Source organism: Lotus japonicus, chromosome 5, assembly GCF_012489685.1.
Source record: "Lotus japonicus ecotype B-129 chromosome 5, LjGifu_v1.2".
NCBI classification, from domain to species: Eukaryota; Viridiplantae; Streptophyta; class Magnoliopsida; order Fabales; family Fabaceae; genus Lotus; species Lotus japonicus.
In genome coordinates, this window is record NC_080045.1 from 19,355,398 (window position 1) to 19,416,480 (window position 61,083).

General features: G+C 37.8%; 10 protein-coding genes across 12 annotated transcripts; 4 read left to right on the forward strand and 6 right to left on the reverse strand.

Annotated features, from left to right (window-relative positions):
* Positions 1 to 2,832: 2,832 nt before the first annotated feature.
* Positions 2,833 to 3,921, reverse strand: LOC130719245 (uncharacterized). The gene is made up of 2 exons (XM_057569878.1): positions 3,778 to 3,921; positions 2,833 to 3,237 (listed from the first exon to the last, which is right to left on the reverse strand). The coding sequence occupies exons 1-2, from the start codon at positions 3,919 to 3,921 to the stop codon at positions 2,833 to 2,835; spliced, it is 549 nt and encodes a 182-aa protein (XP_057425861.1).
* Positions 3,922 to 5,760: 1,839 nt separating this feature from the next.
* On the forward strand, positions 5,761 to 7,348 carry LOC130719246 (polyubiquitin 11-like). The gene is made up of 3 exons (XM_057569879.1): positions 5,761 to 5,938; positions 6,991 to 7,140; positions 7,305 to 7,348. Exons 1-3 carry the CDS (start codon positions 5,761 to 5,763, stop codon positions 7,346 to 7,348), a joined length of 372 nt encoding a protein of 123 aa, XP_057425862.1.
* A 4,549-nt stretch (positions 7,349 to 11,897) lies between these two features.
* LOC130719247 (NDR1/HIN1-like protein 10) lies at positions 11,898 to 12,620 on the reverse strand. The gene has a single exon (XM_057569880.1). The coding sequence runs from the start codon at positions 12,618 to 12,620 to the stop codon at positions 11,898 to 11,900; it is 723 nt and encodes a 240-aa protein (XP_057425863.1).
* A 2,142-nt stretch (positions 12,621 to 14,762) lies between these two features.
* LOC130721496 (uncharacterized) lies at positions 14,763 to 17,260 on the forward strand. Of its 2 annotated transcripts, none has more exons than XM_057572297.1 (2): positions 14,763 to 15,005; positions 16,423 to 17,260. In XM_057572297.1, exon 2 carries the CDS (start codon positions 16,618 to 16,620, stop codon positions 17,119 to 17,121), a length of 504 nt encoding a protein of 167 aa, XP_057428280.1. In that variant the 5' UTR covers positions 14,763 to 15,005; positions 16,423 to 16,617; the 3' UTR covers positions 17,122 to 17,260. The 2 variants fall into 2 exon arrangements, with proteins under 2 accessions (XP_057428280.1, XP_057428279.1); XM_057572296.1 differs by having other exon boundaries at positions 14,763 to 14,931.
* Positions 17,261 to 17,888: 628 nt separating this feature from the next.
* LOC130721100 (E3 ubiquitin-protein ligase MBR1-like) lies at positions 17,889 to 19,862 on the reverse strand. The gene is made up of 5 exons (XM_057571834.1): positions 19,725 to 19,862; positions 18,907 to 19,049; positions 18,541 to 18,806; positions 18,307 to 18,450; positions 17,889 to 18,164 (listed from the first exon to the last, which is right to left on the reverse strand). The coding sequence occupies exons 2-5, from the start codon at positions 19,040 to 19,042 to the stop codon at positions 18,030 to 18,032; spliced, it is 681 nt and encodes a 226-aa protein (XP_057427817.1). The 5' UTR covers positions 19,043 to 19,049; positions 19,725 to 19,862; the 3' UTR covers positions 17,889 to 18,029.
* A 641-nt stretch (positions 19,863 to 20,503) lies between these two features.
* On the forward strand, positions 20,504 to 21,946 carry LOC130721355 (F-box/kelch-repeat protein At3g23880-like). Of its 2 annotated transcripts, none has more exons than XM_057572138.1 (2): positions 20,504 to 21,189; positions 21,296 to 21,946. In XM_057572138.1, the coding sequence occupies exons 1-2, from the start codon at positions 20,566 to 20,568 to the stop codon at positions 21,338 to 21,340; spliced, it is 669 nt and encodes a 222-aa protein (XP_057428121.1). In that variant the 5' UTR covers positions 20,504 to 20,565; the 3' UTR covers positions 21,341 to 21,946. The 2 variants fall into 2 exon arrangements, with proteins under 2 accessions (XP_057428121.1, XP_057428122.1); XM_057572139.1 differs by having other exon boundaries at positions 21,412 to 21,946.
* Positions 21,947 to 36,291: 14,345 nt separating this feature from the next.
* LOC130719248 (uncharacterized) lies at positions 36,292 to 37,901 on the reverse strand. The gene is made up of 3 exons (XM_057569881.1): positions 37,319 to 37,901; positions 37,008 to 37,206; positions 36,292 to 36,913 (listed from the first exon to the last, which is right to left on the reverse strand). Exons 1-3 carry the CDS (start codon positions 37,899 to 37,901, stop codon positions 36,292 to 36,294), a joined length of 1,404 nt encoding a protein of 467 aa, XP_057425864.1.
* A 1,364-nt stretch (positions 37,902 to 39,265) lies between these two features.
* Positions 39,266 to 40,417, forward strand: LOC130719250 (F-box/kelch-repeat protein At3g23880-like). Its single transcript, XM_057569882.1, has one exon. It carries the CDS (start codon positions 39,266 to 39,268, stop codon positions 40,415 to 40,417), a length of 1,152 nt encoding a protein of 383 aa, XP_057425865.1.
* Positions 40,418 to 43,336: 2,919 nt separating this feature from the next.
* On the reverse strand, positions 43,337 to 44,257 carry LOC130720366 (NDR1/HIN1-like protein 10). Its single transcript, XM_057570996.1, has one exon. The coding sequence runs from the start codon at positions 44,162 to 44,164 to the stop codon at positions 43,454 to 43,456; it is 711 nt and encodes a 236-aa protein (XP_057426979.1). The 5' UTR covers positions 44,165 to 44,257; the 3' UTR covers positions 43,337 to 43,453.
* Positions 44,258 to 48,157: 3,900 nt separating this feature from the next.
* Positions 48,158 to 51,335, reverse strand: LOC130719251 (RNA polymerase II transcriptional coactivator KELP-like; the record flags this gene model as incomplete). The annotated part of the gene is made up of 8 exons (XM_057569883.1): positions 48,158 to 48,486; positions 49,237 to 49,305; positions 49,431 to 49,553; positions 49,791 to 50,000; positions 50,092 to 50,155; positions 50,434 to 50,516; positions 50,893 to 50,998; positions 51,099 to 51,335. Coding segments are annotated over 5 exons (528 nt in total), but the record flags the coding sequence as incomplete, so codon positions are not given.
* Between the last annotated feature and the right edge of the window lie 9,748 nt (positions 51,336 to 61,083).

Consider the following 61,083-nt stretch of genomic DNA (forward strand, 5'->3'; position numbering starts at 1 on the left):
ATCGCCAAATCAAATGTGTTCGCCTTGGGATTTGCTCGAACTTCCCTCCGATCTCCGCGTGCTGCCATGAGCGCTGAACAAATCCTCGCCTCCATTCTCATCTTCGTCCTCTTCTTTCGACCTCGACCTTACATCCGGAAGATTCACGGCTTGAATCATCAAGGCCAAACGTTGTATCAGTGCTGTGGCGTTGGTGATCCGAAACCGAATCTGGATGCGACTCTATAAGCTTGACGAGGATTGTGCAGTCTTCCTCTCTCTGATACCACAAGCTTTTATCTTTACTTCCGACGTCGTTTTCTCTATCCATTTCCCTTTTCTCAATCTGATCCTTCTCTCGAGAGCGTCATTTGCTTCTTTTCCTTCGCATCGTCACCGATCTACTCTTCATCACCGGTTCTTTACTGTTCCCGATCCGAAACTTCTCCTTATGTCGCTGTTTTTCTCCTTCACATCGCCACTGACAGCAATCAATCTGCCGCACCGATCTGCCTGTGACGCAGCGATAATCAACAGATCCATCAACAGATCAACGGATCTTCTCCTGCTTCTTGCCCCCATTTCTTTTCTCCTTTTCCTGTAGCTTGATCCATTCACGTGCTTCCTCTCCTCAACAAGAACATCATGGATTCTCTATGGAAGTGGGAATCAAAAGTTTATCGATCCCCACAGACGACGCCAAATGTTCTTGAATCGAACATTAAAGGGAAGGGTAATCCCTAGAGTGTAGAGAGAATAATTGAATTTCATATGAGTATATCGATCAAATGAGCAAAATTCCTCTACAAATCATAACTGTTACCTATTTATAGTGTAACTCCCCCTAATGAGCCGGTTGGGCCTCGCTGGCCGAAGCCCAAACCATAGCTAGGTACCCGCCACCCGGCGGGCAACCCTCTAGGCGTAGCCCTTGTAGGGGCTCGCCCAGTCCAATATGCACATGATTATTTTTCTATGTTTCAATTGTTTTTTTTAGCTGATTGATTGAATTTCTAATCAATTACTATCCATCTCTCATGAGTTTGAGCATGGAAATGGAAATCAATTTTTATTTTAAGAGTTCTAAACTATTTAATTGGAAAGTGTCTGTATCTTTTATTCTGATTATTCTAATAGGTATTGTTCAAAAAAAAATTATACTAATAGGTGGTCACGTGGTGTCATACTTGCCATGAGAATCCTTGAGGACAATGGATATTATAATTATAAAAGACAAATTCGTGTAAGCTTTACAATCAGAAGTATCTCTTTGGACTGCCACCTAATTATTAAACAAGGGAAATCTGTAAAAGCAGTCTTGTCCTTGGTATCGCTGCTGGTCGCACAACTTGACGTCATTTTGGCCAGGTTCAACAGAACCGGGAAAAACCGGGCCACCCGCGATTTTGACCGGTTTGGCCGGTTCAATTTCGGTTTCCTCTTTAGCCGGTTCTTACAGTGTTCCAGACCAGTGCTGTGTCCGTTTCCCGGTTGAACCAATCAAACCGACCGGTCCGGTTTTCAGAACATTGGTTGCCCTATAAAGGCTACTAAAAGTGAGTGAGGACTCTATCTTGAGTGAAATAGTGCTTGCTCAGGTTCCCTACCGGACAAAGAATGAGAGTGGGAAGAATGTACCACAGAGATAGTATCTTCATTTTTTGTATGAAAGTTCAAAATAAATATAGTGTGTTAGATTGCTTTTACCATTCCAATCTAGATGTGGGAATGTGTGGCAAAGGTTAAAAGTCTCCCTATTAGAACTTCATTTATTAAGGTTTATCCTCCTATATTTTCAGTCGATTCAAGTCTTTCCTTTATCAATTTTTTGTCTAGCCTTAGTTAGTAGTCATGGATTCAAATTCTTCAATAGCGAACTCTGAGAAATTTTTAGGTGTCTCAGGAACCTGCATTTAGGAACAGAGTCCCTTCCTTGAATAATTAATTTATTTGGGAAACGTTACGTTGGTTTCTCAATCGACCTAAACGGCTACCTGGTCCCCAAAAACTATTTGTAAACCAACACATATTTAATTCTAAATCGGGATTGATTTTTTTGTTCACAAGCCAAAGATGTATTCACTAGAAGCATAAGGAGTGTTTCAACTCAAATACATGATTGTGATATGTTAGGTTAGAAGTGTTTTACTTTTACAATTATCAATTAATTCAGTTATTGATTTTTGGTTCGATTACTTGCAATTTAAATCTCTTTGAATCAGTCAGCAAAACATTGAATCAGAGTGATATTGAATTACCTTCACAAAATATCTCAATATGGGTACAGTAACCTAGTCAGCAAAACACCTAACAAAACTCACCCATATAGCAAAAACCTCAAAAACCGCACATGCACGAGAGTGTGCTAAACAACCCCTTTTTGAATTAGAGTGACATTGAATTACCTTTACAAATTAATTATCTACACATATATTTTTTTCTATATATCCCTATTGTCGGCACTTATGAGATAATCCTCTCTAGATTGTTTTTATTCTTGATTTATTTAATCATTAATACTTAAAAACTTTCAATAAATAAACATTAAGTAAATTGGAAGGAAAATTTTTTTGGTACTCATTTAAAATAAAGGATAAAGGAGTATCTGACCCATTGAAAAAAATTTAAATGGAGATATTTCATACATATTTTTTTGATTTGCTATTATTTTATTGGCCTAAATATTGTCGGGCTCCCTAAGATTATAAGATGAATCAAATTAGGTCCTTGAAAAAAAAATTCTTTGGAATGTCATCCCCGTAGATTTTTTTTAATCAAATTGGATCCAAAGTGTGTTTTACCATGATATGACACAAAATTTACATAGTCAGCATTGCCACGTGGATTTTTTTCCTACTCAGATAACATTTCCTCTGTTTTGCTTTCCAATTGCACCTCATTTTTCTCTTGTTCTTCATCTTCCTCCATTTCTTCAATCCGCTGGTCTTTTTCACCTTCTTCTTCCTCTTGCTCTTCTTCACTATCCTCCTCTTTCTCTTTGTCTTTCTTAAGTGGTGACTCCCATAAGCCAGATTTGCACCTCATCAACAAAAGAGCGTTCTTTGGTGGTATGCAAATGCTAACTCTTCCTTTCTCTTCTTCCTCTCCTCCAAACTCCTCATATTTCTTCCCATCTTCCACTTGATCAATATCAATGTCTTCAAAAACATGTCTCCTCTGACTCCGGCTCTGGCTTCTCTCAGATTTCTCTCTTCCATCTTCTTCTTCATCCTCCTCTGCCTCTTTAGGCTCCTCTTCCTGCAAAGCCACTAGGCATCTCGCAATGTAGCACTGCAATACCCTTCCCTGCCATATCCACCACCAGATCCTCCTCTTGCACCTACTCCGCCTTCTACCCCTCTTACAACCACACCCTGTTCCGCTTATTTTTCTCTCTCACCGAAAGCATAAGGAGACCTTCAAGGGAAGAAGCAGCCGAACTTCTTCAAAGCTACACAAATCGTCAAGGGAAGATAAACTATCTCTGATTCCTGTGATTCAAACACTCATGTTTCAATCTCTAGCTATGATTCTGAAACCCAAAGCTCTAGCTGCTATTCTGTCTAGTGAGATTTGGGTTGTTCGAATAGTGGTGGAACACTAAGCATGGTCGCCGCAGCTCCGCCCTCCGGCGAGGACTAAAACCAAAACGCATGAAATCGCAGAACACAGACCACTGGGCCGAGGCTCCTGCTACATATATTATGCACTGTATATTATATATAGTCGTTTTATAAGCACATATTTTGTAAACCATGCATTAGACAAGATTTTTCTAAAATTTTGGAGGAGCCATACCAATAAGTTCCGCCCCTGATTCGAACCACCAACTTGAAACCCCAGCTTTGCCACTTCTCTGAAACTCGCTTCTCCTCTCCTCTCCAATCCCGCCCTAATCTTCTTCCCTTTCTTCTTAGTCTTCACCTCACTTGCCCAATGCATGTTGTTGGAACATGTTGCCAAGCATTTTGTCAAAACAACCGATTGTCGAAGCAGATGTCGTGGCATCTGTCCTCGTGAAGCTAGGGCATCAGTCCTCAGCTTGTGTTTCTGTTGTGGGCCCTCTGAAGATTTACTGAAGATATGTTTTTGAGTTACTTGAGGAGCAAGTAGCTATTCCAGAAGGGTTTTAATTGTTGGGTTGTTATTTGTTGAAACAATCTTTGTTAAAAGATTGGTTTCTATCTTTACTTGTGCAATAAGAAACCAAATCTATCAAGATTGCGTTTTGAATTGCTGTTACTGCAATCTGTTTCTTCAGCCCGTGCCAACCCTAAAGCCCATGCAACCGCTGCTGAAGTCTATAAAAAAAGGATGAAGACCTAAAACATGAAGACGACCGAAGCTAATTGAGAGAGATCAAGTGTTTTAGGATTTGTGTTTGTGCTTTGTCCATTGTTAGTTGTGAATCTGTCTTTGCTCACTGATTCTATAAAGCAAAGAGAGGTTCTGTGTTGTTTGATTGCGTTCAAACTTTGATTGTTCATTGTGTTCACCAATCACTGTGGCAGTGATTGAGAGAAAGTGAGAAGGGCTCTCATACTTAGGTTGAGATTCTAAGTAGAAATACACTGGGTAGATTAGGAAGTGAACTATGAACTGAGTTGTTCATGAGTGTCTGTAATTCCTGAGTCTTGAGATAGTGGATTTCCTTTCTTTGGGTGCAAACCCTCCAGACGTAGGTGAAAGTTTTTCACTGAACTGGGTTAACAATTACTGTGTGTTATTGTTTCTGTTGTTAAGTTTTGTTTTACTGTTAAGCGGTTGTCGAACCTCTTGTCCCAGCATCGTGCAGGACAATCGCATCAGAGGGAACCTGAATTACACATGTCCCTTTGGGAGAAGAAGGTTCAAGATTCTCAAACCCGCACCCTCTTCTCTTGCCTCCCCAGGTTGGGAACATCGGAGAAGCTTGACCAACTTTCATGCTGGCATTTCTCTTGTGCATCCTGCTCAAGGAAGCTCAACTCACTTCTTCCTTCTCCTCTCCCTTGCCGTTCGCGATTTCTTCTTCTTTGTATTTCCCTTTCCTATGAATTTATGGTTCAAGCATGTTTGGATCCAATTTTCTTTCTCATTTAATCTGATATGACATTCAAAAATAACACTAATGAAATACTATCTGAGTTGGGAAAAAAACGAAATACACGTGAAAATGTTGATTGTGTAAAATTCGTGTCACATCATGGTAAAACACACTTTGAGTCCAACTTGAGTAATTATTTTTATAGAGATGACATTTCAAAGAAAGATTTTCAGGGATCCAATTTGATTCCTCTTACAATCTCAGGGACACCAACCATATTTAAAACCTTACACGAAAAGTGAAAATTGACCACTTGGAGTTTGGCTCACATGCGATTTGGTCCCCGATACATAACTATATGGGCTTAATTGCACATTTGGTCCCCAACTTTTCCCTTCCTGTGAAAATCGTCCCCCAACTATGAAATTAGAAAAAATTGTCCTGAAAGTTTACACCCCACCGTTGTCTTCCGGCGAAAATCGTCCCCCAAAAGGACGGTTTTTGCTAATTTCGTAGTTGGGGGGACGATTTTCACTGGAAGGGCAAAGTTGGGGGACCAAATGTGCAATTAAGCCGAACTATATGTATTTTATTCCTGAAACCTTAATGTGTAAGATAATCTTTTTATTAATATTCCTATTAATTTTATAATTATTACTTAAACTAAATTGCTACTCGTTAACAACAAAGACCATTTTCAAGCGATCCTGTTAACCCATTCATATCATTTCAATTAGTAAAAAAAAAAAATTGGCATGGTGATATTTGTGCAGACCTTGACAGGGAAGACTATTGCCTTGGAGGTGGACAGATCTGAAACAATTGATGATGTGAAGGAAAAGATCCAGTACAATAAAGGCATTCCCCCACACCAGATGCGACTCATTTTTGGTGGGAAGCAATTGGAGGACTATCGTACTTTGGCAGATTACGGTATTCAGAACATGTTTACCCTGTACCTTGTCCTCTCCTTTCGCGGCGGCAGCTTCTGAAACTATTCCGAATGTGTAATTTTTCCATTTTCATACTTTATAATAGATGTTTAAATGAGCTCTCAGTGTTTTGTTGTGTGTGATATGTTCCCTACTATGGAAGACCTTGACTTTTGATCTTCCTTCCCTGCAGGGAATGGACAGGACGGGGGGCGCAGGCCCTGGACAATCCCCGTGCGGCCTCATTAGAGGGGGAACCTTCCTTAAGAGAGCTATATCACCATAGGGACGAGCTCCATGAGGGCAATGTAGTTGTATGTAAACCAAGAGCAATAGCATGATGAACCAAGAAGTCGTCGGGTCCTCTTGCTAAGAATAGAGAATTACTATTCTCATTAATAGCGTTTAACCAACCAGGCAACCATATGCTTCGCCCCGCATTGAACGCCGGACTATTCGTCAAAGACTCGGTGAGGCTTGTTCCCCCTTCTTCTTTACCTCAGCGAGTCAATATGTATTCGAGAAATTCATCCGCAAGAAAAGGGAAGCACCCCTATTTCTGCTCTTATACATGCTGCCACCATGGTAGCAGCAGGAATTTTCGTTGTAGCTCGACTTCTTCCCTTTTTCATAGCCTCGCGCGCTTAGCGCACCAGACCTTCCACTCGTTACCAAGGATACCTTCGAACTATGAAATTAGCAAAAATTGTCCTGAAAGTTTACACCCCACCGTTGTCTTCCTGCGAAAATCGTCCCCCAAAAGGACGGTTTTTGCTAATTTCGTAGTTGGGGGGACGATTTTCACTGGAAGGGCAAAGTTGGGGACCAAATGTGCAATTAAGACGAACTATATGTATTTTATTCCTGAAACCTTAATGTGTAAGATAATCTTTTTATTAATATTCCTATTAATTTTATAATTATTATTTAAACTAAATTACTACTCGTTAACAACAAAGACCATTTTCAAGCGATCCTGTTAACCCATTCATATCATTTCAATTAGTAAAAAAAAAAGAATTGGCATGGTGATATTTGTGCAGACCTTGACAGGGAAGACTATTGCCTTGGAGGTGGACAGATCTGAAACAATTGATGATGTGAAGGAAAAGATCCAGTACAATGAGGGCATTCCCCCACACCAGATGCGACTCATTTTTGGTGGGAAGCAATTGGAGGACTATCGTACTTTGGCAGATTACGGTATTCAGAACATGTTTACCCTGTACCTTGTCCTCTCCTTTCGCGGCGGCAGCATCTGAAACTATTCCGAATGTGTAATTTTTCCATTTTCATACTTTATAATAGATGTTTAAACGAGCTTTCAGTATTTTTGTTTCACCTCATGTTTTACTGTCTCTGAATAGTGGTTGTTTGGCATGTTCAAAATTTCATGTATGTGGATCTGTGAGTCTTCTTTCAATAGATCATGAATAGACAATTTGGTTAATAGACTTAATTCTATGGATGGTGATTTTATGACATGCGGTGATTTTGGTATGCCCTTGTAATCAAGTTTAATTCAACTTGTCTATGAGAGACAACACAGTTGATAGATAGATTTTATCCTTTAGTATTTAGTTCACGGTTGGATTCTTGGGCGGTATATATGAAGAAAGATTTGTTGGGAGATTAGTGTGATCTCAAAGGTTTTAGGGGTTTAGTTTCATGACTGCTGACAATGGGTACCTTGGGAAATGAAAAAGTTACACCCCTCCTCTCCCTCTAAAATTGTCAGAATAACACACAGCTTTATTTTCCTAAAATCCACTCTTGGCCCACTTAGTCTACCAACTTAAATCCCATATTGAAAGGGATAAAACTTAGGTTCAGTCCTTTATATCCAAGCTATTCAATTCTCATATCGAATTTTGACACCTCACTATTTATTTCCATCTTATCCCACCACTGACAAATTTTACTCTCTCTTATGAACCCTTTATTCTGCCATCAACCGATTAGGTGACAAAAAGATTTTCTGCATATTTGTCCAATGGCCCTGTCTACAACCTTCAGATGGTGTTAGGAGGCAGGGCCGGCCCAAGGGTCAAGCGACTCAAGCAAGGGCTTTAGGCCTCAAAAAAATTTTTTTTTTTTCAAAGTAAAAAAGGCCTCATATCTTTACAAATAAGGCCTCAAATAAAAAAAAATACTATTACTCACCATTACCTGCCACTTTATTAGTTGTTTCTTCCCTAATTTTTCTCAAAAAATCTTAATTGACTATTACTAGAAATTAGCAATCTTCATTGACAATTAATTAATGTTACCTATTCTTTTTCCTCACCTTTTATTCTCTGACCTTCCCTTTCCTCTCAATTAAATCCTAATAACGTTTCTACTCTCCCTGCCACTCTCTCAGTCTCTCCAAGCCTCAAAGGGAAAAAAATAGAGTCTTTAATTTGTCTCTCAAACTCTCATATCCTTTATAAAAGAATCATCCTCCATAATTTATTTTTTCTTTGATTAGCCATTGAGAAGAACTAGAGAAGATCAATAGGGAGACAAAACTCCTTTTATTGTAAGTAGTTACGCTCTAGCCTCTTTGTTGTGATGGTTTCATGGTTATGTTGAGTTTTGATACAATAAAAATTTCTTTTTTCTACAATATAAAAGGACCGTAAAGTACTAACTAATTGGAATTGGATGCAATACAAATTGATTATGATAATTTAATAAATGATTTTGCATCTCAAAAAGTTCGAAAAATAAAATTTAAATTAAAAAATTAATAAAGAAATTTTTTCAGACAAAAATGCATCACTTAGGCCTCACTTTAAAGTTCACTTTAGGCCTCACTTACCGTTGGGTCGGCCCTGTTAGGAGGTAACAACACTGGAAGCCATGTGTGCCTAGTTGAAGCTTTATGCATCTCTAAATTCTCCACCTTTGTAGTGTTGGAAAATTTATATTTGTTTTCATTTAAAATTCAGATTTTTAAGTTTGTGATATTTTCTTTTAATAGCTATTTATTTTTCAGATATGGTTAATTTCAAAATCTCTATCCTACTTTTATGGAAGCATCAGATTAGTGGAATGATTTGTTCCTTATTTCATATTAATTAACATTGTAGGTATTTATTCTAGATACAGTTTTATTTTATTGCTGTTACAACAAATATTTTTACCACTGCATGTTCTTTTATTTGCTTCTTGCTTCACATTGCCTATTCTCTAGTTGCACGTTCAGCAACACGTTTTGGCCCAAAACCTTTACAAAAGGGAGACTTGAATAGTTTTTTTACAGACATAGAATATGCTTCTCTTCTTCTAATTTCCCTCAGTCTTTATTCAAAGAGTATTTGCTGCACATGACTGGTCCAGGGGTTGAAGTATCTTGGGAGAAGAGCGCATCAAAGTGCAATTCAATCACTGCAATGTGCGTTTTCTTTCTAAGGATAACGTCAATTGTATGCTTCAACCCATACTTTTCTAAACTCATTCTCTGGTTATTTTAATCATAAACTTGTACCGATTGTTATTGCATTGTTTGCTTGTTGCCTTGACTGCTTTTTTCTCCATGTATTAAATTTTCCTTTTATCTTCTTAGAGAGAAAAATTGTGTTATGTTTTGTTCAAAATGTGTGCTATGGAAATGCATAAGGCTATGTCCAATAAGCCTGAAAAATCTCGTGTGAAAGTTTCTAATGTTGCCAACAACAAATGAAATTTGGCTTCCGAATAGAGTTTGTTCTCAATGATTTCTAGCTCTAAAACTGAAAAGCAAACAACTTCATCCTCTAAAGATGTTGTTGAAATTGATTGCACTAAAACCCTAGTTAGTACTAAAGATGATGCAACAGATAAAGATATCTTATGTCATGGTCATATTTTGAGTGCTCTGTCAAATAAAGTTTATAAATTACTTTGTCATACTAATACTGCTATTGAGTCATGGGAAGCTCTTGAAAAGAAGTACGATTCTTTTGAGAATGGGTTAAGTCGTTATTCTTGTGAAAAAATGATTGAATTTCAAATGGTTGATAAGAAGTCTATGTCAGGTCAAACCCATGAGTTTGAAAATATCGTTTATGACACAAAATTGAAAGGAATTGTTTTGTCTGACGTTATGTTTGTGACGTTCATGATTTCAAAATTGCCTCCTTCTTGGTCTGATCTTGCTAGAAGTTTGAAACATAAACCATAAGGTTTTACTTTGGATGATTTGCTTATTTGTTTGCGCATAAAAGACAACATCGTCTTTCTCAAAAGAATTTGCAAGCATCTAATTTTCAAGCTAATGTTCATTTGGTTTAAGGTTATATTAAATCTTTCTCAAAGTCTTTTAATATGCATGGGCCACACAAAATAAGTCTTTTAAAAAGCCATCATTTTCTAAAATAAGATCAATTCTCCTAATAACAACCATAGGAGTATGGCTAAATTTCAAGGAAATGATACTTTTTGCTTTGTATGTAGGTGAGCAAATCATGTTGCTAAGAACTGTTTTCTATGTCATCGTCAACCAATGTTTACCCATAAGCTTGAAGCCAATGTTGTTACTATGGGTGCTACCTCTGATTCCCTATCTAATAGGTACCATGTCACTAACCCAGAGTTAAACTCTATTTTGGCTTAATAGCACTTTTGGTCACTGACTTATCACAATTTGGTAGTTCTGATCGCTCATGAAATTTATTAGCGTACAACGTCCCTCACATTTATTAACTATTGTAGTTTTGGTTTTCCGTCAACTTCCATCCAATTTTTTACGGTTTTTAATTAAAATATCAATTAAAAAAACTAGAAACCATGAAATTGTTAATTAAAAAACATAAAATTGTACTTCAAACCTTATTCAGTTATTTGTGGTATGAGTTGGAGGACATATGAGTTGGATATGGAAAGGTTTAGAGATCGATTCCTGAGAAGTACAATTTATCTTTACGATGTAAAAAATGTTAAATATTTATTTAGAGGAGGACTCAATTTACTCGAGGAGTAAGTTTAAAAAGTTACTCCAAATCTTAACCATTGATTTTATCTTAAAATAACGGCTCATATTAATATTTTATAAACCTCCCATGTGATTCCTCTCCTCATCTCCTCTCTCCAATTTCCTTGTTCTTCTTCTCCCCTACTCAGTATTTTTTAGATCTAATTCAAGTCTGCAACCATTTCCAATTGCTAAGCATTAGCGTAACCATTCCAATTGTTGCTAATTTCTATTCCAATGTGAATATTTCCAATCTTAACGTGATTCCATTAGCGTAAGCATATTCCAATTTATATGTAACAAGTTAAATCCCCAATTTAATTCATGATTAACGGCAACCCACACGGGGAGATGAGTCTCGTGAGAGGTTCCAGAAATGAAATCAGAGCCATTATTTTAAAATAAAATCAATGACAAAGATTTAGAGTAACTTTTGGGACTTACTCCCGGAGTGAAGGGAGTCCTCCTCATTTATTTATGAAAAATTTGCAAAATAAATAATAAATAAAAACGTAACATATAATTTAACCGAAAATATCAAAAATTTAATTACAAAAAATAGTAATTACATTTAACAGAAATGTAGCAAACTGAATACTATATATACATCGGTAACTTAAAAAAAACAACTCATTTTCACAACTATAAATTATTACAAAATAATTATTCAAATGCATAAACAAAATTCATAAAAAAATTGAATAAAACAAAGGCAGATTCAATGGAAATTAGTCAAATTACAAAAAGAATGAAAGGAACAAGAAAGCGGCGTGTACCTATCTGCCCACTACTGTGTACTCATCTTTTCCCCAATGAATGAAATGCGCGTAGTCAATGGCGTAGTGGACCAACCCCTCCCCCCTAAGTTTTAGAAATGGTTAACCATCAACACCACTTATTTACCGACTTTCACATTTCCAATATTCCACATTTACAATCGCGGAACACAAATCATACATTCTCCAATTGTAAACAATGGAGCTGTGAGAGTCGGTAAATGGTAGTGTAATAGTTTCACCATCTCTCAGAAATCAACATCGCACTTGGTGGGATGAAAAGCATCTGCAACGACCGCAACCGTTTTCCCATCACCATTAGAGCTCGGAGGAACCTTGAGCTTACATTTGACTCTGGCACTAGGACCCTCAAACTGGAAATCTCCCAACCTGAACCGAATATCGATGTTGATCTTGGTATCAATAACAAAAGCTCCATCTTTTTTCTCTTTCTCGAACTGATCAGAGATGTAATCTTGATGATCCACCGCCACCACTTGCTGCCCGGAGAAAGCAGCGCTCATGGGAACTGTGCTCTTCGTGGCTTGAAGATAAGACGCGCGCCACGGCATGGTGACGTCCGTCGTGGCGAACGTCACATCCTTGTAGAGCGCGTGAGCCACCACGACGTCGAAGTATATCTTGAGCTTCTTGTTCGGGTTGCGGACGGTGTAGTTGACGACGAGGTTGTGGCGGAGCGTGGCGGTGGTGGAGTTGTAGTTGAACTCGGTGAGCTTGGCTTGGGAGGCGTGGAAGGTGTAGGAACGGGGTTGGATGAGGATCCATACCACGAGGATTATGAGGCAGGCTAAGAGGAGGATGGTGGCGAGGAGGATCCAGAAGGTGCGGAAGAGGCAGTAGCAGCATGTTCTGCCTTTGTGGTGGCGGGGTTGTGGTTGCTCCGCCGGGGGAGGGATGTTTATTGCGGCGGCGGGGTTCAGTTGTGGCGGTGGTGGCTCCTTGTCAGTCATGTTAGTTGATGGGAGGAATTGTGATTGAATTACAAGATTGAAGTGTGAGTTGTTTTTGCTATGTGAAGAAGAGATAAGGTTATGGGGTTTTAAACAGTCAAGAGTCAAAAACAAAAGATGAGTGGCAGCTGGCTCCTATTGAGCAATCCCAAGTGTCATTCTCTCAATTTGTCATTGGTCATCAAAGAAACTCTCCCCCAACTCAAGTTTATGAAGGAACCATCTTAGCAATTTCATATTTTTAAGAGACTATTTCATGGTCAACTGAAAAAAAAGTGATTGTTGAATGTTATAGGATGATATTTCTAGGAATAAAGGAATTCTATTTGGATAAATTGAAAAACATGATTGATTACTTAGATGGGTGTGGATCATTGTAATTAAAGTGGTTGTTTCAACCCTTAAGGTTGAGAGTTTGACTCGTAAGAGTTGTATTTTTAAAAAGATTTTTGACATTTATTATAACTTAATTGAACAAGATTGCTTCAATAGAAGACATTTGTGGTTAAAAAACACGATTAATCTGTATTTATTACTAGGCATATTCACGTATTGAATTGAACTGGTTTTGAAGGAAAAACTCATTCGATCAAATCCTATTAGTTTTGTTATTTTATATATCATATGATAAAATGAATTTTCCTATTAATTTAAATTGATTCGATTCGATCCAATCCGATCTATAACAATTAGGATTGAATTTCACTTTTGGATTTTAATTTAACTTTTTTTCATTTGAGGTTGTAAAGTCATGATTCTTTAGTTAAGCCACTTTAATTTTTTTTTTGGAAAACACCCATAAATTGAAAATAATATAATGAGATTTCAACCTTTAGCATCAACTTTGAGATTGTGAATAAACATTGGTGCCCACTAGGGTGGACACTTATAAAAATGGTCCATGGTGGACCAATGCCTAAGAACTGTTGGATATAGGAATCTAAGAATATTCTTAAAATAAGTGGTTAGGATTGAGTTAATGTTAAAAGGGTAAAAGTGTCATATCCCCTCCATCTCCCTACTGAATTTTTCTCAAACTTTCCTCTATCTGAAACTCACTCTAGCCGGCCACCGACTCCTTCGCCATAATCCGCCACCACTACCGTTTGTCATTGCGGTTGTCTCTCCTCTCTTCTCATTGAGACAACGCTACCATCGTCCCCTTTCTGGTGTTCTCTTCGAGCGATAGCCAACTGTCCACCACCACAGTCTCTATCCTCTTCGATCCATCATCTCCTTCGGTTCTCTGCAGTCAATGGTTCCTCTTTTAACGTCACCTTGCCGTCAGAGGTCCCTCTTTTATCATGAGCCTCAGCTCTCTTCGATCCACCGCAAGCACTTCTTTATGCTGAGATTTGTGTTTATCGACTAGATCTGTGTTCACAATGAAATTGCCTGAAAATTTGGGTAGTTCCTTTGTTGATTTATTATGTTTCAATCTCTTCCTCTCTGTATTTCATGTTTTTCTTTCAATATGGGTTTAGATCTCAGTTGTATTATCAAAGAATGATATGTCTGGGTGCAGAGGAAGGAGGGTTCAGGTGTGCTAGTTCGATTTGGGGTTTTGGATTCAGAGCTTGATTTGTGATCTAGGGTCTGGTATGTCGTCGATGCTCAGGCGGGGAGAGTGACGATTCGGGAAGGAAGATTCAGACAGAGAGAGAGGTGAAGGGGTCGATGTGGATGTCTTTGGTGGCGACGCTGTCGGTGAAGGAAAGATTGGCGGCGGCGACGGCATCTGTCGTTCTCTCTCTCTTCCCCTATTTCTTCTTCATGGGAACCTGTTTGGCCAGGATCCGTTTCTTAATTTTTTTTTCTCTTAACCCAGTACGTGTTTGTTTCTTTTTATTAAAAAGGGTCATATTTCTTTAATTAAAAAATAGGGTAATCAAATAAAAAAGGGTCCTATTTCAAAGATGGAGAAATTATAAGTGATTTTGCTGCAACATTTTCGGTTCAGATCAAGAAAAAAACATCAATGAAATTTGGGAGCAGGTAGGATGGGAGATGATAAGGGAGAAGAAGAAAGAGGGAAAAAGTCTAAAATACCCATTGATTCACCGGTGGACCAAAATAATAGTTGCCCACCCTAGTGGGCACCATGTACATTAATTCTAATTCTAATAAGAAACTATGAGATTCAACTACAAAGCAAATAATACAAATTAAGAAAGCACACAAAAATCTTGGCAAACGAAGAAAGAACACCGAGGAAAAATAAGTCAATTTGCGATCACGGAACGCAGCTGCTTCTACATCTGAAGCCACATGACTCATAATGCATGACTGCATAAGCTTTAACGTGCACGAGGTGCTTCTTCCTGCATTCATTCTCTGTTCCGTAACAAAGTTGCTTTACTGTTCCAGTTTTCTGCACAAAATTGGGTCTGTCATTTGTATTCATGCTTTATGATGATCATTGTGTTGAGGTTTGAGTGGTTTAACTTTGATTGAAGTTATTTTTACTAATTCATAATTGTGAAGCTACTTTATCCCTTTCCCTGAATGGAAAATGTTTCTACACAAACTGTTTGTGAAATTCTCTCCACTCTTTGCACACAAACTGTTTGAGAAAATGTTTGTCATGAATGATACCCCAGTTTTCTTCATATTTCCTTACTGAATTTTTCTCTTCCTTCTTTGCATTAGTTTTTAAGTTGCTGTTATACTTCTTTGTTTTGTTAGGTGAAGATAGTATTAAGTATTAACCTTCATGAATAAGCATTTTGGTTTTAGTTTATAGAAATTGGCAGTAGGAATAGGATCAGCAAAATAGAAGTTGACTTTAACCATAAACTAAACCATTATTATAAAAAACTTATTAAAGATCTCATTTGTTATCTAATTGCAAGAAATTAAATGTTACAAGACAGATATCACTACTAGAGGAGTTTGGACCCAAAAGAAGGATGGATCATGAGAACTTTTAGCATAATATTCATCTCAATGGGTTTGATAGTTTCTTGGACTCTTCCATAAAAGAGATTTATAGCATCTAGCAGCCCTTTTTAGCATACGTGTATAAAAATATGATCAAAAGTGGATTACATAGCCTGCTATTTGTTTGGTCCCTACAAAACCTGTGATATTTCTCTTCTCTAACATTAAACTTGGCTAAAGCTTTCTAGATTATTTTCTTCGCCAAACTATCCAAGATCTATCTATCTCAAAATTTCTAGGGAAACAGTTATTTCTAGCATCAAGGTTCTAGCTTTTGGTATTGTATGTTCAGGTTCAGGAAAGTCAAACTAGCTCATTTGTATAAGAAGTGTGAAAAGGGCTTATGTTCTCATTCCCCATGGATACACAACGACTAGAGAAAAAAAATGAGAGTATTGGAGGCATGTTCCTTAAAGATAAACAAGATCTGAAGTCCATTGTACACATTAAAAGCACTCTCCATTAATTCTTTTTAGGAATTATCCATTAGAAATTAGGCCTTTTCGTTTATGATATTTCAATACCATTGAATTCATTGGTTGCAAATATGCATGCTACTCAGTTTTTTTGGCTTGTTAAAAGGACTAGGGTGCTGTATTTGGCTAGGCATGAAATTTGGATTTGAAGTTTCTGTTACTAATGCATGTAAAGTGTTTCAGTCATATATTAGTAGCACTCTTATTAGCTTATACGTTGTCAATCTTCCTTTTAAAAACTAATATCCTGCTCATCTTATTTCCAATCACTTTTACCAATTTTGGTGACTTTAAAATCTCTAATATGTAGTTTCCATTAGTTATATGTATTGAAAAATGGTACAAGCAAGTGTTAAATTTGTATTAAAAGATATTTATGTTTGCAGACAACTTTCCTGAACTAGATTAGCGCTGAGGACCACTACTTTCCTGGACTAGAAGTTTGTAATCCATAAGAGGCTCCCTTCTTCATTGGCAACCCTAGCTTTCGTCCTCATTCGGCTGCTTCTTTCGTTGTGTCTGTCATCTTCTCTCCTGCTGAGAAAGGCTCTTCAGATTCTTAGGAGTTTCTTTTGTAAAATATGGATCAGACGATGAAACAGTTACAGAAAAAATTAACAGAACTGGAAGTGGAAGCTGAACATCTTCTTTTAGCCCGGCATCAACTGGTTGAGAATGATAAATTGAGAAATTGGAACAGAGAAGCACTTACTGCATTAAGGAAAAAGGCTCGGACAACAAAGACTAGTGTTCCATCTCCTTTTGAATCAATAATGAAGGGAGCTGCAGGGACCAACTCAAGAAGGCCTTTGGTGCAAGAGGTGTGTACCATCTGCGGCAACCACGACTCTTCTGAACATACATGGGTGATGGTTCCAGGAACTGATCTGTTTGCCAGAATTCCATTTCATGCTGTTCATACTATATTGGAAACAGATCAAGCACAACTTGACTTTGAGGCGAAGAGACTACAAAGCATCGTGAAAGAGAAATCTTACCTTATTTCACAGACAGGTGTTCTTGCTGACAAGGTAAGTTCAGGAGTGCTCAAATCACTTGTAGCCTTGAGTGACAGAGCTAAGTAACTTGCTGGAAGAAACTTTCTTGAGTATTTTGTTCTAATTGTGTATGCAATGAATTTTGGATGTTGATCACTTGTAGCCCATGTTTATGCTATGGCTGCTATATTTAATCCTAGAATCATGCATATTGATCAATTCTGTATTTGTTATGTTACTGTGCTTTATCTATGATCTATCTGGGCTAGAATCTACTTTCGTTCACTAGAAAAGTTTGCCTCACTTTTACTGTAACGTGTAAGAATAGATAGTGGTCTCAAACTCTCAATCAGGCTTTTCATTCATTCCTGGGTCAAAATAGCCACTATACTTAATGGCATATGGCTAAGATCATGGATACAAGAGAAGAACTCATCTTCGATGAGGATTTATCAACAAGGAAAACAATGCACTTCTGACAACATCTTCTGCACCATCATCTATGTTAGAGGTGCCAAGTGCCCACGACTATTCATAAACAGTATACTGCATTTCAATGATGTGGTTTTTGCTTTAATAAAAAAAACTGACTAAGTCATTACCATTTTTGTACATAACCTGCTATATATCCAATCTAACATATGATATAGTTTCATCAAACAATTTGTGCATAGCTACCATTTAAATTTCAGATCATTATTGTAATAAAGCAATGATATATGGTAATTAACAAAAGAGGAAAGCATAGCTAGTTGTCTAGCAGAGTAGGAGCAAAAACTAAGTAGAATAGAAGCGGCATCAATACCAAGTCAAGTCTCTTATTCATGATTTATTGAATGGAAATTAAACCGCTCCAAGAGTAATTACAATTAGGGGAAAAGAAAGCCAGAGCCGCAGCTTTCTTTAAAGGAAATTACATACAAAACTACCAACAAAATTAAGAAACTCTAAGAAAATAACTATCAACAACAAAAACATGCAGGAAGCTGGAGATGTCATCTAATGGCCAGTGCTTCTGATTTGCACAAGGGACAGATATTCTTTATAAGAAGCCAATTCCCCAAGCAGTTTGCGTGGAATTCATGCCCACATCGAAGAAGTCCAATTTTCTCTTGTTCTCTGTATTCTTCCTGTAACATGTATTTAATCTTATTAGTAGAGAAAAACCAACCTGTCATAACATCAAAATTCAAAGACAAATATATACTAGAATCTTTACCTTAAATTAATCAAGCTCAAAATAATTTAAAAATTGATTTAAAATTTCCTTACCTGACATATTACACAAGAATCAGCTTCTTGTTGCTCAGAAGCTTGAGGTACTGCATAGTCTTTTATCTTCATTTGAGCTCTAATTGTTTCACCAGATAAGCCTGTGCTAACACTGCCTACCCGCTCACCAAGTGCAAGAAGCTCCTGTTGTCAAATTCCAAAGAGTTTTTAATTTTATGAGTTCTAAACCTCGCATCTATATTCAAATTGATAGGAGAAACTATGTCTACTTACCTCGTAAGACATATGTTCAGTTTCCATGCGCACATTGCTGTGACCAAGTTGGAGAAAGCCTCTAGGTTGAAGATTTTGATGCCTAGAAGATCCTTGATGGGATAACCACAGAGATGGTGGAGGACCAACATGAACATGCCTATACCTAGAACCACTCCTTGTGGGCATCTCAACATTGTGTGAAGGATGAACATGTCTATGCCTTGAACCACTCCTTGTGGGCATTACAACATTCTGTGAAGGAATTGTTCGACCTCCAAATAAATCTGCAGTTATAAAAGGGTAAAATTTAATAAATTAATCTCTGTAAATCTACAAGGAAACCAAAAAAGAGGTACTAATCAAATGAGACATCTCTTAATTTACCTGGTAAATGATAATTTGGAAGAGACCAACTTGAGGAGCTAGCACGACCATTATCATACTCACAAGCGTCTAGTATAAAATGCGAGTCAAGATTAACTCCGCTCCTTGTAAGTAATGACTGAGATTGTATGTCCATTTTCAAACTGCATTAAGAAATTAATCAAGCTTCAAAAATATGATTTGAGAGATGTAAATACATAAATTTAAAATCAATGGTGAAAGGAACTGTGTATATATGATTTGGTCATTTACACATAGGACTTATAAAATTGAATTAATATATTGATCAATGGTGAAAGGCAGAATATCAATTATTATCACATACAATAGGGATCTAAAATAACTTAAAATGTCAAAAAAATGCAACCCCAATCCTTATAGGAATTGCAGGTTTGAAATTGAGGGGGGTTCTTTGAGGTTAGAAGTGAGAACAGAGTTGGATTATTCAACTAGAAAAGCAAACTTCTACACAACATAGTCCAACATAAAAATACAAATTAACACAGAGTTGTTCTGCCTTTCTGAGATAGACCCAATCCTCTGAAAATCCAACCTTTTAATAAACATGATTAATCTTGTTAAGACAAGTAATAACGGTAATTGAGTTTTCTTGAAGAGAAAAAATATTAGGTTAGCATGGATGAGACAAACATTGCAATGTGTGAGACAAGATTTAAACATGGTCAGAATGCTACAACAAAAGATAAACAAAATTAAATAACCCAGCCAAGAATACGTTGTGAGATGAAGAAGAAAGGGAAACATACTGAGACATAAACAGATACAACAAAGAATATACAATAGAAAGCGTTACGCACCTGAATAGTGACTTAGTGAGTTAAGTATTGCTTGATCAATTGACAGCACAGGAACCTTTGAGATCGAAGAACACAATAGAAAGCGAAAACTGAATTGAGACCGAAGAACACAATAGAAAGTGAAACTGAATTCAGAGGATTATGTAATTGTAATGGGTCAGAGAAAAGCACAAGCATTTATATTGCGGGAAAGTAGCCGTTGTAATGTTATTTTCTACCGCCATATTTTGCCAGATCTTTTTAGATACCAAATAAAAATAAAAGATTTTTTTTTGACAGCCATAAAAATAAGAATAAAGATTTTGATTTGCTGATTATTTTTTTTGAAATGGATTTGCCGATATAATATCTTTAATAAATCAGGAGTGTATATTCTACTTTAAAGACATTTTAATATATTTTAATATAAAAATATGTGGTGGAAATCATAATGGGAAAAGCAGGATGCGATTTAGATATAGAAAATAAGATTTGCAACAAAAAATTTATCTTAATTTCATTTTAAGATCTTCCATGGAAAAAAAAAATCAATTTAAGATTTTAACCACAATGTAAAATTGGGGTCTCCCTAATATCCCACTTTTAGAGTGGTGCAATTTTACACTACTTACTTTAACCGGTTATAACAGGTCAACACATTATTATTTTTTTAAAAAAATAACATTAAAATTTTATTATATATTAAATTTCTTTAAAAAAAAATGTATTAACCTATTACAGCAGGTTAAAAAAAGTGGTGTAAAATTGCACCATGGGGTGCATATTTAGGCTACGGTAAAACTGATACATTGCAAACGGAATACACAGAACTTGAACCTGCAACTAATTCCAATCTACAGTCATGGCGCTCAACATGGAATTCCCAGAGCTTCTCCCTGAAGAACTTGTCAAAGAAATCTTGTTTTCCCTTCCTGTAAAATCTCTGGTGCGATTCAGGTGTGTATCCAAGTCATGGAAGTCTCTCATCTCCGATTCTCAATTTGTGAAACTTCACCTTCACCGATCTTATGCTCGAAACGGTGATTTTGCACACATGCGCTTGCTAATCAGATGTCACACCGATGATTTTAGTCGTATGTATGCTTCATCTCGCTCTGTCACTTCACTGTTGGAAAGCCCTTCGGCTATTGAAGGAACCGGAAGTTGTTTCAACACGTACAAATCCATTGGAACCTGCAACGGATTGATTTGTTTGATAAAGTGCGTCCCAAATGAAGGATACTGCTTCAACTCGGTTTATTTCTTGAACCCAGTTACGAGGTTAATGTCTCTAGATTCACCAACTTTTGATGGTATGTTTCATCATTTTGGGTTTGGTTATGATTGTTCAAGTGACACCTACAAGGTGGTGGCAATGATCCCTCGTACGACAACGATGAATGTTTACAATATGGGTGATAAATGTTGGAGAACAATTCAAGTTTCCCCTCTTCCCCGTTTGCGTCTTAGAGGAGCTGCAGTTTATGTGAGTAACACTCTTAATTGGTTAGCATATCTATATATAATCTATGATGATACTAAAACATTGAACACTGATTCATACTTCATTGTTTCCTTTGATTTGGGGAAAGAAAATTATACACCACACTTGTCATTGCCTTATTGTGTTCGTGTAAAGATGAATTAGTCTCAACTCTTGAGTCCCCAACTCTTAGAGTTTTGAGGGGTTGCCTATGTGTTTCACAAGATGACAGGAAAACAGGTAATTTGGTTGTTTGGCAAATGAAGGAGTTTGGAGTACACAAGTCTTGGACTCAGTTGTTGAACATTATTTTCTATGGAAAATTCAGTCAATGGCCCTATTTTCCGATGTGCATGTCTGATAATGGTGATGCCTTGTTGTTGCAAGATTATTGTGGGTCCCAAGCAGTTCTCTACACCCTAAAAGATAATAAAATTGAGAGCACGATGATTTCTAGCAGCATCGCTGGTTTCTATCTCAATGACTACATTGAAAGTTTGGTTTCACCTTGTTGAAAGTGGGTTCGGTACGTTTTAGTTATCCTATGACCATTGGACTTTATTCTTAAATCATGTATTGTTTTCAAATCTTCATTAAAATAGATAAATACTGCTGAAGAGACTGTGTGAATGCTTTAAGTGGTGCATTAGGGCAATTTTTTTGGATATTTTAATATTGCTAGTGATCATATCAAACTTTAACGATTGGATCAATTTGTTCTTGTTTAATATTTTATTTGTTATGTCTTTGTTGAGAACAATCTTTTTTGACAACAAATTTTATCCTTCATTCTTAGTCATTCTATTGGTTGAGATGCTTTATTGAGATAAAAAGTCACATGAGTAAGTAGTTCCAATGTGATGGTGAGAACACCCTACACAATATTGTATAGTTCCCATACATGATATGCAAAACTCAACTGTTACTATTTCTTCCCCATTCCCATGGCTATCTTGTAGTATATTAAATGTCTTTGCAGTTGTGGTTTCTTCTCCATCCCATGAAGTACACTTGCACCATCTCCTGTTTCTTGGTTCAATTTCACTATTTCAGTTTTAGTCAGAACTTCCATCACAAATTGTCTTCCATAATTGAAAGAATAAACAATCTTTTGTTTAAGAGTGATTTAGATGAGGTTATTGTTAAACTAATAGGTGTTATTGACTTTCGTTCTTTTTCTTTTTAAGTGTAACTAACAATTTTGTTAACTGAAGCGGTATAGGTATAGCCGTATAGGTATAGTAATTCATAGCCATTCTTGCAGTCACCAGAAGGCTCATCACTTGTGTGAAAGTAATCAGAGTGAATGGAGAAAAAAGGAAAATAGCATTCTTCTTCATTAATTTGTGAATGTTTACAATGCACTGCTATATAACAGTAGGGACAAAAAACAAACTCACAACAAGCTCTAACTGTAAGTAAAAAAACTGGCTTGGTAACTTACTGCTAAGTAGAAACTGAATATCAGCACATGCGTAAATGTTAAAATACAAGTATAGAAAAATAGAACTCATGATTTCATTCATCCCTCCCCCCCACTAGCTGGAATAGATATCAAACATTCCAAGCTTGGAGCATAGAACCTGAAAGGGGCCAGAACTCAGGGCCTTAGTGAAAACCATATGCTGTTTGGGAAGCAGAGGCAACTGGTAGTAGATGATGAGAACCACTCTGTGTTTTCTCCCTCATCACATGATAATCCAAATCTATATGCATTGTCCACTCATGGAAAACTAGGTTGAGTTATGTAAATAGCTGACTGTTTATCACCGAAAAGGACAATAGGAGAAGCAATTGGAACCTCTAAATCTTTCAATAAGTACACTATCCATTGTGCTTCACAAGTGGCTTGATCCATTCCTCTATACTCAGCCTCGGATGAAGACTTGGAAACCATTGGCTGCTTCTTGCTTTTCCATGATATAAGGGTCAATCCAAGGTAAAAACAATAGCCTGTGGCTGATCTGCGAGTATCAACCCAGGACCCCCAATCTGAATCTATGAAACCTTTCACTTTGAAATCAGATGTTGCAGTAAATAAGATTTCTTGACCTGGTGCCTGTTTGAGATAATTCAAGACTCTTAAAGATGCCTTGTAATGGACATCAATGGGTTTGTCCATAAACTAATTTAAAAGACTCACAGAAAAGATCTCCAAGAATTTTACCTTGTCTTTTGAAGTTTCAGGTTGCTAGCCATAGGTGTGGTGACAGGCTTTGAGTCAAGTAAACCAGTGCCTTCAAAAGATCCAGTCTATATTCTCTCTGGTATAACACTATACCAGAAGATGAATGAGCCACTTTTGCCTAAGAAAAATCTCACTGCACCTAGGTTACTTAGCATCAAGCAACTGTTTTACTTCCTGAACTTCTGTGTTATGATTACCTGCTAGTACCAAATCATCCATATAGACCAAAATGGCTGTGAAAGAAGTGGATGTGCTCTTAACAAATAAAGAGTAAGCAGCTAAGGGTTGACTATATCCAGTTGCTAAAAGAACACTGGTAAGTTCAGCATTCCATTGACTGCTCTAAACCATAGAGGGGTTTTTGAAGCTTGCATACTTGATTAGGATAAGTTTATTTTTTATTGGCTAAAATTTCCCCTTCATTGATTGTGCCCTGGACCTTCCCCTCCCCAACCCATATGTCCCTCAGTTCTTACCACTTGAGCTATCCTTTGGGGACACTTGATTAGGAGAAGTAGATAAGCCTGGGGTGGTTTCATGTAAACTTCTTCATGCAAGTCTACACGGACCAAATCAAAAAACTTTCTGACTTTGGTAAACTAATAGGAAATGGCATCATTTTCTGTTTTGCCAAGTGAATAACATTGCAAGGATCCTTGCTTTTATTACAATATATAAAAGGAAAAGACATCTTAGTAGTTACCATCTTCTCATGTGAAGGTGTCCTAATCTTGTAGGCCACAAATCATTGACATAGGAAAGTTAAGTTGTTGACAAAGTGAGGATGCCGGCCTATTTGAGGACTCCCCTCCAACATGTAAAGACCTCCAGTGACGCTTTCTGTGCAAAATATCTTCAAGGAAGTAAGCTCTTGGATTTGACAATGGGTATGAGAGAAAATTAACTTGCAATGTAGCTGTTGTGCAAGTTCAGGAGCTCTAACAGTACCAAAGTAAACGCCAATTGTGATTCTCATAAATCCTATAAATTACCTGCAATTACTGCTTTATATTAGTTGTTGGAAAGGTGGCTCAAATCAAACTCAAGAGAACATGATCACTAATGTCCATAATTCTGTGTTCCATACATGCACAATCTGCTATTCATCCCATATGGAAACTGAAATCAATTTACCAAAAAGAACAAGCCAACATGATGCTAACTATACTTCTCTTAATCAAAATGTGAATGATAAAGTTCATTTGGATCATACAAAACGGCTTGAGGTTCCTGCAACGAGTCAGTGTGCTCATGATTTATGTCCAGATACGGCAAATCCTATAAATAGTAGTGCATATGGAAGTGAAGATGATGGAAATGCTACTTCAGCTGTAATACATAAGAACAACCCTGAAAGTTTTAGTGTTGGTGGTTCTGAAAGTTTTAGCAATGTTGGTTGCTATACTTATGATGGATTTAGATTGATTGATTATCATCGCTCCAGTCAAAGAGAAGCAGCTTAACAAAGTATCTGCTGAAGCGGAAAGAGAGATGTTATGAGAAAAAGGTTCGATATCAAAGCCGGAAAAAACTGGCAGAGCAGTGCCCTCAGTGATAATCCAGTCACTGATGCTGGTGGTGATTCATGAAACTTGTTCTTTCTAACTTACTTGCAGTTGGAGCAAATAATAGCTGCCTTTAGCATTGGGTCGCATTAACCTTGATTAAATGTAGGGTGGAGTGTGTACGGGTTGGTGGTATATCTGTTGTTCTTTAGGCATTAGGCAATGTCACTAAGGAGAAAGCAGGGTAGTACATTACAGTGTTTATTTGTCTTTTTATTTTTGAATTTCAGCTTGTAAATTTAGGTTTGTATATGTAGTGGGATACTTGTGAAGTTTTAGTTTTATCCAAAACAAGAGTGCACAATCTTCTTTGCTTCATGGCCAAATTCTTTGCTGCATGGTCAAATGCTTTTCTGCAAATATGATATCACCTTAAACATCTTAGGCCAGCACAAGAGCCCTTGCGGCGACTATTACATAGTAGTACATACCGTAGAAAATTGTTTCTAAGGGTAGTAGTGAAAATTTTATCCAATGTATTTAAATTATGTTTTGATCTTAATTAACTGCTTTGATCTAACAAACAATAGAGTTCTCCTTGTGCATTTTAGATTTGCAAGTGAAATCCCATATACACTTTCTATGAAGTCATGTTATTCCAGGGAAATGAATAATAAAAAATGATTGGTAAACACCTATTTTAAGGGACATCTGCGACACCCACGGTTTGCAATTAGAAACTGCCATAAACCGTAGATGTTGTGTTCTTTAAAATGCGATGTTCACCAATCAGCAGTTAATGAATAACTATAATTCTTAAAAGACGGTCATGTAGCTATGAAGTGATATACAACGCACAAATCACACTAACGTGTTGTACCAAAAGCGAATTTCATCTCTTCCAACTACGATTGAGTGGACTTCAGTCAGATCATTCATAAAACAATTTTAAGGTCTTCTATGGACAATCATCATTTTGAAAGTCTTACATAAAGACTTCACTAACGCTCATCGCCTCGGTTATGACTCCTACTAGGCCTATGAAACTGATTTGAAGGATCTGATAATCAGTAAGGATGAATGTCGATTGATGAGGAGCTATGACGCGCGCGAAGCAAGATCTCGAATGAGTGGATCTGAGAGCGGCGAGGAAAGAAATGGAGGAAAGGCGCCGCTGAGAGAGAGAAATGAAAGAGACAAATTGTAAGGGATGGAGAGGCTAGGGATGACAAAAGTGGAGAGAGTAAGAAAAGTAAAAAGAAATGCTTGGAAAAGGTGCCACATTGATGAGTGAGAGAGTAAGTATTGAAATCAGTGTTATCAGACTCGGACCGGTGATCGACTCGGTCGAGACACTGGGTCAATGAGTCAATGGTTCAACCACTGGGTCATTGGTTCGATTGTTTGACTCGGTCTATATTAAAAAATTATAAAATAATCCCAATACAATATATGGTTAATATATAAATAATAAAAGAGGTTTCAAAACACTAAATAACATAGTGGTATAGTGGTTAACATTGCTTCCCATTTCCTCAAGGTCTGGTGTTCAAACCCCACTTGCAGCAATTTTTTAGATAATTAACACATTTTTATAATACTCTACTCTCTACACATGTAAAGGCCCATTATCAACATATCAATAATTAAAAAACATAAAATAGGCTCAACTTTAAAATGGACTTCAGCCCAGGTTACGTTCAAAATAAAAAATACAGCCCAGGTTTTCTGTTAACAAAAAAAAAGTTGGCTCACCGGTTCAACAAAAAACCGGCCGAGTCACCGGTTTTTCAACTAAACCGGCCGGTCCGTTCCGGTTCAGTCCGGTTTGAATGCATGGCCGATCCGATTGTCAGCTCGAACCGGCTTAGTCACCGGTTCGCGGTCGAACCGGTCGGACCGGCCGGTCCGGTCCGAGTTTTATAACACTGATTGAAATGTCACCTGAAATAGTAGGACCCTGAACTATTCATATTTCTATATATTATGGATATATTATGGATGGATGAGCACTGGTATCAGATTAATTTTAAAAGTTATGAGACCATCATAGTAAATCAGGATAGAATATTTAAAGTTTTATGGTGAAATAATTTTTTTTCAAAATTCAAAATAAAATAGAAGGCGAAGAGATAAACGTGTAATTACTTTACTTTTCTCTTCAACTTTGTAGTAGACTCTGTCTTGATCCGAGACTACATAAAAATCAATTTTTTGGACTGAAACGTCATGCAATGCAGAAATCTTTACCATACACTGGAATTTGCAATTTTTATTGCAGAGTTGAGCTCAAAATGGTCTTGTTACCTTAATCAAAAAGTTTCAGTTATAGATTCCTTTCAGAAATTAAACAGGAAAATAAATAAAGAAATAAAGAAAGTGGGTTTCTCGTGCACTTTAAAGTGCGATCGTAACGCACTTTAAAAGTGCGTAAGTAATGCATATTGAAAGTGCGAGCGTATTTTTTTAAGACATTTCCGAATTTAGCGAGTATATGGGTGATATGAATAAATGTATGGGTACCTAAAAAATTCATGTACCATAGTTCATGTACAAGTGGATTTTTTTCATGGGTTAATGGTCAAATTAGTCCCTAGTTTGTAAGCGAGTTTGGATTTTAGTCTCTCTGTAGAAAAATGACGTTTAGCGGCGGTCATTTTTCCAAGGGAAATGCTAAAGGCACGACTCTTTGCACCCCACGACAAGCACGATGTTCTGTTTTTGAACTAATAATTTTCTTTTTCTTTTACTACTAGTATGTAGCCCGTGCATTATGCACGGGTAATTTTAAGACTATTTTAATTTTTTATTTTAGTATTTGTTAAGTAATTTTATGAATAATTTTATGAAATTAATAAATATTTGAAATGTGTCATAATATTTAGGCATGTGTTATAGTCATATATCGAAGTAAAAAAATTTGCCGGAAGTAAAATCAAAATAGATACATGAATAATATTAAAATTGGTCATCCGAGTTTACTTAATACCAAACCAAACAATGTAACTTGCAACATATACTAACGTAGCAGAAGTCTCATTGTAATCAAGTTTTTATTTCACTTCTCTATCTTAACACGTTTTAACTCCTTAGTTGATGAAGCTTGTGCTGGAGAGTTTTCCGCTATGTCAGAATAATCAAGATTTTGATGTCACATTCTTTTCATAGGAGTAACATTCTGTGAAGAATATGATTCAAGTTCATTTTCACTGGTAATAGAAATGTCACCCTGCAAGTACAAACCACATATTGTTAGTGTTTTATTTTCATATAATTATTATTCTAAAATGAAGTATATATGAGACTTACTGAGTTGAAGTCAACTCCACTCTATGAGCTTTTTCTCTAGGTGGCAGCAAACAAAGAACACAGCAAACTTTTATATGTGCCACAACAAACAAAGTGAGGAACCCAAATTGTAAAGGCTATTAAGATTTTGGATTGATGAGAAGTTAAATACGAAAGAAAATATGCGCAAGCTGTAAAAAGAAAATGCACGTGATAAACAGGGAATTAGAGAGACAATGAGAAGTTTCAGAAATTTAGCCTTAAAATAATTATATAACCTTATTCTCAGATAACATTTTCATGCTTTTAAATATTGTACACTTCATTCCAAAACTGTTAACAATGAGTAATGATATATACACACCTCATTTTTTAAACACTTCATTTCCACCTCTTTTTATTTCTATCTCTCTCCTCTTATTATTTATCACATATATATTTTCTCTCTTTTACTTTTTTTTTTCTTCCTATCTCTCTCTTCATTCCACCTCTCTCCATGAGTGATAAGCTTTTACAAATTCCAAAACCTAATTATCTAACACAAAGTTCTGAAACGGAAAAATGTGAAATTCCAGTTAGTATGTTTTACACTGCACCCTGAAAAATAGACCAATCTCAGAACAGATTCAAAATTTAGTGAAAGTATAACAATCTCTCTTCATTCGCATAGATGTGCTTTCCCATCACTAAATCTGTACATGGAAGAAAATAGTATGAAAAATAGATTGACAGATAATTTAATATTGATTTTCAAACTTCCTCTGATCAAGTAAATAGTAAAAACTATTGATTATATATAGTTATCTCATTTAAGTTTAGTCAGAGTACTAAACTGTCGTAAAATCTTGCCAAACATGATTTTTTAAAGTAAAAAAGGACTTGCTTTAATTCACCGTGTTATCTAATAATTTTGAGACCTCAGCTCTGGAAAGTGAGGCACTCAAAAACCACACTCTCCTCCACAAATTTCCACGTCATCTTTTCTAAAAAAAAACTCTCTCTCTTCAATTGAGCAATCGTGCTTCTCACGCGCTGAAACTTTTCTTCACGTATGTTCTCCACATCCTACATTCTCCACTTCCAACGGAAAATTTCTCCACTTCGAATTAGTTATTCACAATCTTGTAAACCACTTCCAATTCATATATTATGGATTTCAAATTGAGTTTCCATTTCAATTTTGAAAATCGAGTGCCTTGGGGGAAAATTTGGGGCTTTTTCAGGGAAAAAATTAGGGGTTTCATACTCTTCTATTTAGGGTTGCCACTACCTCCAGACTCTAAAAACCCTTTTGTCAAATCTTTTCATCTCACACAATTGCTAGATTTCGCAGCCGTTCACCTGTGCAAAGGACAAGAACTTAGGTAATATCTGATTCAAGTGACACTTTGTTACTTTGTAGATATTGGAACTGTGAATGTTTCATTACGAAGGATATGTACTTATCACAGCTTTTAGGTGTTTTATTTGGTTTCATAATCAACTATATGCTTTTTATTTGCTTAAATGACCTAAATACCAATGTTTTGGAGGTGGTATTACTAATGCATGTTTTTACACGATTTGTGTTAAAAATTTAAGTTTTTTGACCCTAAATAAAATTTCTGCAATGTTTCATTCTCTTACAAACTCGGCACTAATTTGACCATTAACCAATTTTCTAATAATACAAAACCAAAAGTTACCTAGAGACAAGGCGGTTCTCTCCCTTTTTGTGAAATCGCGGCGCCACCACCTTTCTCCCACGGTTGCGCCGCCACCACCTCCTTGCCCTTCCTGACCGTCACCACCATCTCCTTTTCTGCTTCCTAATCGCCACCACCATACTTCTCTGGTTCCACCGCTCCTCTTCTGATCTGTCGCAACGCACCGTCACGCTCCTCCTCCTTTTCCGAGCCAAGCGCCGCCGCTGCCTCTCCTTACTGATTCCAGCGCTGCTCCCTCTTGTGAAGCCCGAATCCATCGCCGCACCGTCGTGCCGTCACCGCTAGCAGTCGCAGCACCTCCGCCTCTACTCTCTCACGGGTTAATCTTTCTTCCTCTCGGCTCTCTCGATATGTTTTCTCTGTTACATTCACTATATAGTAAATCTCTTCACTGTGTGTATAACTCTTTTTTTTCTTTCCCTTTCTTTTAGAATCCATTCAGTTCATAGGAGCCCTGGATTTGGCACCCCAGGGCTTAGAAATGCCACCCCACTTAAAAGTGGGGAAATACTATTATGCCCCTCCGTGTTTTAGTTCGGACTAACCATTTCCGAAGTATTGCGGATTTCTCAATTCCGATATGCTTCGGATGGTAAAGTTCCGAAGGATGTTATTATTAAATCAAAACACGGGCTCATTTCCCATTTCATTCCGAAACCATTCTTGAACTTCCATTTCCGAAGCCCTCTATCAGAGCTCTCCCTTCATCATCTTCTTCGTCAACTGGAACTGGGATTCCGCAATAGAGGTAATCTTCGTTCATCTTCATCATCATCAGAGCTCTCCCTTCATTCATCATCATCTTGTTGTTAGGGTTACGGATTCGATTCGTTGGGTGCGGTTTGGTATTAGGGTTTTAGTGTTAAATTGAGTAGGATGCTGTTTATTGTGGAGAATCCTATACTAATTCATGTTTGATATGAAAAACGATTGAAATTCATGTACGGGCACCATGTTTTCACACCCCAGAACGAATTGAAATTCACATCCCTTTCACTGTTTGTTATCTACCCTGAGTTTTGAGTTCTGGAAGCTGCATTTTCTCACCTGTTATCTACCATGTTTGCATTTATTTTTCTTAACATTGATCCATTAGTTTTTATTGATAGGCGAGGCTCTTGATAGGCAAGCAGTTGAAACTGTGAAATTCCCCTCTGAACTTAAGAACTTGAGCAAAAAGATTTGATTGAGCACAAAGGGAGAACTTGACTTATCTTGTTTCAGGTACACTTACTCTCAATCTCATGAATAATTGAGACAGAACCATTACTCTTTTCTAGCATAACTTTTGATTTGCATGAAATGGTAGCTGTGGAACAATAAATATAGGAAGTATGTATACGTGTGTCATCATTGAGAAATCATGCTAATGGGACTAAATGATAGACAAGTTAAAGTTGAAATTCATGTAATTATACCTGAGACTCAAGACACCAAGTCAGTAGCTGCATAGCTACATATATTTTTTGTAAGCAGTAGCACTATCCTTCAAGTTTCTAATACTATCCAATTTATATTGCCTAGTTGTATTACTATGTCTTTTTCCCAATGTATTTTCTATTATAACAAAAACATTAAGGAAGAAATCATTCAGTACTAATACCATGGAGTATTTGGGTCCCAAAATATTACCATTATCTCAATCTTTGGTCTGTAACAAATCTGATCCTATCTCACTTGCCCAGATCCTATCTCAATCTTTGGTCTGTAACAAGTCAGTAGCTGCATATATTTTTTGTAAGCAGTAGCACTATCCATTGACCAGACTATACCATGTTAATGGAACAATAACCAGACCTCTGTTTGTTTTACTATGTGCAAATATTTTGATGCCATATTTGGTATCTTTGGTGCTGCTGTGTAAAATTAGCTACCATTGACTCATCTATTGACTCCAATTCCAGTTATCTACATAATTATGCATGATTAATGACAGAATGTTATGGAGTTAGCTACCATTGAAAGTCTGGGAGAATTGCTCTAGAGTTGTGCATGATTTAATGACAGAATTGCTCTAGAGTTAATGACAGAGTTATGCATGATTTAATGACAGAATTGCTCTAGAGTTATGCATGATTTAATGACAGAATCAACTACTTTTGGTTAGAAAAGTCTGGTAGCATGTTTGGTTTCACAGGGAACTGCTCTAGAATCAATTACTATTGATTCTATTGATTCTAAAGTGATAATCAAGGCATGTTCCAGCAGTTCCCTGTGATTCTAGAGTAGTGAAATGTGAAACCAATAATGATTGATTTCACCACTAGAACACATTTAAATTCTTGTGGGTTGTTGGTTCTTGGTGAGAGAAGAAAGGGGGTGAAAGAGATGTATTATAAATAGAGGGACAATACTAGTCTCATGCTGATGTTATCAATAGGAGTTAAGCTCAAAATCTTATGTATCAACACAGCTGATCATGTCAATAATGCTAACATTCACTAATCACATTTCAGCTAGGGTATAGTCACCAAGTGTTAAACCAACCTCCAACAATAATTGAAGATAATAGGCTGATGTAACCAGATTTATATAGTATGCTTGCATTGTATCAGCTTATCAACTCCAAATGATGTAACCAGATTTATATAGTATGCTTGCATTGTTCCACTTCTGTTTGTTTCTTTTACTATTGATCATGTTTAAAGAAAAGTTAATCTAAACATCCTCAACATACTTGATAATCTGTCTTGGTACATATCTCTTGCTGATTGCATGAATATTCAGTTATAAAGCTCATCAATTGGTACTTTTACAATTATCTGATGAGTATTATTTTTTAATAGATGGCTAAGAGGAAGAGCCAAGGGCGCAGGAAATCACATGTTACTGGGAGCTCCCATGATGCCACGGAGGATGTTGAGGATCGCCACACAGCCCCGGAGGATGTTGAGGATCGCGCCAACGGCTGCATGCTTCTTATCGTAGAGTCAGAGGCAGATTTGGTGAGGACCAGGATGTTGGTGGGACATCATATGAGGAGCGTCGAGACCCTTGTGAGATGACTCCTGAGCCTTCTCGTCAGACGACTCCCGAGCCTTCTCCGCCTTCTCCGCCTTCTCGTCAGACGACTCCCGAGCCTTCTCCGCCTTCTCGTCAGATGACTCCTCAGAGTTTGGCAGAGAGTGAGCATGAGGTTGATGTGGAGCATGAGGCTGATGTGGAGCTTCAGGTTGATGTGGAGCTTGAGGGTGATGCTGGAGCACGACGGGATGAGGTGCCAGTCCAGACAGAGGCACCGTTTCCAGGGGGGCCTGATGATCTGTCACTTTTGGTCCGTTACCCACATCACGTTGCGCCGTGTCTGTGGCATCATATTATAGGCACCGACCCGCGTTACCCCGATCGAGGTGTGTTGAAGTTTGCCAGCGCTGGGATGAAGCTGGCAAAGCTGACATGTGAGGGCGAGGGAGACGATATGAGCGCTGTTCGTCAGCGTGTGGAGGGGACCGGACTCTATCCGCTCTTCAGTTGCACCTATCCGGAGATAGACACACCCCTTCTATCTGCCCTCGTCGAGAGATGGCATGAGGATACCAGCAGCTTCCACATGTCGTTCGGGGAGATGACCATCACCCTGGATGACGTGTCATCTATACTTCATCTGCCGATGGGTGATAGGTTTTATACTCCCGGACAGGCCAGCAGAGAACAGGCAGCGGAGACCTGTGTTCTGCTCTTAGGAGGGGTAGCCACAGACTACATCATGGAGTTTAAGGTGGTGAAGACCATTGGCTTGCGGTTCGGGTTCTTGCAGACTCTTTACACTAGGGCTCTTGCTGGTTAGTTATACTGTATATTTAATTTATTTGCAACTATTATATGTGAATTAAATGATTAATGGTTTCTTTGTTGTACTTTAGAGCATCGGCATGACCATGCAGCACGGATGTGGCTACTTCACCTCCTCGGCTCGACCTTGTTTGCGAACAAGAGTGGAGGACACTACACTTCTGTCCATTGGATCGGCATGCTGCAACACCTTGATCGGGTGTCAGAGTATGCGTGGGGCGCCATTGCACTAGCTACACTGTATGATGCACTTGGTCATGCCTCACGGAGGAAGACCAAGCAGATGAGCGGTTGTTCTTCCCTCCTGGTAGCTTGGGTGTTTGAGAACTTCCCACCCACCATTATTCAGCGGATTGAGGTCCCCGAGTACACGGAGGACCAACCCAGAGCGTGCAGGTGGATGGAGTCACGGGCTGGGCATACAGGACTGATGGAGAGGCGAGTTCTCTTCGATGAGATGACGGCAGAGGACGTCATATGGACACCGTATGAGGAGCACAGGAGTCACAGAGAGCTGGACGTCCGAGCTTTATACTCAGGCTACATCCGGACTCCCATCCGGGCGGCCGTGCGACCTCATCTTCCTGAGCGTGTGATGCGGCAGTTTGGGTACGTGCAGCCTATCCCGCGACACCCATCTGTTGTGATGGGCATGAGTTCTGCTGCGGAGGTCGTTGATGCAGCATACCTGGATTATGAGCCATACTTGATTCCAGAGGGGGTCCCTAGTATAGTGGATGGAGCGGCAGTAGATGATTACCTGGACTGGTACACCGGTGTATCTCACCGGTTCATCATCCCGGATGAGAGTAGGGCCGATCTCAGTGCTGTGGTAAGTGTGAACTTAATTTTCTTTATGCATTTGTGGTTTTGTGTATGCGGTTTACTAACATGTATATTGATTTATTTTCAGGCTTCTTTGCGTCGGGCCGTTGATTTGCTAGAGCAGGGACTTGAGGTCGACGACGGTCCCCCTAGAGATACACTCTCCCGCACTTTATTAGAGAAGTGCCTCACTGTCATTAGAGACTTGAGCAGGACCCAGGGCGTCGCTTTCGTTGGTGTACGAGGAGGCAGAGGTCGAGGCAGAGGAGGAGGCGGAGGTGGAGGTGGAGATAGAGGAGGTGGCAGAGGCGGAGGCAGAGGTCGTAGGGGTAGGGTGGGTCGTAGGGGCAGGGGACACTGACATTATTATTATGTGTACTTTTATCGCACTATTAGTTTATACACGCTTTATTATCGGTCTGTACTTTTATCGCATTATTAGTTTGGATTTCACATTATCACGCTTTACTTGATTTGATTACATTTTTATCTCTTTTTAAATCAAGTAAAATAACAAACAAAATCCAATGGGAAGTAAAATAACGCACATAATCCAATTGAAGCAAAATAACGTACATAATTCATGGGACGCAACATAGCCTACATAATCCAGGTCAAGGATTTTTTAAAGTTGCAAATAATTCAAAATTAGCCAAATAACATTAATCAATCTTCTGTAATGTCGGTGAATGTTTCTGATGGAGGTCCACAGTCACTGGAGAATACCTGTGAAAATTCACATAAATGAAAATTGAGATGTGTAAAAATCCACAGTCACTTTTATTTTAATTATATATGTGTAAAAAAGATTTTCATACCTTAACTATGTTGGGCAATGTTATGTTCAGGTAACAATTAGATTTTCTAGGAGAAAACACAGCTACCTAAAAGCAAAAAAGGGAGAAATAATGTTCAACTTGTCTAAAGAAGTAGAAACAATAGTCAAGTCGGTTAGAAATAATAAACCTTCTGGATAAGCATAACAGATCCAACATTTATGTCCTTCGCGAGCCGCTTTCAGTGAAAACCTTGTGATGGACACTAGCACCGACAGTGCCCGTAGGATCCTGAAACTCAAACTCATATGGCATTGACAGAGGACATTTAAATACCATGACATTGATGAAAAAGAACGCGGAAGATGGAAATACCTTCAGGGTAACTGACACATCGCCGAATCCGTTTGGTGTGCATGATTTGATGACTGCGACGATGAGATCGACCCTTTCTAGATGGTGAGTGATGGAACCCATAGGAGTTGCAGATCCGCCTAATTGCAGGGCTGAAAGCCAAGCATTGGAGTGAAAATCGGGATCAGTGTCGTGACCGTCTTCGACGACGCGCCTAACAAATTGTTGGGTTGGAATGAGGTGTCCGTCGGTGGTGGAGCTGCGTTGAATCATGGCGGCCTGGACAACACCAGCAGGGCCGGGAATGAGAGGACGAGAACTTGCAGAAGAGTTGCCTCGGAGTTTGCAAGGGCGGATGAAGGTGGGCAAATCTCGTTCCATTTTGATTTTGAAGGTTTCGTTGAAAGAATGAAAGGAGAGGATGAATACCAGAAAGCTTAAATCAAGCAAATTTATAGATGAAGGAGTAATGGGGTTGGTTGTTGTTGGTGGTTGATAGTAATTAGGTTGGCTGTGGTTGGTTGAGAGTAATGAGGTTGGTTGTGGTTGGTTGTGGATAGTGATGGAGAGATTTAAAATTAAAATGAGAATAAAAATTAAAGTTCGGATCCCCAGATTCCGAAGTTGTTCGGAAAGTAAATGTCAATCGTGATATGGAAGCATGGGAAGAATTACAACATTTCGGATCCTATAATTCCGAAATGTCTCGGAAACCTTAATGTCGAAGATTGTTTACACTTGGGGGTGCCAAATTTAAGTATATGACATGGAAATGGAAAGGAAACTTCCGAAACATTTCGGACTCCGTAGTTCCGAACTATAGTTTTCGGACTACCCGCAACATCCAAAGTGTTGAAATAAGCGGTCAAGCCATCAATCTCTGACTTGAGGTCTCCTTGGTTTGAGGCTTGACTCCCAATGGGTACATGGTCCCAACCAAGTATCTTCCAGAAAGTATGGATTGCCTCATACGGAATTCTATCATAACTATGAAGTGCACACGCACAAGGAAGCCCATGGGTAGCTTGGAACGCGCATCCACAACCATCACGCATCACTCTGTTCTGTTCATCTTCCATGAGTTGCATGGCCTTTCTGGACACAAATCCCCTGATATTTGTATACATGGGCGACTTGAAACGATGTTCTACAAGGTTGATACTGCGCTCAAATGATGCCTTGATTTCATTGTGTCGTACAGTGGTCAACCTATCCACTGCATTCCACGAGGCGCACAAGTCACCTCTGCCGTCTTTCAGCATCCTCTTCAAGGTTGAGTGTGCACTTTCAGCCCTGCATACAAAAGATCATACTCTATCAATTTCTGGTAATAAAGCAAGACTATGAAATGAAAAAAATATCACAACCAATAAAGTGTGCATTGTACCTGTTACTCGTTGTTGTTCCAAAATGCAACACAGAATTGGTCCACGCACTCACAAATTTCTCCTTGTGCTTTAACCATGTAGTAGAAATGTAGGATATGAAATCTGGGAAGTCCTTACACATGACACACATTTCCTTCCATTCCTCATCAAATTGTTCCACTGTTTCAGCATATATCAGGCATTTCCAGTTCTCCATCACTGAAAGGGCAAAATCATCCGTGCCAATAAACACTTTGCACTTTGCCTCCACATTCTTGTTTATGTGGAACCGGCATAATAAATTGGTACAATTGGGAAGACATTGCTTAACAGCACTCAGTAAAGCCAATCACTTGAGGTAATCTGGCATCATCGGCAATAAGAGACTTCATGCACTCCAAGGCCCAAACATAGTCAATTGTGTGCTCCCTAACTATGTAGCAAAATGCTATGGAGAAAGTCAACCCCGTAGAAGTGAGACCAACCATTTCAAGCAAGGGGATCTGATATCTGTTTGTCTTGTACGTGCAATCCATGATGACCACATGAGAGAATGTGTTGAAGAGTCTGACCGCATCAGGATGAGCCAAAAAGAGATCCCTAATCTCACTTGAATCAGCTTGTTGCCTTTCAAAGTGAACATACTTGGCTTCTACCAACTTCTTCATCAAATGTTGCATTTCTGTCAATGGTCCCCTCTCCTCTTTTTTAAACCATTTGTTGCAACTGTAAACTTGAGTGATTGTAGTCAAGTTACCTGGATTGTTTTCCTTCAATGCCGCTAGTATTTGTCTCGGTGGAGTCCAAGTACTAGTCATGGTGCCCACAAGCCCCTTTTCTTCCTCTGTTAGTCGACCAACGTAGGGGTGGCCAACTAGTGATTTAGCTGGTTCATGGTTGTGTTTACCATCCATCACTTTCAGCCGCCACATTCTATCACCCTTCGCAGGTCGTCCTTTGAGATTAAACTTACAATCAGTCTTTTATGATGCGGTCTTTTTGTACTTGAATGTATTCGGGTCCTTGTATGGCCTGTAAATACCATGCTTCGCACACTTAATAGTAACAAATACCTTTCCTCCACTTATAGCATTGTCAGACCTTGCGATCACCAGCACATAACCATTCGCCTTTCCAACATTCTTAGCCCATTGTTGAAGCTCATCACGAGTATCAAATATCTGTTCAATGATAACATATTGCTTTAGAAATAAAACATGCTACCAACCATCACTAATTATTCAATGATCATCACATCATTTTCCAAATACATAGTAGTATGTTCCAACAATAATTATTCAATGAATATCTGATCAGTTGTAAATAAATGTGTGGCGTCCACGCTTATACGAGGAGGCACCCACGGAATGATATTGCTAGGCTCAACATTCCCAGAACCGCATGCGGCATCAACCAGTAAATCTTCTTCATATAGGTACGGTTCAGTCATTCAGCCTGCATGTAACAAACTGCAACTGGTTAACAATTTCGGATATTGTGATTCCGAAAGAATTCGGATAGAGACAATTCGAACTAGTTCGGATACAGACAATCCGTAACAAGCTCGACAGCATCAGAATACAAGCAAACAATGGTGGTGCAAAACGAACTTCCAACAAACAACAATGAAATGTAACTACAATGATAAGTAAAGCAGGATATGAAGGGGGAGAAAAATGAAACTTACCAGAAGGAACTTGGTAGCAAGGTGGAACTTGGAAGGAGATGGTTGTGAGGGGGAGGAAAACAAACGTGGAGGAAGAAGAGGAAGAGTGGTGGTGGTGGAGTTTTTTGAATCTGATTGTAATGGGGGGGGGGGTGGTGATGGGGTTGGTGGTGGAGGAGTAATGGTGATGGAGTTGGTGGTGGAGGAGTAATGGTGCTCAAAAGGTGGCAGTGTGCGACAGGTTTTCGGACTCAAAGAATCCGAACTAGTTCGGATAGTAAGGTTCCGAATTATGTCTGTCATTTAAGTGTCAGATTCAACAAGGTATTATTCGAAACTTTGGATTCCGAAGTGTTACGGATACCTTGTGTCCGAAAGGGTAGTTCTGGCATTTTTTAAAAAATCTGGGGTGGCATTTCTAAGCCCTGGGGTGCCAAATCCAGGGCTCAGTTCATAGTCATTGCAATTTTTTTACGTGAAAAGTAACATAAGAATATTTGTGGACTAGTTTAGATTCGTGGCGTTGCAAACTAAACATCATTTATTAAATTTGCTATATTTTTTTGTTATGGAATAAGCAGAGCTTGAACCTGCAACCAATTCAATTGAATCATGGCGCGCAACATGGAATTCCCAGAGCTTCTTCTCCCTGAAGAACTTGTCATAGAAATCTTGTCATGCCTTCCGGTAAAATCTCACGTGCGATTCAGGTGTGTGTCAGAGTCATGGAACTCTCTCATCTCCGATTCTCAATTTGTGAAACTACACCTTCACCGATCTTATGCTCGAAACGTAGATTTTGCTCACATGCTCTTGCTAATCGGATGTCACACCGATAACTTTGGTCGTACTTATGCTTCATCTCGCTCTGTGAGTTCTCTGTTGGAAAGCCCTTGGGATATTGAAGTAAGCCGAAGTGGTATCGAAGGGGACCATTCCATAGGATCCTGCAACGGGTTGATTTGTTTGAGAAAAGTAATATCTGACGACCCATTTCATGTATACTACAACCTCAACAAAAACTGGGTTCGTTTCTGGAACCCAGCTACGAGGCTTATGGCTCCATACTCACCAACTTTACATGGTGAAGGGCTTTCTTTTGGGTTTGGCTATGATTGTTCAAGTGACACCTACAAGGTGGTGGCAGTGAAACCATCTACGGATACAATGATGAATGTTTACAACATGGGTGATACTTGTTGGAGAAGAATTCAAGTTTCCCCTCTTCCCCCTTTGCATCTTAGAGGAGCTGCAGTTTATGTTAGTAACACTCTTAATTGGTTAGCAAGTCTAGATATTATCCATAAGAACTATGAAATGTTGGACACTGATCCGAGCTTAATTGTTTCCTTTGATTTGGGGAAAGAAAATTATGCACAACACTTGTCAGTGCCTTGTCCTCGGCGTAGAGATGAATTCCACGATTTTTGTCTAACACTCGGAGTTTTGAGGGGTTGCCTATGTGTTTCGCAAGATGACAGGAATACAGGTAATTTGGTTATTTGGCAAATGAAGGAGTTTGGAGTACACGGGTCTTGGACTCAATTGTTGAACATTAATGTCAGTCAAAATTTTATTCTTTATCCCTGCTTTGCAATGTGCATGTCTGATAATGGTGATGCCCTGTTGTTGGAAAGATTGGGTGTGCACCAAGCAGTTCTCTACACCCGAAAAGATGATAAATTAGAACGCACGATGATTTCTAGCAGAAGCCTTGGTTGCTATCTCAATAACTACATCGAAAGTTTGGTTTCACCTTGTTGAAAGTAAGTGAGTTCGGTATGTTTTAGTTATCATATCACCATTGTGCTTTATTCTTCAATCGTGTATCTTTTCAAAATCTTCCTTAAAATAGATAAATACTGCTGAATAGACTACGTGAATGCTTTTGGTGGTGCATTGGGAGTATTTTGTTGGATATTTTAATACTGCTAGTGATAATATCATACTTAACAATTTGTTCTTGTTTTATATTTTATTTGTTATGTCTTTTGTTGAGAACAATCGATTTTGACAACAACATTTTATTGGTTGAGATGCTTTATTGAGATCAGAAGTCACATGAGCTAAGAAGTTTTCTAATGTGATAGTAAGAACACACTACACAATATAGTATAGTTCCATACAAGATATGCAAAACACAGTAGTTACATTTCTTCCCCATTTCTATGGCTATCTTCTTGTTAACAAACAGACTTTGCAGTTGTGATTTCTTCTCCATCCCATGATGTACACTTGCACCTTCTCCCTTTTCTTTGGTTCAGTTTTAGTTTTAGTCAGAACTTCCATCACAAGTTGTCTTCCATAATTAAAAGAATTAAACAATCTTATGTTTAAGAGTGATTTAGTTAGGTTATTGTTCAACTAATAGTTGTTATGACTTTCATTTTTTTTTCAACACAGTTGTGATTTGTTGGAGTTCTTGGACTCAAATCTGGATGCAAATTTTCTTTGGTGCATCTCTTTCTATTATACATTATCCTTCTTACTCGTGGTTTCATGTATATAATTTATTGTTATGCTGGTTCTTTTGGTGTTTGAAAATTGTTGTTAAACGAATTTTAGGAGATGGTAGCTCTTTTCAAAACTTATTGGAGAAATGAGGAATTGATGATTCTTTCTAGATACAGGTTAACGATTACAGTCAGAAGCGATATATATTTTCACGGGAAAAAGTTTGGTTCACACCCCATTTCGACCCACACCCAGAGAGTGATAGGAATATAAGAGAGGAATAAAAATATGATAGGTAGTGTGATAGGAAAAAAAAAATATGACTACAAAGTGGGTAGAAATGAGATGGAAAAAAAACTAGGGTGTGAATATATCCAAACCAAATTTATACACCTATTATCCTTGACTATGGCTCATTATATGTGGTGGTGATTTTGTAACTGCTCAATTTAGCCTGGTCCTACTTATAAATCGATATTTTGATACCACATTGAAATATGTTCCTGTGTTTTTTTTTGTAATAATTTAATGGTATATATCCTTGATTATATGTCCTACTTGAGAGGGGGTGAATTACATTTCTGTGTTAGATGATAAGTAGATTTTGTTAAAAAAAAAATTGATGCTTTGCTTTAGAAGTGCTTTTGATACAAGGCTATTAATTATGTCATCTTGTTCACTTGCATCGATTAACTGATTTGAAGGTATATAAAAAGGTATAATCTCAAGAATCACAAGATGTTGTGAATTGTAATTAACTGTTGTGCTTTTGGCTGCAGGGTCTTACAAATTCATCAATTAGTTGCAATTGCAAATGAAAAAGTAAAGAATTCAAGCAAAAAGAGACTTAGCTTCAAGCTTTTCTGCATAAGCTTAGACTGATTGAAATTAATGCACTTCAATTGGGGATTGGAATTTTTATTTTGATCTGTTTGGATTTTGGATTTTTTGAATTTCAGCTCAGAAGTTTTAGCACAGATTTTGCCTGCTAACTTTTTTTTTAGACTCAAGGATTCTATTAAATTTCAATAATCAAATACTATGTTTGAAGTTCATTTCAACATTTCAACAGATTATAATTTCTCTCAATTTATATGCCTACAATGATACTGTTTCCGCTATTACCGTGATTAATCGAGATGTTTGCTGCCAAAGTGGGTTGTCTTAGTTTTCTCAGGCGAAGAAAAAGGAGGGCAGTGGCAATCTCTGCTGCAATTCTGATTCTATGCTTCTATAAGCCATGTACTTGTAAATAGTTAACAGTACTCTGGGTATATACCAATGAGGAGAAGCCTATTTTGGAGAAAACGTGAAATGCCAATCTACAAAAAAAATTAGCAGCAGAAAATCAAAAGAACTGGTACAAAGTAAATTTTGTCAGCATAAATGTTTAAAACTTGTGGTTCAAAATCCTTTCCTTCAACTAATAATCAGCAAATTCTTCAGATACTTTCCCGTGTTTATTGGCTGAGGATGAGGTGATCGTTCTGCTGAGCTGGTTAGGTGTGAGAGGTTTCTGCAACAAGAGGTGTTCACTGTTCTGCTCTTCGAAGCCGATCATTACACTCGCCATATCGTTGCTGCACTTCTGAGAAAATGCTGTTACAGAGTTGTAACGGTTCCTAGCGGATTAAAGGCATGGGAAACGTTGAAGAGTAAGACACCTTAGCTGAGCTAGATTGACAGAATTGGAGTAGCAATCAATATCTGGGTTTGCTCTACTTTCTATGATCATGGAGCATGATGTATGCAAAAACATTCCCGTTATATGTTTATTCTCATAGACTGTGTAGTGATGTCTTCTCAGGATTCAGTTAGCTTGGTGTTGAAATGCATGTTAAAAGGCGCAGCTGATTTTCTTATGAAACCTGTTAGGAAAAATTAGCTTACGAATTTTCAACACCACTGATTACATCTTCCAAAGTAAACGCCAATTGTGATTCTCATAATCCAATAAATTACCTGCAATTACTGCTTATATTAGTTGTTGGAATGGTGGCTCAAATCAAACTCAAGAGAACATGATCACTAATGGCCATAATTCTGTGTTCCATACATGCACAATCTGCTACAACCTTGAAAGATTGATCATCACATACCTCCCCATGCCATATCAACATCTAAACACCATGTGGAATAGAAAGATTTGGAGCATCCAATAGCTCAGATTTTGGATGATTGCAAGTATATAAAATTAGGCATGCATAATTTACACATAAGAAGAGTCAATTTCAATAAACCCATATCTCCAAATTAGATTTAATTATCAATGCAACTTGAAGTAGTTTATGTAAACAAAATCCAGAATTACAAAAACAAAGGTGAAAATATAAAAACACAACGTTCTCAGAAATTGACATCACACTCAGTGGGCAGGAACACATGAGTCACCGATTTCCCATGATTATTAGAACTAAAAGGAACCTCAAGCTCACACTTAACCTTGACCTTAGTAGTACCACCTATAGAATCTCCAAGCCTGAACCTCATCCTGATATGGAGCTTCACATCGATGTCAAAAACACTATCCCTCATATCCCTCTCAAAATCCACCACCTGATCACGGTCGAGCACCACCGCATGTTCGCCGCTCAAAACGCCGCTCATGCGGTCGGTGCTCTTCTTGTACTGCCGGAACGAGTTCCGCCACGTGATCACGTCGGTCGAACCGAACGGGATGCCGTCGTAGAACGCGACGGCCTCCACCTCGTCGTAGTAGATGTTGAGCTTTTTGTTCGGGTTGCGGGCGGTGAAGTTGAGGACAAGGTTGTAGCGAAGGAGGTGGTTGTTGCTGTTGTTGTTGTTGGTGGTGGTGTAGTTGAACTGTGTGAGTTTGGCGTCGGTGACATGGAACTTGAAGGCGCGTGGTTGGACAATGAGGTAGAAGATGAGGAATACGAGGGCGAGGAAGAGGATGATTGCGAGGAGAGCCTTCCAGAGGAAGCTGAAGAAGCAGCTGCAGCAGTTTCTGCCGCGGTGACGGCGGGGACGTTGCTGCTCCGGCGGAGGGATGGAGGGGCCGTAGTAGGCACCGTTTAGGTGCTTATCATCGGCCATAAGTGCAGAAGCAGTTAGTTGAGGGAATGGAAAGAGGAGTTTATTATGAGGAGCAAGTGGGTGAAGTGTGAGTGGAGGATGCAAAGTTAAGTTTATACTTTATAGGATAAGGGGCATTGAAATATCTGCTTGAATTTGAAGATCAACTTGGCAGACCAATACCATGGGCATGAATGAACCATTTATTTTGACTCGTTTTGACCTTTCCACTCAGATTTAAGCCATGATGATAATTTAATATCTTAGAACACTCACAATAAATCAATAGTTTTAGTCCTTTATTTAAGTTGTTTAGCAATTTTTGTGTGCATCTAAAATATCACATGAGATTTAAGCCATTCATAAGTAACTTTAATAAAAAAAAATTATTGTTTTTGGAACCCACCCGACCCGACCTCGCATATTTATATTTTTATTTGTAATTAATTTAATAGTATAATTTTAATTATGAAATCTGAGACCAAATTTTATTATTAGATTGTTTGAAGTATCACCTAAATTTTTACAAATAGTAAAAATATAAGATATAGTGATAAACTGATAATTGCTAAAATAACTCATAAGCTACTTCCTTTAAAAATGCTCTTATATTTAGTACACTAGAATTTGTAAATTATTTTTCCACATCATTTTTTAGTATTTACAACCCCCACTTTAAGATGAAAAATATAAAAAATTAAATTGAGGTATGCAAATCATGAAAATATGCAAAAAAGATATTTGTAACTTGTCATCAATGTCCCTTTCAAAAAAAAAACAAAACTTGTCATCAATGTCAAGGTGACTTCCTACACAACTTCAAATATCTTACGGGCCCGGGTCCAATTTCAATTGTCATAATTGATGACCATATAATATCTGACCAGTTACGCGTCTGATAGGCCCGTGGTCCAAGTGGATTTGAGTAATGTATGTGTAATTGTGTATGCTAGGACCTAGGAGTATAGGGTTTTATTTTAGGATTAATTTTTTTTATAATATTGACTACGGCTGTACAACAAGTCAACAACCGATTTAATTCAATAAAAATTACGTTAAAAAAATAAAAAATAAAATAATTCAATAAAAATAAAAATAAAACAATTAATTATCGGAATTCAATAAAAAAAATGAACACACCGAACAAAGGTAGCTCTTAATTAATTGGATTGAATCGAGGTTCAGTTTAATTTTTAAATTAAAAAAATTAATTCAAACTAAACACGTGTAAATATATATATATATATATATATAATTTTACTTATACATGTATAAGTATTAACACTCACATATTTATATCATTGATTTTGTAAGTGCTCCATCAAAAGGTAAGAAAAACAAAATAAATATAGAATAGAAAAAACAAAACAAAGAGAAAGAAGAAAAGAGAAGATGCAAGTAATGCGGTCAAAGGGACGTCCATTTGCTATATATAGGTTATCGACGGGTTAACCATCGGTACAACCGTAAGTAACGTATAAAAACATGAGTTATAGATTATTTTTCCATCATCAGATGAGAAATGCAATAAACGCATTGGCTAATCGGCATATACCATCGGTAAATGGATGGCAGATTTACCAAAGGATATTACCATCGACAGAAGTCGTAATAAAGTTTCTTTCCAAATTTTGCTGCCAAGCATTCTTGTCACTTGCTGAAGGAATTTGTCGTCGGTATATTTTTTTTTCTTCGAAAATTGGGTGTTATCAATAGTATGACCGTCCATAATCGACGAAATTGCTGATGAAATAACGACTATTAATAATTTCCAATATTCTTGTTGTGCTTCACATGAGTTTCTCCATTTCAACACTTGAGTATACCCGGGGAATAATAACTTTATAATTAATTGATTTGCTTTTTACCTGTTTTTCATGTTACATAAAAAATGTTTTATATAAGTTATTTTAGTTGAAAGACTTGGGTAGAAAAGTAAGTTTTGAAGAGATTTTCTAGCATTCACACATGCGAAAGTTTGACAACACTTGGATTGACCTGAAAGCTTCAAATACATGGGTAACCATATCTGAATATTTGATATGTAACTTGTATTATATATGTTATTTATGGTTTAAAAACATTACTTGTTCATAGTGAGTTTGAGCATGCAGTTAATGAGAAGATGTCTTAAGAGGATTGGACCAATAGAGGTGTCTCCTCCACTCGTACTCAAATATGGATTGGCCCAAATGGGGGAATACAAAGGGGTTAAATATATGACGTTGGAGACTTGGTTGCATGATAAAGGCATGGTGATTGTGTCCACTCCCTTACGCATGAGTCAAGCGCCCCACAATCATCCCATGTTTCTAGTTTGCAGGCTTACCTTAGAGTAAGGTTAATGATGAGAGAATGTTGCACACTGAGAAAAAATGGAGCAGGAGAAGGTTGTACTCCAAAAGAAGATTGAGCAAAAAAGGACCAGAAGTTGGTAGATATGGAGCATGGAGGGGATGAAGAAATGATTGCTCATTTCAACACTATGTCATCGAACATTAAATGGATGCATTGAGTCAATCGTAGTATTTTTGATCTTTGAGAAATTTGATGTCATTCTTCGGCCTACTCCAACTGGTGCTCCATTCCCGCTGCTCCATAGCCTACTCCATCTGTTTTTTATTGAGCATACTCTAGGCGCAACTTCTCGGCATCTTACTCTAACTGCTCATGTCTTCTGTCTATTCCGCTAGTTGTTGTTTGGTTTTCTTCAACTACTGCTTTGGATGATTATTTCGAACTTCGTTATGAAACTTATGGAAAGGATTATGAGCATGATGATGCATAATCATTTAATTTTTATTACTTTAAAATAAATTGTGCTTTGCAACGACCATTTTCAACGGCAAACCCGTCGAAACTTATTAATGATATTTAGCCGTCGGTAACATACTGATGGTAAAATCCTTCAATAAATTATTGAAGGTATTTAGTAGTTTTGGTAAAATTAACCAAGAAGCCAAATACTTACACCTTCTTGGCTATCAACAATTTATTATTGCGAGCTGTTTCTCTTAGTTATGGACGACTTTTGGGCCTCGGAAAAATGTTTTTCCCCCTTGTAGTGGTCTCTTCCTTTAATTGAAAGAGGAGGAAGAGATTGAAATCACCGAAGAGAGTATTTCCATTCCAACATATTTGAAGCTCCTAAAGAAGACATGGATGTGGGAAAGGCGTCCAAGTACTTTGTGGGACTAGTGTGTCTAGAAGTGACCAATTCACGGATGAAGTGACAAATCCGAGTCAACATGTTTGGCATCCTTATGAGAAACCACATTTTGGACCATAAAAAAGGCACTATGATTTTCATAGAGTAGAAGAGGGACATTGGATAGCCTTAAAAGTAGCTCACGGAGCAAATTGACCAACCAAACAAGCTCAGAAGTAGTATTTGACAAGGCCCGCTACTCCGATTCACAGCTGGAGCGAGTAGTAGTGGATTGCTTCTTAGAACTCCAAGACAATATATTATAACCTTGTAAAATTGCATAACCATAAGTTGAATGTAGAGTGCCAGTGCATCGTGCCCAATCAACATCACTATAATCAAGAATTGTTGAGGCACTACTACAAAAAGTACTTTTCACATCGGGCGAAAAGTACTTTTCACATCGGGTATACAACCGATGTAAACAAAGGTGATGTGGTATGTCCCCACCTTTTCACATCGGGTACACAGCCGATGTGAAAACTACACATTTCACATCGGTTAATGCCGCAACCGATGTTAAAAGTATGTTTAGTAATTTCTTTTTCAAATCTGCACGTGTATTTCACATCGGTGGAATCAAATACCCGATGTGAAAACTACACATTTCACATCGGTTTATGCCGCAACCGATGTGAAAAGTCTGTTTAGTCATTTCTTTTTCAAATCTCCACATGTATTTCACATCGGTGGAATCAAATCCCCGATGTGAAAACTACACATTTCACATCGGTTTATGCCAAAACCGATGTGAAAAGTCTTTTTTTTTTAAAAAAAAAAACAAAACCAGTTATGTTTGGAATCAATTAAAAAGTCATACCTAGCACATTTTCCATTCAGAAATAGCTCATATAATTAGCTCATAACTAATTTAACTTTCCAAAGTTCCAGTTACAGAAAGTGAAGTAGCACACACTGTTAACCTAACATAGAAGGAAATGAGAGAAAGTGGATGAATATTATTTTCATTAGTACATTGCACTAACTATCTCTCAACCAGTATAACTAGCTCATTCATTACATAATGAATCTGATGAACAAAAACTGCAAGTATAGATAAACACATACCCTTAATTTAGACTTTCTACTAAATACATGCTCCAATCTTTTTCCCCATAACGATCTTTTTCACCACCTACATATGGAAGAATATAAGAATAAAGATGAGGGAGAAATAGAGAACTAAATCAACAAACTTCAGCTTTCTCATTTATTTACAATTGATCCATTGCAAACTTAACTTTTCTACATAAATGCAGGTTAAACAATTGAAAATTAAAAACAGGAGTTAAATCAGGATGTCTAAAAGAGAATAAAAAATTGAAAAGCAAGAAGCAGCTAACACTGAAATTGTTAAATGACAGAAAAATGAAAAGCCAAATACAAAATGATGCAGGTAAACAGTTAAGGAGTGAGGGATGTGAATTTCTAAAATGACAATTGAGGCCTGCAACAATAAAAAAACTCAGATCATGCTTTTATGGACATGGATGAGGCTCTGTGAATTTTATGAGCAAACGATGATTATGAAACTTTGGTAATCAGAATTAGCAGCATGAAGGAGTGCTTATTTTTGCAAATAAAAAAAAAAGAGAAAAGATTTGGGTAAATGTGAGACCTCATAAAATAATCTGGCCAGAGACAGTCACCGATGTGGAAGAGGAATCAATATCAATATAGCTAAACTCTTTTCAAATAACCACCACTTTTATCTCTCTTCAAAAAATCATTCTCTAGCTAGGAAAAAAGTAAGGAATTCAAAATGAGCAGTTAAACAAACAAGCAAATTAGAAATTAAGATCACTGAAAATGAATATTACTATCTATCATATATTACAATCTTTACGGAAATCATCAATGAACTTAAAGGGTGATAAAAAAGTACCTTCTTTATTAATGCGGTCCCCTTCTCACTAACATAAATACCATCAAGAAACTTCCTGATATCCTTGTTCTTAACATGGAATTTATGTAACAAAAACAACAAAATAACCAAAATTAAAATCCAAGCAAGACAAAAATTAGACAACAACAAAGTCAGGCATTAGCATGTATCCATAGAATGAAAAAAAACTGTACCTGATTGATAAGGGCACATGACCTAGAAACAAGCTCAATGTCATTTCCATCGAAAACCAACTCATCCTTCACCTTCTCAGATCGCACAATGGAAACTCCATCAAGCATATCCACTTTCCTCACCTAATCACACAATGACAAAATCCATAGTTCAATTAATCAACAAGAAAAATCAGACTTGAATTACCCAACTAAACGAACAAACGAATGCAAAATTAAATTACTTGAAAAAAAGCACATTATTGACACAAATGCACAGTTCAAAGTTAATAAAAAATAAAAAATGGTCAGCACTTAACCAGTTAAACAAACAAGCAAATGAGAAACTAAGATGACTGAAAATGAACATTGTTATCTGACCCATATACCAATCTTAACGAAAATCATCAAAGGAGTTGAACATAGGGTTTAGGGTGAACGAAAAGTAGAAAGCTATGGATCTTGATGCCAAAATTCATTTTTCTAGTAGTGCACACTCCAGAATTCCCCATTGAAGTCGCCAATTAGTGCACCTTCATGCAAGTTGTTATCTTTAGCATGACTGCGTGCAGTGGAAGTGAGATATATTCCCTGAAAGCCCAAACTTAGATTAGTAAAGATACAAGAGGCTAATGACAATTTGAAGAAAATATAGAACTTAGACATGTTTCCATGTATGTACCTGTCCAACCAACATTATAGAAGCAAAAAACCCAAGAAACAAAAAGGACGGAACCAGTGTATAACTGCAGGATGAATAACACAATGAGGATAATTGAATTTTGATAACTAGAAACTATAGGTATAGGAAGTACAGCTCAAAAAATTGAAAACTGTGTTAATGGTCAATCTGTTCCCTAAAAGATTTTGCCGCTAGTAAGTATGTCTTTGGAAGAAGAAAATACTTGCAAAGTTGCAAGTCCCTGAACGTATAAAACATCAGTCAAGTTACAGAAGTTTAAGTTGATTGTAGTGACTAAATTGAGTGACCGTTTAAACATTCAGGAACTTTCAAATATATTACCTTGACCTTCTTAGTGGCAAAATCATTCGAGGCGTGATCTGTATAAAAAGAGAAGCTTCTGTATTTCTTAGTGAAAAGACCTGCTATTGAATCACATATGAGCAAGACAGCCAGTGAGCATGAACTTGACAATACAAATGCAGATTGCAGAAATTATTGATCACACTAGTATAGGGGAAATGCTTCACGTTACACAAGAATACAACCCTAGATACATAGTAGATACTCTCAAATGTGCACAAACATTTTCATGCCAAGCTACAAAGGAAGTTCTCAACTGGGAGTTTGCAATGCCAACAGCGAGGGTTTATAGTAAGTCATGGATTAGAACATGTTTAAAACATAACATAAACTCCCAAAATATCCTTATTTCAACAAAGAAAGAAAATATTGAAAACCCACAATCCAAAATTGTTTTTCCTCTAGGTATGCAAAGAGCAGAATTGAAAATACAAGCACCTTTTGAAGTAGGTAGGTCCTTGCCGTCCTTTCTGTAATACTCCCTAATGGAGACCAGTGTTTTCCCTCTGAAATCCTGAATCGTCACCTTCCTCTTCTCCGAAAGCTGAAACAACCCACCAAAACAAACAGGAAAACAATCAAATTTCTTCAACCTAAGCAACCATTGCTTCAAAAAATAACCAGAGTGTGAAGATGAAACAGACCTTGCAGATGATGAGATCGCCATCGTCATCGAACTCCTTGTCCTGGGTAACTCCTTGTTGTTCTTGTTGTTCTTCATCTAGCTGTTGCTGCTTCTCTTCGAGAAAAGCTTGCACGATCTGCTTGACGAAGGCTTTGAAGGGAGGGAGAGAGAGGTCGAGGCCTGGAGTGTCAAACAGAGCTCCAGAAACCGAAACCGAAGACGCCGCGCCAGAGATAGAGTTCGATCTGGTGAGGTTTCAAGCTTAGAGCGCGAGATATTTGTTTTCGTAATGAGAGGAAGAAAGGGTTGTGTCGAATTCACAAGGTCCTTGAAGGAAGCTAACAACAAGGTCCTGAACGAAGCTAACAACTCGCCGCTGAACGAAGCTAACAACAAGGTCCTTGAAGGCAGTGAGAGCGAAGGCAGCGAGAGCGAAGGCAGCGAGAGCGGCGGCAGCGAGGACCGGCGACAGCGAGAGCGGCGGCAGCGAGGACCAGAGACAGCGAGAGCGGTGAGTAGTGGCGGTGAGGCGACGATGCGAATGCAGCGAGAGCGGTGAGGCTACGATCGGGTTTTGGGTTTGTTTTGGGTTTCTGTGTGAGAATGCTAGGTTTGTGATGTGTTTGGGTTTAATTTTCATGAAGGACTTTTCACATCGGTTGTATTATATCTGATGTGAAAAGTACTTCATGAGGGACTTTTCACATCGGTTGTATTATACCTGATGTGAAAAGTAATTCATTAAAATTTCAAAAATGCCACCGCTTTAACCTTTCACATCGGGTTTTATAGCAACCGATGTAAAACATATTTACTAATTATTTTTTACATCGGACATATTCTGAACTGATGTGAAAAGTCTTATGAAAGTTCACTGTAATTTCGAAATTGCCACCGCATTACCTTTCACATCAGGTATTTAATCAACTGATGTGAAAACCCTGATGTGAAAAATCCTTTTTCTAGGAAGCATATTTCTTGATAGTTAGGCCAAAATCCTGAGTCCCTTGGATATAATGAAGGATGCGCTTAACAACCTAAAAATTATTTATCGAATGACCTTAAAGAAACTGACTAACTTTATTAACATCAAAGGATAAATCTAGACAAGTGGGAGTCAAATATTGTAACGCTACCACCAAAGAACGATAGGCATTAAATCATAATAGGGTGAAGCATCAATCATCAAGTGAGTACCAACAGCCAGTGGTGTCAAAATAGAACTGGAGTCCAGCATTTGAACATGAGAGAGTAAGTGATGAGAATATTTACCTTTGCCTAAGAATATGCCATCTGATGGATAACTGACCTCAAGCCCAAGGAAGTATCCTAACTAACCCAAATACTTGGTGGCAAACTCACTGCCAAGATGAGTAATAAATTGATTGATGATAAGCAGATCACTATCGATGAGAATTATATCGTCCACATAGACTAGAAGATATACAGCTATTGATCCTTGTCAAAAGAAAAATAGAGAGGGATTAGTACTAGTACATATAAAGCCAATTCTCAACAAAAAAGAAATGGGTTGCTGAAACCAAGCATTAGGTAACTATTTGAGACCATATGTAACATCCTAAGAATTTTTTTATATATCCTTGAAACTAAGTAAACATACTTTACTATCTTATATAATGTCATAAGATTTTAAGAGATATTAACACTTGGGAATGGTATATAGATCCCAAATCTAAGAAGATGATATCCCATCTTATTATATATATAAACTGATAAGAATATACCCTATAATGTATCTTATATATTAAAAAAAAACAGAACTTGATTTTTATATTATTATATATAATAGTGTATACTTAAGAGAATATCTCAGGAAGTTGATTTGGCTTCCACGATATCTTATATATTACTATATATAATAGTTCCTTTAGTGCTTATAATTAAAAGATTTATTAAAAGCAATATTGAGGAAAGAGAGTATACATTAATTTTCCGATGTAGCAAAAAAAAAGAGTATACATTAGGAAAGACACAAATGTAAGAAAAGAGAAAGAAAAAAGAAGAGGTTTATGAGAGGAGCAGAGCAGAGGTAGCGTGAAGCATCCATAGCGTGAGAAGAAGAAAAGGAATTAGGAGCAGAATTCTGCGTGCAGTGAAGGTTTTACAAGGGCTCATCCTGGGAGAAGTAGGTAAGGAAAGTTTGCATCTTTACTGGGACTTTAGTAAAAGAGGAAGGGAAAAGGGATTAGGAAGGAAATGTTGAGAAATTAAATATCTCTTCTTTTTGTGTGTTAAAATTCACATATGAAATTGATAGTTTGTCCTAGTGATTTGGGGTATGTTACAGAGAAGAGCAAAAACTTAGACAATTGTATTATGTATTGCTGGAAAATAGGAATTTGGGTAAAGAGCTCTTAGTTGTGTGATGCAATTTTTTGGGCGCATCTTTGTGATTGAGATGAGTTAGGAAAATTTTAGAATCATTAGAAATTACCTTTTTGGGTGGGTAGCTTAATGACTGTCTAAATTAAAAATAAAAAAATAAAAGACTTGAGTAATCTGTAGAACAACTTGGGGGTGGAAATTGATTCAATTTTGTGAGCATCAGTTAGAATACTAATTCAATATTTTATTTTTACTCTAGATTTTGCAACTTTGGCTCATTAGCATCAGAGGACAACTTCTGTTTCAGCTGCTCAAGAAGTCAGTGAGTAAAATGATGGAGATTATAGCAAGTTTATAAATTATCTTATTATAATGGCTTAAATACTTTATAGGTCCCTGAAATTGTGCCCCGTACGAAAATAAGTCCCTGAAAAAAAAATTTCCGATTCCGGATCCCTGAAATTGTTTTTTTAATCAGAATAAGTCCCTACCCATGTTATGTGCTTATGTGGCTCTTATTTTGCACAATCATCATTTCCATGTGGATTTTTTAATTTTCTTTTGTTACACATGTGTTAATCAATTATAATTAACAAATAAATCTTAAAATTAAACCCTAAATCAATTAATTCCTAATCCCTAATCCCAAACAAATAAATCAGAAGAAAACAAATTATTATTCACTATGTAATTCTTATTCATCTTCATCATGAATTAATTTTCATCTTCATCATCTTCATCACCTTCAACCTCTTCATCTTCATCATTCATCCACCCCCACCCTCAACCCCACTGCAAAAACCTCATCGCAACCCACCCCCAACCACCAAAATCCCAAAAACCAACCCCCACCCCCAAAAACCCAGAAATCTAGTTTCTCCCTCTCCCCCTGCATCTCCCCTAATCCAGAAACCCAACAATCCAACAACACCAGCCCCCTCTCTCCCTTCATCCACAACCAACATGAACACCAACAACAACATGAAAATCAACCCACAGCCAACCCACAACCTTCACCAACAGCAACAACAATGTAACAAAACCCACAATGAGAGTGAGAAGAAAAAGCTGCGATAACCCAACTCTATGAAGCTAGAAAGATCAGGACCCAGAAATCGATCTAGAACCAACCCCCACCCCCAAAAACCCAGAATCGAACTAGAACACGAAAAAGGCGAAGTAGAAGAGATTGAGACAGGAGACAAAGGGCCAGTGGCACCACCGAGCCACCACCGCACATATTGGCGGCCGCCGTCGCGAAGAAGCTAGGGGTTCTCAAACCTGAAGCTCCCTTCCTTCACCTTCTACCTCTGCTTCTCTTTCTCCTTCTTCGACTTTCCTTTCCTTCTCTTAGGTTGAGTTCTGATTATATTAGATTTGAGAATTTAGGGATTTATGATTAGTGGGTTTAATTAGATTTAGGTTAATTAGGTAAATAATTTTTTATATTTAAATTTAATAGTTTTTTTATCCCATGTGTATTTAAAAATAAAAGAAAAAGCCACGTGTAAATATTGAGTCAGCAAAAAATATGCCAGATAGGCTTAAACCACGAGCAGGGACTTATTCTGATTAAAAAAACAATTTCAGGGATCTGGAATCGGAAAAAAAAATTTCAGGGACTTATTTTCGTACGGGGCACAATTTCAGGGACCCTTAGAGTATTTAAGCCTATTATAATTGATATATCTTCTTACTACCACAAAGTGAGATAAAATCATTGTTAAACTATTTTATGATTTATGACTTGGGTTATGAGGTGAAATTACTGATGTTATAGTTTAATGGTTGTCTAAGCCATTTTACTAATGTGCTAAGTAGACTGATTACATATTTTTCTGAAAGCGGAAGAAGATTTCTTAGAACTTGTAGCTAATGATAGTAAACATTAGTCTTGGTGCACCGTGTTGTATGTTCGGGCGGGAAGCTCGACTATGATTCGTTTAGGCGGGGAGCCTGTTATGAATTATTTGTCCAAGCGGGGAGCCTGCAATTGACTCTTCAGGTGGGGAGTTTTCTATGGATAATTGCAGGCGGGGAGCCTGCTATTGATTCTTTTAGGCGGGGAGCCTATGTCGACATGGTTCAAGATTCTGTTTACAAGCAGAGAGTTTGTTTTTGTTATTTTATTTGAGTAATAGCTTTACTTAGTTATGTATAATATGATTTGTATGCAATGATTTGGATGAGACCAAGAATATCATTCCTCCTAATATTCATTTAATTCTGCTTATTTTCTTTATTCTCTAGTATTTACTCACTAAGTATGAGGTGACTTACCTTGTCTGTTCTTTTCTTTTATTAATTCAGGTAATCAGTTGAACCTGTAAGATCAAGTTTTGATCTAGTAGTACAACTCTATGTTTTGATGATTACAAGTTAACCTTTTGATATGAACAATTGTGGTACTCTAACGTGTTTTTCTGAGTGTGCTATTTACAGGCTCTGACCTTGACTCAATCTCACACAAATCAGAAGCACTGTGTATAAAGAGTGACCCAAGCAACGCTTTCGCATTCACCATGTTCAGTATGAACAGTGGAAAAGCTTCAGAAGTTCTGAAGCTATACAAACTCTGATGTGGACTCAGTCGCTAGAAGCTCTGAAGATCCAGAAGTTCTGATAACCAAGAAACACTGAAGGTTCAGATGTTCTGATGGTGTAGAAGACTCTGAAGATCCAGAAGCTGAATAGTGGAAACTCTGAAGTCCAGAAGCAAGAAACTCTGAAGGCCATGTTCTTCCCTCTGAGTTCAGAATCAGAAGATACAATGGTCAGAGGATCTGTGCTTTCCCTCTGACTCTGATCAACCGGCTTCACAAGTTCCAATACGAAGCATTCCTCTGATCAGAAGTCTCCTAGGTTTAAAGGTCGCGTCGCTATCCAAGTACAAAAGCAACTGTACCTTCCTGACGACCTACCTAACGTTCTCAGCCACTGCAGAAGCTGGATTTTCCAGAACTGCCCTCCAACGGTAGCATTTCCCATGCATCGCTCAACCCTAATCCTTGGAGTATATAAAGAGGCTGAAGACTGAAAGAAACGGTTAGAAGCAAGAAGCATTCACATACGCAAGACATATTCGAAAATCTTCTAAGTTTTCTTTCATCTGAAATTCATTGAGTTTACTATTAGCTTTTTAGAAGCAAATCTTTTGTAAACGATTCTTTGATAAACAGTTTGTTTAGTTCCTTTAGGAGATCAAGGTTGATCGGATCCTAGAGAAGACTAAGAGAGTGAATCTTAGTGTGAGCTAAGTCAGTGTAATTGTTAGTCACTTGTAGGTTTCAAGTGCAGTTGTAACTCTTACCTGATTAGTGGATTGCCTTCATTCTAAGAAGGAAGAAATCACCTTAACGGGTGGACTGGAGTAGCTTGAGTGATTTATCAAGTGAACCAGGGTAAAATCCTTGTGTGCTTTTCTATCTCTTATCTTTAGCACTTAAGTTCTCGAAAGATTTGTCAAAATCTTTAAGGTGGAAGTTTTATACTGAAAACGTTATTCAAACCCCCCCTTTCTACCGTTTTTCATACCTTCAATTGGTATCAGAGCGCAAGTTCTGATTACCACACCTAACAGTGTTCAGTGATCCGGGCCGGTGTGAAAAACAATGGCTGCCACCACCAGTGAAACTCAAAGAGATGGTTACAATGCAAAGCCTCCTATGTTCGACGGTCAAAGGTTCGAATATTGGAAAGATAGACTTGAAAGTTTCTTTCTGGGTTTCGATGCAGATCTCTGGGATATTATTGTGGATGGCTACGAGCGTCCAGTTGATGCAGATGGCAAGAAGATCCCAAGGTCAGAGATGACTGCAGATCAAAAGAAGCTGTACTCACAACATCACAAAGCAAGAGCAATTCTTCTAAGTGTTATTTCCTATGAAGAGTACCAGAAGATTACAGATCGTGAGTTTGCAAAAGGCATTTTCGAATCTCTGAAGATGTCTCATGAAGGAAACAAGAAAGTCAAAGAATCAAAGGCATTGTCTTTGATCCAAAAGTATGAATCCTTCATCATGGAGCCAAATGAGTCCATTGAAGAAATGTTCTCCAGATTTCAGTTGCTTGTAGCTGGCATACGACCTCTCAACAAGAGCTACACAACAAAAGATCATGTCATAAGGGTCATCAGGTGCCTTCCTGAAAGTTGGATGCCTTTGGTGACTTCAATAGAGCTCACGAGAGACGTTGAGAATATGAGTTTAGAAGAACTCATCAGCATTTTGAAATGCCATGAGCTGAAGCGCTCAGAGATGCAAGATCTGAGGAAAAAGTCCATAGCCTTGAAATCCAAATCTGAAAAGGCTAAGGTTGAGAAGTCAAAGGCTCTTCAAGCTGAAGAAGAGGAATCTGAAGAAGCATCAGAAGATTCTGATGAAGATGAGCTGACTCTGATCTCCAAGAGACTCAACCGCATCTGGAAGCACAGGCAGAGCAAGTTCAAAGGCTCTGGAAAGGCAAAAGGAAAGTATGAGTCCTCAGGCCAGAAGAAGTCTTCAATCAAGGAAGTCACATGTTTTGAGTGCAAAGAATCTGGGCACTACAAAAGTGATTGTCCAAGGTTGAAGAAAGACAAGAAGCCAAAGAAGCACTTCAAGACGAAGAAGAGTCTGATGGTGACATTTGATGAATCAGAGTCAGAGGATGTTGACTCTGATGGTGAAGTCCAAGGACTCATGGCAATTGTCAAAGACAAGGAAGCAGAGTCAAAGGAAGCTGTTGACTCTGACTCAGAATCAGAAGAAGATCCTAACTCAGACGATGAAAACGAGGTATTCGCTTCTTTCTCTACCTCTGAACTGAAACATGCATTGTCTGATATTATGGATAAGTATAACTCCTTATTGTCTAAGCATAAGAAGCTGAAAAAGAACTTATCTGCTGTTTCCAAGACTCCTTCTGAACATGAGAAAATTATTTCTAATCTGAAAAATGATAATCATGCTTTGATCAATTCTAACTCTGTGCTTAAGAACCAGATTGCTAAGTTAGAAGAAATTGTTGCCTGTGATGCCTCTGATTGTAGAAATGAATCTAAGTATGAAAAGTCTTTTCAAAGATTCCTAGCTAAAAGCGTGGATAGAAGCTTAATGGCTTCAATGATCTATGGCGTAAGCAGAAATGGAATGCATGGCATTGGCTATTCTAAACCAATTAGAAATGAGCCCTCTGTGTCTAAAGCTAAATCCTTGTATGAATGCTTTGTTCCCTCTGGTACCATATTGCCTGATCCTTTACCTGCTAAAGTTGCTAAACACCCTCTTAAAAAGGGATCTTTCTCTATGACTAAATATCATGCAAATATTCCTTTAAAATATCATGTTGAGACACCCAAGGTGATCAGAACCTCTGGGGTAACTAACAAGAGAGGACCCAGAAAGTGGGTACCTAAGGACAAGATTATCTATGTTGCAGATATCCTTGATAGCTCCACTGAAACACCAATCATGGTATCTGGACAGTGGATGCTCGCGTCACATGACGGGAGAAAGGCGTATGTTCCAAGAGCTAAAACTTAAGCCTGGAGGCGAAGTTGGCTTTGGAGGAAATGAAAAGGGTAAAATTGTTGGTACTGGTACTATTTGTGTAGATAGTAGTCCATGCATTGATAATGTGTTATTGGTAGACGGCTTAACACATAACTTATTGTCTATAAGTCAATTAGCTGACAAGGGTTATGATGTTATATTCAATCAAAAGTCCTGCCGGGCTGTAAGTCAGATCGATGGCTCTGTTCTGTTTAACAGCAAGAGGAAGAACAACATTTATAAGATCAGATTATCTGAGTTGGAGGCTCAGAACGTGAAGTGCCTTCTGTCTGTTAATGAAGAGCAGTGGGTATGGCATAGACGGTTAGGGCATGCCAGTATGAGAAAGATTTCTCAGCTGAGCAAGCTAAACCTTGTCAGGGGCTTACCCAATCTGAAGTTCGCTTCAGACGCTCTTTGTGAAGCATGTCAGAAAGGCAAATTCACAAAAGTCCCTTTCAAGGCAAAGAATGTTGTCTCAACCTCAAGGCCGTTGGAACTTCTGCATATCGACCTTTTTGGACCAGTGAAAACTGAGTCTATAGGTGGCAAGAGATATGGGATGGTTATCGTTGATGACTATAGCCGCTGGACATGGGTAAAGTTTCTAACCCGCAAGGATGAGTCTCATGCTGTGTTCTCTACCTTTATTGCTCAAGTGCAAAACGAGAAGGCTTGTAGGATTGTGCGTGTCAGAAGTGACCATGGTGGAGAGTTTGAGAATGATAAGTTTGAGAGTCTGTTTGATTCCTATGGAATTGCACATGATTTCTCTTGTCCCAGAACTCCTCAACAAAATGGTGTTGTTGAGAGGAAGAACAGAACTCTTCAGGAGATGGCTAGAACCATGCTCCAAGAAACTGGCATGGCTAAGCACTTTTGGGCAGAGGCAGTAAATACAGCATGTTACATTCAGAACAGAATCTCTGTGAGACCAATTCTGAATAAGACTCCTTATGAATTGTGGAAGAACATAAAACCCAACATTTCTTATTTTCATCCCTTTGGCTGTGTTTGTTACGTTCTCAATACTAAGGATAGATTGCATAAATTTGATGCTAAGTCTTCTAAGTGTCTATTACTCGGTTACTCTGAGAGATCTAAAGGTTTTAGATTTTATAATACTGATGCTAAGACTATTGAAGAATTTATTCATGTTAGATTTGACGATAAGCTTGACTCTGACCAGTCAAAGCTAGTTGAAAAGTTTGCAGATTTAAGCATTAATGTTTCTGACAAAGGCAAAGCTCCAGAGGAAGATGAGCCAGAGGAAGATGAGCCAGAGGAAGAAGCTGGTCCCTCTAACTCACAAACTCTGAAGAAGAGCAGAATCACTGCAGCTCACCCTAAGGAATTGATTCTGGGCAACAAAGACGAACCAGTCAGAACCAGATCTGCCTTCAGACCCTCTGAAGAGACCTTGCTCAGTCTGAAAGGATTGGTGTCCTTAATTGAACCCAAGTCCATAGATGAAGCTCTTCAGGACAAGGATTGGATTCTGGCCATGGAAGAAGAACTGAATCAATTTTCCGAGAACGATGTTTGGAGCTTAGTGAAGAAGCCTGAGAGTGTCCATGTTATTGGAACGAAGTGGGTATTCAGAAACAAGCTGAATGAGAAAGGAGAAGTAGTCAGAAATAAGGCAAGGCTAGTTGCTCAAGGCTACAGCCAGCAGGAAGGAATAGACTACACTGAAACATTTGCTCCAGTAGCAAGACTTGAGGCAATCAGACTGTTGATCTCTTTCTCAGTAAATCACAACATAGTTCTACATCAGATGGACGTAAAGAGTGCCTTCCTAAATGGTTATATCTCAGAGGAAGTCTATGTTCATCAACCCCCAGGTTTTGAAGATGAGAAGAAACCAGACCATGTGTTCAAATTGAAGAAATCACTCTACGGTCTGAAGCAAGCTCCCAGAGCATGGTATGAGAGACTTAGCTCATTCCTTCTGGAGAATGAGTTTGTAAGGGGTAAAGTAGATACAACTCTTTTTTGCAAGACTTATAAAGATGATATCTTAATTGTGCAAATTTATGTTGATGATATTATATTTGGTTCTGCTAATCAATCTCTATGCAAAGAATTTTCTGAGATGATGCAGGCTGAATTTGAGATGAGTATGAT

Excerpts from the sequence above, each read along its gene's own strand:
- LOC130719250 (XM_057569882.1), top strand. The coding sequence starts at position 39,266 with ATGGCGCGCAACATGGAATTCCCAGAGCTTCTTCTCCCTGAAGAACTT.
- LOC130720366 (XM_057570996.1), bottom strand. The coding sequence starts at position 44,164 with ATGGCCGATGATAAGCACCTAAACGGTGCCTACTACGGCCCCTCCATC.
- LOC130719245 (XM_057569878.1), bottom strand. The coding sequence starts at position 3,921 with ATGCATTGGGCAAGTGAGGTGAAGACTAAGAAGAAAGGGAAGAAGATT. Across the intron at positions 3,238-3,777 it reads ATCAGGGGCGGAACTTATTG|GAAGAGGAGCCTAAAGAGGC; the intron begins GTATGGCTCCTC and ends GTGGCTTTGCAG.
- LOC130719247 (XM_057569880.1), bottom strand. The coding sequence starts at position 12,620 with ATGACTGACAAGGAGCCACCACCGCCACAACTGAACCCCGCCGCCGCA.
- LOC130719246 (XM_057569879.1), top strand. The coding sequence starts at position 5,761 with ATGGTGATATTTGTGCAGACCTTGACAGGGAAGACTATTGCCTTGGAG. Across the intron at positions 5,939-6,990 it reads TCGTACTTTGGCAGATTACG|GGAAGACTATTGCCTTGGAG; the intron begins GTATTCAGAACA and ends AGACCTTGACAG. Across the intron at positions 7,141-7,304 it reads TCGTACTTTGGCAGATTACG|TGGTTGTTTGGCATGTTCAA; the intron begins GTATTCAGAACA and ends GTCTCTGAATAG.
- LOC130719248 (XM_057569881.1), bottom strand. The coding sequence starts at position 37,901 with ATGGATGGTAAACACAACCATGAACCAGCTAAATCACTAGTTGGCCAC. Across the intron at positions 37,207-37,318 it reads GATTGGCTTTACTGAGTGCT|TGATGGAGAACTGGAAATGC; the intron begins GTTAAGCAATGT and ends TTGCCCTTTCAG. Across the intron at positions 36,914-37,007 it reads GGAACAACAACGAGTAACAG|GGCTGAAAGTGCACACTCAA; the intron begins GTACAATGCACA and ends TTTTGTATGCAG.
- LOC130721355 (XM_057572138.1), top strand. The coding sequence starts at position 20,566 with ATGGCGCTCAACATGGAATTCCCAGAGCTTCTCCCTGAAGAACTTGTC. Across the intron at positions 21,190-21,295 it reads TTAGAGGAGCTGCAGTTTAT|AAAATTATACACCACACTTG; the intron begins GTGAGTAACACT and ends ATTTGGGGAAAG.
- LOC130721100 (XM_057571834.1), bottom strand. The coding sequence starts at position 19,042 with ATGGACATACAATCTCAGTCATTACTTACAAGGAGCGGAGTTAATCTT. Across the intron at positions 18,451-18,540 it reads CTGAACATATGTCTTACGAG|GAGCTTCTTGCACTTGGTGA; the intron begins GTAAGTAGACAT and ends ATTTGACAACAG. Across the intron at positions 18,165-18,306 it reads ATTCTTGTGTAATATGTCAG|GAAGAATACAGAGAACAAGA; the intron begins GTAAGGAAATTT and ends TACATGTTACAG.
- LOC130721496 (XM_057572297.1), top strand. The coding sequence starts at position 16,618 with ATGGATCAGACGATGAAACAGTTACAGAAAAAATTAACAGAACTGGAA.